At 41.4% G+C, this 72089-nt stretch overlaps 1 protein-coding gene across 2 annotated transcripts; it reads right to left on the minus strand.

Moving 5' to 3' along the window:
* Window positions 1–9692: 9692 nt before the first annotated feature.
* Window positions 9693–47067, minus strand: LOC148014554 (cell division protein FtsZ homolog 2-2, chloroplastic-like). 2 transcript variants are annotated; one of them, XM_087666231.1, is made up of 7 exons: window positions 45707–47067; window positions 44864–45163; window positions 44688–44778; window positions 16883–17007; window positions 16676–16768; window positions 10318–10383; window positions 9693–10200 (listed from the first exon to the last, which is right to left on the minus strand). In XM_087666231.1, the coding sequence occupies exons 1-7, from the start codon at window positions 46373–46375 to the stop codon at window positions 10093–10095; spliced, it is 1452 nt and encodes a 483-aa protein (XP_087522357.1). In that variant the 5' UTR covers window positions 46376–47067; the 3' UTR covers window positions 9693–10092. The 2 variants fall into 2 exon arrangements, with proteins under 2 accessions (XP_087522357.1, XP_087522358.1); XM_087666232.1 differs by having other exon boundaries at window positions 9700–10197; window positions 45707–47062.
* Window positions 47068–72089: the final 25022 nt, after the last annotated feature.

Consider the following 72089-nt stretch of genomic DNA (forward strand, 5'->3'; position numbering starts at 1 on the left):
CACCACTGATTGCAATGATACTAAGGTAGAGTGCAGGAGAGAATTGTGCAAGTGGGTCAGGGTGACAGGTCTAACCATAGGTGAGACAAGCTAGCTATGTCCTGCCCTTGATGTGCCCTGAAAAATTGTGGGTGATGCTAAAGGGCTAGGGGACTAGGGACGGAGCCAGTAGACCAAGGTCACTGGACGTACCTAATTTGAGGACCCCTAGGTGCTGTGCTGTGATCGTGGGTGCTTCTTATCTTTTCGTTCGTTTCTTTGTTTTTTTTTTCTTTGTTTTTTTTTTGTTTCTTTTTCTTGTGCTTTTTTCTTTCTTTCTTTCTTTATTTTATTCTCTTCTCTTTTCTTTTTTTTTTTTTTTGGACTTGCCTGAGTACAACCATTACAATATGTTGAGGCTATTAGCCTTTCAATGGGTTGGAAAATGTCAAGCTTCGAAGGCTCAGGAAATGGATATTACAGTGATGATTGTGCCCTAGCCTCGTTGTTAGAGAAGCAGTTGTTGAGATGGGGAGATACACTTGAGATATTGCAAACCTCCTTGCGACACACGCGATGTTGGTACAATTGAGGTAATGACTGCCATGAGCCAACTATAGAGCTTGACCCAGAAAGAGAGCATAGCCCATGAATATGCTTTGGGCCATGTGATGTGGGGGGTCGGCAAGGGTGATTTTTGCTTTCGGCAGGGTGGCTTTGCCGTGGCTCTTTGTGGGGTCGATGGTCTTGCGGTGATCAGGCATTGAACACTTTCGCACAAAGACCTGTATCATCCTGCATCCACTCGTCACTTCATGAGAGTACATGCATGGTATATGCTGCAACTATAATAAACCAGTGCAACGCAAGGAGACATCACTTATCTGAATTCTATGGTGTTGACTAAGATATTTATCACCTACGCTTGATTAGCTTTTTCTTTTGCTAAAGATGTGAAATACATTAAACGCAGATATGAAAAGTTTGTACAATTGGGGAACATGTCAACACATAACCATTTGAAGACAAAGAGTCCTGGCCAGGTAGCTTTTAATAAGCCTTTATACAACATGGGAGTACTCTATTTGTACGAGGTGGGGCAAGTCTGGGTGGTCGGGCGATTGGGGCTTTGCTGGTGCGGGGCTCCTATGGGGTTGGGCAGGGAACATGTCGGTCGGGACATGAATGGTGTAGTCCCGGGCCGCCACCATTTCCAAAATGCCTTGAAATAGTTCATTGAATTCTTCCCTGTCCCGAGCTGCCCTTTCTGCCCTTGAGCATCTGGTGCCCGAGCGTACGTTGGGGGTTTGTGCCACTGGTGTTGCCACATTGTGTGCGCCTCCTTGAGCGTCTGCTCCCCTGGCCCGCAGCTTCTTCGGCCTTCGTGCAGGGCAGTGTCGCTTAGGGCCGTGTTTCTTGGCGTACCTTTTAAGAGTGGGCATGTAGCGCACCGGCAGAGGGGCGTGTGCTGCATGTTCCCGTCGGCCGCTGCGGAGAGCGTCCTTGTAAGCTAGCTGCCCTTAGTTCTCCATGTTTTCCTCGTGGGGGGCCTGTAAGATGCGAATCAAGGATTAGAATTTGTCACATGATAAGACCATTCATATGTAAGGGATTATAGTGCAGGTTATCAAGCGCATAGGACGAGAAGGGGAGGGGTGGGGCGTGCAGTGTTGTTGTAGAGGGATGGCCCCCGTGATGTATATTTAGCCTCCTGCCATTAGCAGATCTTGGTTCACGCCGAGTTACATCGGCTAGAGGTCATGGATTTAGGTAGGGCTCCTCCTCGGAAGGATAGACCGGAAAGGGAAGAAGGTGTATAGAAAAGGGGCTGCACCCTGTCTACACCATCAGAGTTGTTGGTCAAGGCTTCTTATGGCGGTAATGTGGGTTGCATGCCCTTCACTTGGAGGTGGGGATGGTCACACGGCTTTTAAATGAGTGATGAGAGGAGGACTTGAGAAGCTTAGCCTGTCAGACCCAACTCTTCTCCCTGTGCTTGACTATCATTGCTTGTGTGTGTTGATATTGTTTATACACGGTGACACAAAAATCAGTGTTTATTTATATACCATCTTGTGTGCCTCTCTCACTATGAGTGTATGAGAAGTCTGGGTCGCATCAATATTCATCTATTTACTTCTTTAATCAGCAAAGCACCATCTATATCCTTGAGCTAAAATCAACCTTCAGGAGGGCTTGCATTCATAATAGTGAAAAACATATCCCAAGACTCGTGTAGTATAACAAGCGAACAAAGGGACTTGACATTCTTCTCAAATTTAAGACCCTCCAAACTAGGCTGGCTAAAAATAGAATTAAAAATGAGAAGATATAAATATTCATTCATTCATGCTTTGAGTTTCTTAAGCCAACACATTTGAGTTTCACGACTCTGCTTATTATAGAGATTGTGAATATTTTTCCATGATGCATAGCCACCACCCTAAGTCTCAATGACATCGAAGCACACATACTTTGACAATGAAAAAATAATAGTAGACTTGCATAGCTCATCACGCTCTTTCCAATCCTCTACATCATAAATTTCTAGCTTTATTTCCTCTAACTTCAATGGCTTAACCTGCTTCTTCTGCACCAATACCTACCAAATTTGAGTCTTTCAATACTAGAAGTTATTGCCATCCAACTTCTCTATGTTGAAGATAGCAATGTCATTGGAAGCATTTAAAGCACATGTCACATAAACAAGAAGGACTAGAGTGCTAAATACAAGTGTCTGCTCTCAAAAGAACTACTAAAAAACAATTTTCAACATGGCTATCCATAAAACTATAGTAAATTAATATGTAACTATAGATAAGTATGCAAAAGAATTAGCTCCCATTTCCAGGAAGAGCTCATAGTATCCGGATGCCCAAAATACTTCATGTATACATCCAAGAGCATATGCGTTCAATATGTCTTCAAGCCCACAAGTGGAAATCATTAAAGCAAATAGCCACTTCCCAAATGCAATCAATCAAGCTCAAATCCAAGATGCAAAGCTCAACATAAGCATATCCAAGCATAAACAGCAATGCCAAGCAACAATGTAACAATGTAGCATACCCAAATAGCATGTAGAGATTTAATACATAGACATTAACTATGAATGTTTGTTGTCCAAACTAGAACTATTTTGTTTTATGTTAAATAGAAAACTAAAAGCTACATTGAATCAACTCTATGAGTGCTCAAATCTATAGTTCTCAATGCACTCTTCAGTTAGAGCTCTAGAACACATCGATTGATATTGTATGCAGAAGTTATGGCCAAAATACAAAAGTGATTTGCAACATGCTCCATATCCACTCAAAATGGATAGAATGGTTGCTTCTCAAGTCAATAAGCACTCGACAAGGCTTAACTAAGCCCTAGGAAGTTCCTCAAGCAGTTTGAAAGAAGTGTGAATGTACAAAAGCCAATGCATACCTCGAATGGACTGAAATGGGGCTACTTTGAAAATTGTTAGTCAAGCTCTCTTCCTAGGCTAAATGCAAGTGGAGCATGGAGGTTCAAGAAAGAGAGAGCGAGTTAGTATGTGGAAACTCCAATGATCACAGTATGTGATTCCCCTCCCTTATTCTATTGTCATGTAAAGAATAAACGATAAAGTGACAATAATGGGCAACCACCACCTGTAGTATACACGTGTGTGGGTAATAAATACAAGTAAATGTAGGCAACTAGGCACAAGCGGAATTTAACCCCCAATAGATAGAATCGAAGAATCTAAACCAACTTTGCAACACTTACTTGAAAAGCAAGATATGTGCACTCATTTCCAACACGAAGGTCATGTGTATGGGTTCATAAAAAAGCTTAGGGTTATCCTCCTTGATCATCTTGCTTTCAAATCTCGAGTTCACCCATAAGTGGTAGTCTTGTGGGCAATGGAGAGAAGCCCTACTCCAACAGTACACCTATTGCTCCCATTCCTCCTAGTTCCTACATACTCTAGTGGCAATATGCTTGTCATGTGGCATATGGACAGCCCCCTCAAGCAACCCCTTTCAAGAAAACTAAAAGTCTTATTGACTAGTCTTGCTTGACACCTACAATGGACCTTACACCATAGGTTCATCTAGCCACCCTTACTAGGGTTCCTAATGTAGCCATGGTTTACACAACTTCTCCCCTCATGGTACTTTCCTCGTAGAGACCTATTGAAGAATATGCATGATGGCCCTACTCTTAGGCTACCATCTTCTAGGTCCCTTAGGGTACACGATACTAGCATATCCTTCGAATATTCTAGCTAATTAAGTTGGGCCCATAGGCTAATGTGTGCCTAAGCTAAGCACATATAGGATTTGTTTTCCCTTCATTGCATTCATTCACTCTCTCTTATATTTTCTTGTCTTTTACTCTTACTTTAGCTTTTCTTTGTTTATTTTTAACTCGGCACCAAAGCATCTCAATATGAAGCATTGCTATGCATGTTTTGGTCTTTTCTCTCTTTTTTTTAATACTTTATGCTAGCTTTGTATTTTAGTTAAGAACTAACTTTGCAAGCATGCAGAAGTCCTGCTAAGCTAGAGACACGGCTTGTTGGCCATTCTGTGGTAGCTCCATAATCTCTCCTAGTTTAGCCTTTGTTTCTTCAATCATAATGGGAGCTTCCCCTCATGAGGGCAAGCTTTAGGATTCTCTTTACACACTACCTTGGTGGCTACTTCTTGTATACAGATCTTCCAATTGAGGTGTTTATAGATAGCCTTCTTCATTAGGTTCTTAGCATCATGAGTCAACATCAACTCATCTTCCTCCTCATTTAGCATCGACATGCATGGGTTGAGAGGATGTTGGTTTCTCCACATGGTACATGTAGGTTTTGATAATATATTCTTGTCTTCAACATGGGCATTCCTTCCTTGCCGTATCGTTCCTCTTATATATTTATTTACATCATCACTCCAAAATAAAAACCCATGCATTAACATAGTAATCTTTTTACCTGATTGAGTGAAGCATTCATGAGCCTGGCATTAACACCCTCTTCATACGTCTACACCAATATCCTTGATTGTGGCTATGTATAATTGTGTCTTACTTTCTCAAACAAGATATCCATTGCCTTGGCCAACTCGATAGATCATTGGGCAATCCATTGCAACACATTTGGCTCCATGCCATGGTCTCTTTGGGTGGAGCATTTGGGTTGCTAGGGCTAAGTTGGCTCTTCACCCTCTTGAATGGCATTGAGCTACCAAAACTTCCTTCTAAATTATCACATTTTTTGAACATTTTTATGGCTTAGTAAATAGCCCAAAATAACAAGTAGAAGACTTTTTTTGGCTCGAGAATGTTCTATAAAAGAGACTTAGTGTGTATACCACTTTTGTCCCTTATCCAACATTATCTACCATCACCGTGATCATTCTCATTTCATCAATATCATTGCCCTCATCATTGAATGTTACCATTACTGCAACCTACTAGCCATACTCTAAGAAGTGCCACCATTAGTGCCATCCTACTACCTAGTCTACTAGTGATATTGCAAACTTGAGTGTGGTCTCTACCTACTACTACTAGCTTCTTTCCACTCAAGATCTCATATGTTTTCTTCTCCATGTTGCAATCAACCTTCCGATCTACCATACAACACTTAGCATAATGCATTTTCATTAGTTGGAGTTGTTTTTCAGACTACTAAATGCCATCTACACAAGTACATTTTGTTTTCTACTCCATTTATGACATCATTTTGAATTTTTTCTCGCTTGGCTGCTATGTTTTATCACCCTTGGCTCTGATCCACTGACATCATTCTTGGTAATTTTGTGCACTTGAAATTTGTACATGGAGGATGACACTCTATAGCACCTTTCCCCAATTTTCCCCACCAAGAGTCATTGGTTGTTGGACATCTCCAACTTTTGAACCACCACCTATGTATCTTCTCTATTCATTCATTTGACCATTTTTTCATTCATCACATGCACAATCTCCTCCTTTTTTGCGTTTTTGACTATTGACCAAGTCCATTGTATTGTAGTCATGTTCATACACTCAATGTTTTCTCTACCAACCCTCGTGTATCTTCACAATCCCTCCATATCATTGGCCTTTTTACCCTAGTACCACGATATTTTCTATAAGCTCAACATAAGTATGAATTCAATGGCATATTCAAGTACCTTCTTAAGATGTCAACAACTATATAGACATTCACCCACAAAGAAAGCAAGACAACAAAGGACTAGTTGTGATACAATATTATGCCTACAACATCATGTAAGCAAAGATTCACAATAACCTTCAGGATGAAAAAAGTAAAGAAAAAATATGCTTTATGGCTTAGATTGGAAAAAGGTTAAGGCAGCATTCAACTCAACCTAAAGCCATTTTCTTAGAAAATAAAACTAATATCAAAGTCACCCAAAACCTATAGAAAACTTCATTGTTGCTTTTATAATTTGAGTTCTAGGCATATGCTACATCTCTCTAAGAAGACTCTACTACCTCTCTAGAAGTTATTAGTCATGCTTGGCTAGTATGTTGCCCCTCATAATAGTTTATCCCTTGTCTGTGGCCACCACAGGTACCTGCTAGCCTCTCCATTCATGATTTTTCATCCTCTCACATAGTGCATAGACTATTGTCCTCTTTGGTTGTACAACCCCTTTCCTTCAATGCCCCACCAACATTATCATTAAAACTCTCATCGTTGTCCCCTCTCACTCTATCTTCGACCATGTTAATACATCATATGCTATATCACCACCCATCTAATACAAATGTTTCTATAGACAAGGAATGAAAAGATATCCACACATCAGGTGGATTGTGTGTTTCTATAGAGAGCATAAGTTGAGTCAACTTGGTGAGTGTTGAATGCTACAAAGTTATTGCCTCCTTATGTTGCATGTAAAGCCTCACAATTTAGAACTCTAGTCTTACTTGATATATGAGAAATCTCCAATCCTTAGAGGGAATTAAAAATGAAAAAAGAATATATGAATCACCTTATGATCACTCCATAATGTCAATCGAGATATGCGGGAAATCCAAATAGTCTACATAAGAACAAAGTAGGTCCCCTTTTAACGTCATATCCACCACATTAATGGCCATGAGAGAAATGCAAAAGTGATCCTTTGAAATCTCTTCTTTGTAAAGATTTCCACAAGAACCCAACTAGCATAAGATAAAAGCACCCTATAATCCTTCATCTTAAAATAGGTTCTCAATAACCCAAACAATATGACATGATAAAAAATGAATGACATCAAAGTGGGTGTGAATATTCTACTTTTTATAGGCATGCTTCAACAATCTAGTTTGGATAAGGACAATGCATGTCTCGTGTATTTGAGTGTACATAGTTCATTACTATGCATGTTCAATACAATCCTAGAACACATGGACAAAGTTGATATTTTTTGCAAGCCAAATAGGCTCATCATTGATATCAATTTTGTACTAGTTGTCTGTTAGCAAGCAAAACATGGCATGAGACCTTGTTGCACTTAATATCACATGCCTCCAATTCTTGCCCCTTTCCCTAGTTGACAAAGTCTCACAACATGCGCACATGACACACTCTCATTTAAGAGGAATGGGGTCACATGTGAGGCATGATTATTGAATAGAAACTCTCCTGTCTTAAAGATATTTAGGTCTACATTTGATAGACTTGTTCCATGGTCAATTGGTATGGTCAAGAATAACAATGGAACATATGGAACATCCTTCTTCACATCCCCATGCATGCTCTACACTATCATTACAAAACCAAAAACCAATTACCTAATGATGTTCCTTTGGTAAACTCTTTTTGACAAGCATTGCCACGAGAATTAGACCCACTTTCTAGAATGGATGCACCTCTCTTCCTTTAACTAATCCAAAGCACTTTCTTTCTCCAATTCATGGTCCTACTACTCTTTGTTGGTATTATCAAATGTTATTTTATCAAAACCAATGTTGCATAGGTGCCCCAATTGCTTCCCTATTGTTGACTTCATCATGTATCCAAGTTTGTGGGAGCTGCCATGGAAGACTTCCTCATCATTTGCAATCTTTCTATCCCCATGAAGAACTTGCGATAGACTACTCCACCTTGCAATGCATGTTAATTGTAGTGTTCCTATCGTGACTAACACCTAACAACTTGCTTGGTGCACTATTTACCGTTTCTGCATCACCTAAGGAGGGGTATGTACCCTATTAGTAATATATTAACTTTCAACTAGCTCGACTTATATTTACACAATGTACAACAAATAGTGATTATGTAAAGGCTCATCATATTACCATCTGGCTATTCAATGGTGATACAAGGGAGGCGATGATAGCTCATATTGACATCGATGGAAGAGAAGTGAGGGTCATTTATCTTACATTGATGCAAAAGAACTTGAACAAAATATTGTACGATTTCTAGAACCTACTGTTCCAAACTTTTCGCCCATCCACAATGGAATATATTGACAAGCCTATTGCTACCCACAATATAGAAGGGGCATTCTCCAATCCGTTTCCTTAATATATTTTTTCTTTTCACCTTCCACCCGCTATTTTCACCAATAACAAAGCTCATCTCTTAGTGAATACAATGTAATTAATGATCAAAACCATTCAAAAACAGGGCCCTACATACACATACAGTACGTGTAAACTATATCCATATAGCTTTGTGCCCAAGTAGTTTAGGGGCCACTTGCTGTTTTTCCTTCACATTTGTTTTCTTCGCCAAGCCGTTGCTTTCCAACTAACAATTGTGGCACATGCTACTTCATGAAAATACTAAAACTGAGGAAGTCAAATCCAGCGGTAATATAAGTTAAGCATGCTGGGCCCTTGCTTCCGATCGAGGTGCAGGCACCACCACATCACATACGATGAAGATGCCCTGAAACAAGAGCAGAAAGCAAGATACATCCTTGTAGGTGCTCTAGAGTGTCCTCATCGAGAGTGCAAGACATAAGCTCTCACATCATTGTCAGAAAACTTATGTGGGGACATTGCAACAAGCCGCAAGCTTGCTTGTACACCAGCACGTTCATTAGTCAATTGCACTCAGTCATCCGCCTTGTCCACAGGACAAGTCCGCTCTAGTCCCAGATCTAGTCCTCTCATCACCTTTCCACCATTTTCGTCCTCAACCAGTACCATCGTTTCATGACTGGAATTTCAAGGACGATCAGACTGAAGTCCGTGAATGTTCACCAGAGTTTTGAACTCTGCGTTTAAGAAGCAGAATGCTTTTAAGAGAAAATAAGCAAGAGAAAGTAAAGATGACCTCCTTGCATCTTAGAAGACTAATCCACACTCACGGCTGCACAATGCAAACGTCAACAAGCACAACCTCATCATAAGAGACAAACGTCAGTCACGGTAAGTGCACAGCTTCTGTGCTTTCATTAAATCCATATGACAAACATAGAATCAGACAAGGTGCTACTGTTTTCATGAGTTCTTAGTAGCTCCATCCGTTGTGGTGTATGCATATGAAGTTGCAACCTGCTCTAGCCAAAGGAAGTAGTTCAGTCAAAACTAGTATGGGAACATTTTCATACCACTCACTAAGGTCCTATCGCCAAGAGCAAACAAGGACGGCATATATAGTGGGAGCATTTTCATAACTCATGAAGGTCCTATAGGCAAAAGTAAATACGAATGACAACATATATAGTAGGAGCATTTTCATAACCGCTCATGAAGGTCCTGTAAAAACGAATGACAACATATATACCCTGCACTGGGGAGCATGTAACAATACCAACATAGAGCTGGCAACTCTACAATCCTTGAACACAAATTCTAACACACGACGTTTTTAGCTGAGCATTCATTCTCCACGTCACAGAAAAACATTAGAAGGAGACCTTCATAATAAATCAGTCTCAACTCCCTGCAATCTACAGCTCATAAAGCATAAAATTGAACGATGAAGCATCTGTTGTGTATATGTATTTACAATTCCCTCATTCTGAAAACTGAAATTCAGCATGCAGTATACAGTTATGCAAAGATCATAACAACAGATGTGTTTAATGATTCTGCACCTGACACCACTCTTCACATAGCACTCCTTAAAGCCGCAAACACAACATATAGAAAGTAGTTTGTTACATCTGCTTCCCATTTAAAACCAACTTCTAATCAATATCTTCGAGGACGACCGCGCCTTCGTAGAAACTCAGGTACATCTATGGATCCTCCATTTCCAGAAGGTTGTGGACGGATCACACCTGGATGAGACACTTGCTGCTACCAAGAGAAAATAAAAAGTCAGATCGCTTGAAGCAGACAGTTTGGTCACTAACAAGAGGAAGCATATTAATTTACAACTCTTGTTTGTGGGGGAAAAAGTTTTACAACTCTTGCCTTGGAAATCAGTTTTTCTGCTTCATCACGACCCTTAAAACCAGTTGCGATAAGTGTTATGCTAACCTGTTTATTGTAGAAAAAAGGAAGCGTTAAGACAGCCAGCAAATGTGTCTTATTCTATAATGCTGCACAGAGAGGAAAACAGAAAGACTAACTGTATTGCACGTAGCCTCTATAAACACCTCTATGAATAGTATGGCAGTAAGCAGGCTAGTACACATACGCAAGTGAAAACTCATCAAAGGGGGGGGTAGAAGCCTAGCATTTAGAACAAGCATCTCTAATACTTGATACCCCATTTCCAATGTTGTCCACTTGTGATATATCCTATTTAACAAAGAGAGCTTACTACCTACTCAACATTTCAAGTTGGGTAGTGCTGCAGAATTTTGCTATATCTTTCAAAACACCAAAAAAGAGTAATAACAACATTTTTGGTTTACGGAATAGGAAGAAGAAATGTAATGAGTAATAGCAAACCAAAAAAGTGTGCATTGTCATATTGGAGTAATCCCAAGCAAAGCCAATGCCAGAGCCAAGTCAGCACTAATTTTAACGGCCTTAGTATCAGCCAGACTCAGACAGACTGTAGAAAGTTCATTTTCAGTAACTCTTGTTACCTTCTGCAACAACTGGGCCTCTAACTCCCTCTCTTGCTGCAACACTTCCACGGAGCGTTAGCTGTAGGCTGAAAAGCAGGCTTTGGCAGCCCCTGGTGTGGAGAAACTGTTTCCAAAGCTCCCACCGATACCAAGAGCCCTCCTAATGCTGCTCCCAACAACCTGACCTCTAAGAAAGTGAACGATAGATGACCAAAGCTCTACCCAAGTAGCATTTAGGGAAGGCTCTTTAAAATGGCCTTCAGAATGATGAGCCTCTCACCATTCCTCAGTGGTATCAGTGGCTAATGGAGGATGCTGGTATTACCCATTTTCCTGCTATTTCTATAGGTCCATGCAGATTAGCTCGTTTACAGGCCCAACGGGATAGTTCACTTTGTGTGAACTATGCTCTTATGACCCATATTCTTTGACAGTGAGCCTACTTCAGTTGATGAGGCTCTTGCACGGGATGTTTGGAGATAGGCTATGCAGGATAAGCTCAATTCTATTGAGCGAAATTAGACTTGGGAGTTGGTTCCATGTCCTTGACAGTGGAAGGTGATTGGTGTGAAGTGGGTCTATAAGACCAAGTATCTTGTCGATGGTTCCTTGTACAAGCATAAGGCTAGGCTTGTTGTGAAGGGGCACCCACGGCTCGTATCTCTACCATTCGAGTTATTTTGGCTCTTGCAACCCATCATCATTGGCTGATCTATTAGATGGATGTCAAGTAGTTCTTGAATGGCGTCCTTGATGAGGAGATTTATGTCTCCCAGCCTCCAAGTTTTTTTGTGTAGGGAAAGGAGAACTATATTTATCGATTGGGGAAGGCCCTCTATGGCCTGAAGCAAGCTCCAAGAGCTTGGTATCAAAGGATTGATCGCTTCTTTCGTGATAGTGGCTTCTAGAGATTAGCTCATGATTCGAACCTTTACTATAAGGTTGAGGGTGACCGATATGTTTTGATTATCTTATATGTGGATGATCTTATCATCACATGGAGCGCTTCTATGGAGGTTGATCGAACTTGAGATATTTTGAGACAAGAGTTTGAGATGACGGATCTTGGGGTCCTACACTTCTTTCTTGGTTTGGAGATTTATCAACTGGCACAATGCATCTTTATCTCGCAACACATGTATATGTCTGAGTTACTTTTTGAGTTTGGTATAGTTGAGTGTCGGCCTATTTCTTCCCCCATGGACCTTGAGTCCAAGCTTGTGGCAGAGCAGGAGATCCTCATTCAAAATGGCTTTGTTGTCTTCTTTTATGAAGACTCCTATACAAGATCACTAGAGGGCAGCCTTGCATGTTCTTCGGTATTACAGGGGATTTGATCCTACGGGATCATGTATGGAGAGGGGGCTACTCTTTTTGGATGGAGATGCTCTTATTCCCTTTCACATAGAGGAGTTGTTGGTCTCCTCTTGGGATGCTTGTTTCTCCTTTGTCCTTGATTGGTCTTCCTCTTTTTCTTGTCCACATGGACAAATGCATCGCACCCAAAGATGCGAAAGTGAGACACGGAAGGCTTTCAATCAAAGAAAGCCTCATGTGGGGTCATGTCCTGCAAAGGGGAGGTAAGTGAACTGTTGTGGATGTGAACTGTAGTCACCACCGCCTCATGCCAAAGGGAATGAGATAATCCTCAATGCTCCACTGGCCATCTGCAGCATGGTCCAATTCATATGCTCCACCACACCATTCTCAAATGGTGTGTTCGGATGGGTATACTCCACCCGAATGCCATGATCCTTGCAAAATTGAGAAGCGTTTGCTTCTCAGCAAACACTTTGCACTCGCAAAAGCGGAAGTACGCCTTGCTCGTACTCTAAGAAGTACAGCCACACATAACAATTGAAGTCCTCAATAATCAGCATCAAGTACTTGGCCTTCCCAAGGGAGACCATGTCCATAGGTCCACAAAGATCAGTGTGAACCAACTCAAGCAGTGTAGAAGCCCTCCAAGTAGAAACCTGGGGATGTGGTTGTTGATGTTGCTTGCTCCTCAAGCAACTAGGGCAAAGGGCATAAACAAGAGGAAAATCTGAAAGTCCCTCCACCATCTTCCTCCATGAAGCCCATCAGTTGCATCCCTATTCAAATGACCATACCGAGCATGCCAAAGCAAACCAAGCTCGTACAAAGATCTCGCAACTAAGGCTCTAAGCGTACAAAGCCCACCCTCTTGTGTTACTATCCAAAGAGTGACACCTATAGACTCATCCTCTACTGTAACTCTTTCTTTGGTGAAGACCAAACATGTAGCAAGCTAGGTAAGACCATAGGCAAACAAAAGGTTAAAGCCCAACTCAAGTACATAAAGAACTTTAGCAACTCAAGTACATAAAGAGCTTTAGCAAAGGAAGATTGGCTATTTGTTAATAGAGGAATGGTCCCCAATCCACGAACTGGAACCGTAGAGTTGGTGACGGTGTCCCCCTCTAGAACTCAACCCTTGAAGCCAATTCTATCAAAAGGTCATGCAAGAAGAAGCTCCACTATCCACGAGCCACGGCTTCTCCTAAATGGAAGAAGCAAGGGCTATATCCTACTCGACAAAGACATGTACGAAAACAGACTCTGTCGTGGCAGGTTGGCTTTTGAATCCTTCTCCTTTGGCTTCAAATGGAGGTATTTCTACCAACACTTCTCCTCGAGGTCAGTGCCATTCCCACAATGTGGGCATTTGGGCTTCTTCTTGTCCTTCTCACCATACTTCTTATCCTTGGCCTTCTTCTTCTTCCCACCACTGGTACCTAGCACTAAAAGCCTTGGAAAAGCCAAAACCACTAGCCCCTACCTCTTTGAGTCACTTGTCATGCTTCAAGACAAGCAGTGAAAGCTGATCCTATAAGAGTCTCTCACATGTTTTCTATGTGATGAGACTAGTGTAAAAAATATTGAATCTAGGAGATGGCAACTACATCAACAGGATCATAGCCATATCCTCGAAGGATATCTTCCATCCAAGAGAGACAAGCTCACCTCTCATGTCCTCCATCTTCGTGACGTGCTCCTTCATAGAAGGAGACTCATCAAGACAGAGCATCCACAACTTCTTCTCAAAGGAAATCTTGTGGGCAAAGGTCTTGTGCTGATACAAAGATAAAAGCTAGCACCACACATCTGCCACAGTCTTCAAATTATGAACATGAACTAGGACAAAGTCTTAAACACTCATAAACAGAAAGAATCGAGCTCGAGACTTGAGCCAATCTAATAAGGCAGCACGGTCCAACGAGGTACCATCAACTAGATCCTCTTGAGGACAGGAAACAGGCTTGGAAACAAACTCCCAAAGATCGAAGGTGTCAAGGATGCACTCCACCTTGCATACCACAATGAGTAGTTGGCATCGTTGAGTTTATCTTCTTTGGGTAAGGAAGGAAGAACAGGAACCTGAATAGAGGGCATCAAAGAAGGCATCTTCACATCAAATGGAGCCTTCATTTCAAATGGGACCCGCTGTGAAAGATGAGCAAAAGATGGATGGGTTCTAGGAGACTTCACATGTCGAAACTCCCTATAATCACATCTCCTCTCAGAAGAGTGACAAAAGCTCCTCATCTGAGTCATCAAAGCCTCGAAACTGGTAAGACATCTTCCAAACCTGCAATCACCCAACAAATTGCGTGTAGATGGAGCTAGTGCGAATGTCAAAAGGTGATCAATTACAGAAGGTGTAGATGTGCCACTTGAACAAAGAAATATTGTTGCCTACAGCCACAAAAGATGCTGCCACCTATAGATGATGACAACTGGCTTAAGAAGGCCATCACTGAGCAATAAATACTACCACCAAGAGTCGCCAAGCTGTAAACGAAAATGTAGACCAACCAGATGCCGCCGCCTCCTTCACAAATGGCTGCATTTGCAGCAAACATAAGGTTGAATGGCTGTGTTTGATGGTTGGGCTACTCCTCAGTAATAGATCGCAACTCTATGCTCTCGCTTCGGCCATGATACCATGTGAGAGTGCGCAACGGAAGAAGGAACACGAACACATAGAGAAAAAGGGAGAGAGAAAGCAAAAAATAAAGGAAGGGGTACTGCACTGACTGAAGATGAATACTGAATACAATGATGTGGACTGATCAGTCCCTGCACACAGCCCAAGGCATCAATGCGGGCACCAAATCAGGCTGAGATGATAGCAGCACCACGCTGGAGAGTGCTTGGGAGCCAAAGTGTGCTGAAATCTGCAAGAAGAAGTGATCAGCCAAGTGTGGGCTGTGGCTATATATAGCCAAACACCTCTAAAACTGGCCGACTGCTTAAAAAGCCTTTAAATCTGGCCAACCTGCTAAAATAGGTGATATGACTGCAATAAATGCAGTCCAACTACACATAAAAAATGGGAAAATAATGGCAAAATATCCCAGATGGTCATGGAGCAGGTAGGCACTGTCAGGGGGTGGAATCCAGTTAACAAACAAAGGAAATGCACAAGAAATGCTCCTAAAATAGAGGAAATGCGTAAAAATGTACACTAAACTGTCAAAGTTCCAATGCCCCTGTCAAACTCTGACAAGAACTCACAACTAGGAGATGACAGACTGACATGACTAAATAGGGTAGGCTAACAATAAAACCTCTCTTATGGAGAGTACAAAGTGCACCAATGTCCTATGTGCGGATCACCGACACTCCTATGTGAGCGTAGGCGTGAGTAAAGCCCAACATACAAATCTTCGCAAGTTGTGGGAAACTACATGAGTGCTCCCAAACTCCCTTTCTCCAAAAGGATGCTGCGTCCCAAGATGATCTGTGGAGGAGAAACAGCCTGTAAATAGGCTGAAATGGAGCCATAGTGTGGGCAAGTCAGCCAGCTGAAAATAGGCCTAAAAAGGCAGGTTGGCTAGGCTGAAAATAGTCCACCCGTACATAAGAGAAATGTACCCAATCTGGCTGACCTAAGTGCCCTCTAAGCAGCCCATCACAAATGCCCATACAATCACACAAACCCATGATATGTACAAAGCTCGCAAAATCTGCCTTTCAATCCAATAGTTTAGTGTACACAATTATCAGGATACTTAACATAATACTTCATGCTGATGATTGCTTATTGGATCGTTTCTTAGATGTGTTTAAAGGTTAAACCAATGCTTCAGCCTAGCTAAATGAAATAGGTATCAATGAAAGTGAAAAAATGTGATCAAAGTTGAATCATCTCTCTGTTTCTTTGCACCAAAACAAACAAAAAAGAGGAGATAGAAAGTATCTAAATAAAACGAAAATGTCACACTAACCATTTTATCACCATTACAGGGATAGAATGATTGCTGGACCGTGGAAGAGTTTCCAAATTGTTCGAGTGGAGTCCACCAAGGTTCAAAACTTGGATAGTGGAATACGCCTCTTAAGGCACCTTGCCATTGTTCCTACCACATTAAAAGTCTCTCCCTCACCCTGCCATGGTTTATTTTGGGTGCCCATTGCACCCCAAAGTGGACTGTAACTACGAACTTTGATGTGTCCCTTTGTCCTTTTTGTTTTTTGGGGCGGCATGGGTGGATGGCAGTGTGTGTGTGTGTGTGTGTGTGTGTGTGTGTGTGTGATTGCAAAGGCAAGGTGTAAGAGTTGAAGTTTTCCAAATTTCAGAGTCCTGTAAAGATGCTGAACAAAAGGTTCCTTTCTTGATCGCCCCAAAAAGGTTCTTTCCAAAAGCAGCATTGATACACAAAGATAAAATTTATCAAAAACAGTGATGAGACTACAAAAATCCATTTGGTTGAAAGGTTTCTTACCTGCCCACTGTAAGATTCATCTACTACAGCTCCAAAGATTAAGTTTGCATTAGGATCAACAAGATTATAGATAACCTCTGCAGCAGCATTCACCTAAATTTCAAACTTCCAGGACATTAGCATAGTCACATACTCCATAAGCTCTGTACATAGACTGCTTATAGCACGTTAGAGCATTGTTGCAGGGAACAAAAGTCAAGGAAGTACCTCAAATAATGTCAAATCTGTACCTCCCGTTATATTCCACACGATACCAGTAGCTCGGTCTATTCCCACATCTAGCAAAGGTGATTGAATTGCATTCAAAGCTGCATCCCTTGCCCTGGATTTTCCTGTAAAATTCAACCCTCAGCATCGATCTGATGAAGCTCTCCCTCTCTTCTCAACTCTCTGCATCTCTTGGCCAGTAGTCAACAAATTAGAATCTACCCCTCCCGCTCACAAATTCTTAATCTCAAAATAAAAATGCAATGCTTGACCCATAGATAAAGACTGAAGTCTATACTTCACACTTGACAAAAAAAGGAATAAAGAAATTGAAAAGAGATGAAGAGAGCAAGGACACTCATTTACCTCTTACTAATGATCAAACACAAAAGTGAAATGCTTTAATTGAAAGTGCATATACATGTCACCAATTCAACAAATGCAAACTCATAATAGCTTTTGACATCCAACAAGAAATAGTGTGGGTATTTGCCACTTGCTTTGGGACACCTAAAAACTCTAGGATGGGATGAATTAGAAGTGAAGCTTTGACTGGTTCATAGAATTCAGTCAGAGAACCTCTTTTGCATATCAATTAACTGCTATAATTACTGGAGTATGTCCACTTCTCGGCCTGCCCATTTCATGCCAAGGCATCAATTTTGCAGATATACAGGGGTGCAGCTGGGTAGAAATCCCCAGAAGTCCACATAATTTCCTCTGGCCCAGCACCATTCTATTTCCATGAACACCATCCTTTCTCTACTGAAAATGTTATACATTTGGTAAATAATCATGAGGCCACAGATGGTTGTTGCAGGCCAAATAGAGAGCGAGTTAAGTTAGTTTATGACAAAATATCAACATGACCCTTATACATTCAGTTTCGGGATCTACAACCCATTCTAATAGTAGAGACATTTAATATGTATGTCACCAGCATGTGAATGCACTCTTAAAGTTTGAACCAGTGGGACCATGCATGGATGACAATGATTATTTTAAGTTATACAAAGGTGAAATTTGAACCTTTTAAATGCACATTGAGACATTTAATGTTCAAAGGGCTTAGATAACACAACTACATCATCCTGCAAGTTACTTCCTCCATTGATAGCAGTATTTTTGTGTATTTTGCAGGCTTCTTGAAGGATACAGATGGCAGACCGGTACAATACACAAGATCATGTGGATCCGGACCACGAGGAGTGTCAAAGTGATAATCGAGATTGAGAGGATCAACATTCACACAGCTGTGACATGGATCGATAGACGAACCATGTCCGACCTCCTTCCCAACCACTTTCATATGCTTCTATCAAGAACAACAGCTTTATGGGATCCGCTCAACAGCTGCTCTTTTCTCTTCTTGAGCTATACAGATTTTGAGCTCGTACATATAAGACATCCTATCACAAGTACATATATGTTTATTGCTTAGCTTTGGCATTATCGAGTTGTGTGCATGTGAGGTGCACATGTGAAGAGCAAATCAGTTAAGTCACATTGACAACCTAACTACCCCAAGTAATCAATGGGTGACATTGGCAAATGTTGTATTGAGTTCGGCTAAACAGGTACTTATGGGTGCCTCATGTCAATTTGGGTCTAGGCCATTAATTGCACCATTAAATGTCTGGTGGTGACATTAAGGGACTATGCATTAAGTAATAATCAATACCAATCCAAGGCCAATTAATGTCGCAGTAATTAAATGTCCCATAGGGGTTAGCACATTAATTGTGAATGGGCACTAGCCAATTCTTGGGCAAGGTCAAACAATTAATTAATTAATTTTAAGATATTAAACTCTAAATTTTAATTAATTAATGTTGGAAATTAAATTAGAAGGCTGCCAAGTGGCAAAATAAGCTATAACTTGTTAATTTATCCATGCAAGCTGAGAGAGAGTTGTTTCGAGGTTGGTTGAGTATGATTCCAACATTCAAAGGCTAAGGGAGCAAGGAGGAACTGTCAAATGAGCTTTGACATGGGTGACAGCTGATCACCCAACATTACAAACAAGGGTAATAGGTTTCCTTCTTTGCCTCAATGAGATGCGGCGATAGAAGAGTAGGGCTAGCCAATCGCAATTGTCATGCTAGGGATTTACCCCCCTTTCCAAGCTATTGGCGCCATCAAAATGACCATCAAAACTATTATTCAAAGATACTCCTTTCAATTGAGGACCTTATACTCAATGTAACAACTGAAGGCAATGAATTTGCAACTGATCTAAGAGGTAACCCATTCTCAATGAAGACCCAATTGTACCCAAATCATAGTACAATCAAGGAGCAAATTGATTTGATGAAGTGCTGGTTATTCTTAACAGCAATTGTATTGAAGAGTGAAGGAGATTTGCCTTGTCTCTATGTACTTCAACCTTCTAATAACACCAGATAAAGAAATGCCACAAGGGGCCCTAGTTGTTGGGGCTAATTCGGTGTTGGCTATCCAAGATTTAGTAAAGTTTACATTTTTAGATTTGTGTACTTATTGCTTGTTGTGCTTCATGGTAAATCAGGTCATTCACCTCCCTTGCCAAGAAGGAAGGCTGATCCATGGTTCTATTGTTGAGATACATCAACTCCCTTGAGTACGTGGGCCCAAGACACTTGTGTGCAAACCAAAGAATTTGCATTCTTACTAAAATTGTGATGGTCTAAGTGCATTGCAGCAAGCATGTCATCTTTGTGATGGACAGTAGCTGATATCTTTGCCCAATTAGCCAAGGATCCTTAGTTCACACATTTCTCAAACTCCTCAAAGAAGGACAAGGACAAAAAGAAGATATCATCCTCTAGATCTTTTGGGCAGCGATCAGCTCCCAAAGAATAGCCACTACAGCCTTAAAATGCATCAAATGTTGGTGATGAACAAAAGCAACTCGCGCCAATGGGGCAAGATACAGATGCAAGGCTGTCTTAACGTTGCCAATCCATTGGTTTTTGGACAACAAGGCATGCATGCTAGTATAGGTCATCCATGATACTTTGGTAGTGAAACTATCTTCTATGCAATGGCTAGCCAAGGGCCGCAAATTGGCATGTATGATATGAATCCATACGATATGCATCAACCAATATATGGAATGCAAACCCAATGTATCCAAGTATAGCAAGTGGTATGCAAAACCCTATAGATCCAATGGCTAGATAAGGACCGCAAATTGGGATGTGTGATATGAATCCATATGGAATGCAACAACCAATGCATAGAATGCAGTTCCCAATGCATCTAGGTATAGAAATTGGCATGTAAAACCCTATGTATAGCAATATTGGCATGATGCCTAGGGCACAATTTGACATGTATGGTAAGGCATCTCCACCCCTTGGTGTGTATGGGACTCAAGAAATGAATGTTGGTCATGCAATGCTTCATATGGTGCTAGTCATAATGGAAATGCATCAAATGCACCCTTTTAGCAGCCACCAATTTATGATAATTTGAAACCAAAGGGGGGTAGCAAAGGTATCATAACACAACAAAAAAAAAAAATTGTAACCTTCCTATTATTTAGCATATTTCGTTTTTTATTACATTTGTTTCCTTTGTACTTACGAGATATAAAGAAAAGCAAATTAGAGCTAGCCACTGATGAGTGGTCACAAGTTATAATGGACCTACACAGTGGGTTAAACAAAAAATAGTATACACTTCCATCTACATAACTTGACTAGGTGCCTATGACTAAAACTCAAGCATACAAGGATCAAGCTCGCGCACAAAAGTATTAATACCTTGAAGTATGGACTAGATCTACCAATACATACAGTTACAATTAACAAGATGGCATGATCATGGAATATTTGTACTTTGAGCACGTGTAGGTTAAAAGCTTAAAATGCACATATCTTTGCATGAAAACCTCATATAAAGATTCCAATACTATTTTTGTAATATACTTGTAAAGAGCTTTCACATGACACCCATATTGAGAGATCCTAAATTTTAAGAGGTCCCAATATTTTAGGAGCCTTGAATTGGTCTAAAAATGCTAGCCCTAAAAACTAGGGATAACATTCTAAAAATAGTAAGATTTATGTTCTGGCAATGCTTATTAAATTTGGTTATTTTTACTCTTGGTAGCACTTGGCCCCCAAAAAAAAGCCATTCAAAAGAGACAAGTATTAAGTCATTGGTCACATCTCCAAGTGTCCTTGCAATTATCACACCTCATGACATGTGGTTGAACACTTTTCTTGTGCTACTTCACTTTTCCTTTTTGCACTTGCTCTCCCCTTACTCCATAAAGAGAGCTTGTTTTTCTTCATTCCATATCAGTTTTGTTAGGTATAAACTATTATATAGCAATTAAAGATAGCCTAAAAGTCGGCCCCATCCATCTACATTATCATCCTCCACTCTACCATCGAATACCCCTATAGTTCATCTTTTTTCATTGTTGTTTTACAAGACAACAAATCTATAAATTTATTACAACCCTTTCTCTTCGAGCTCTTCTTCTATTTTAAGAACAAAAACCAAGCCATATCATCTTTTCTCTTTCTACTCACATCTTATAATATAAAGAAACCTCTTGTTTCTATTGCATAGTAAGTAACTTGTGAGAGTGAATACTACTATTCACTCTCTAGTTGATTGTAACTAAGTGTTGGGAATAAAGGGCCATCGTGCCTTTTATATATGCACGGGTGTGAACGCACCCTTAGCACACTTGTACTTTCATATATATCTATCTAAAAACCTAAAGTGGTACACACTCTATTTGTACCCAAGAACATCTTGCATCTCTCGCTCTCACTCGCTGCTGTTGCTCACGTGTTTTGCTCTTTACCTGACATTTCATCGCCGGACATTGCATCTCCGCAGCGCATCACTCACTTCAAACTAGTATCAGAGCTTCGGCTAAGGTGTTCGCGCTTCTCGCAGTCCGTGCAGAGCTTCGGTTAAGGTGTTCGTGCTTCTCGCAGTCCACAGGTCACGTTTTTCAGCTAGGCGACATTTCCCAGGTTGCGCGCAGGTCAGTCAGTCATTTTCTGGTCAGCTCGTCACTGTTCTTGGACAGTGTGCATTCAGGCGTGCAGTTCCAGGCAGCGTGCAGGTCAGGCGCAGGTCAGAAGTGACGTGTTTTGCACAGGCGCTGGTCATGCAGGTCACGCCAGGTCAGTTCGTGACTTTCCAGGCCACGTGCAGCTGGCGGCAGGTCAAAACGCTGGCGGCAGGTCAAAACGCAGCAGTCGTCACGTTACGGGACAGTTTTTCGTCAAATTTCTCTTGCAAAATTTTTTAATTTTCAAAGGTTTACTGCAAGCTGCCCCCTTTGCCCACTGACGGGAGTTCGCGCGTGTAAGCACAGTTCTGTGTTTTGGGCAGATTTGAGCCACAAATTTGGGGATTTGTCCGGATTTGACACGAGCAAGACACACAGTGAGATTCTGTCTCAGAAATTGCAGGAATTTGTGACATTTTGCCTCCGTGCAATTTGGGGCTTTTGCTGTTTGAGCAAAATCTGTGCGCAAATTGGTCATTTTATGTACATGCGGGTTTAATTTCATGCAATTTGGACGCCCGACACTTGAAAAATTTGGGGGTTTTGCTGAAATTGCTTCATTTTGGCAAAATTGGTCTATTCTATCCATGTCAGAGACAGTGCAGATGTATGGTTGATGTTTTGAGCACAAAACTTTGGGGCTTTTGACCGTGCGGGTCAAATTTTATGCCCGTGGGTGCATGTACAGCAGAAATTGCAGCTAAAATTTGGGACTTCTCATGTAATGTGATGTATTTGTCCTTGGAACAGCTGTCATCAGTTGTGGAGTGCTGTAGCACAACAATTGGTGCTTCTGAAAATTGATTTGCAGATCTGAAATTTCTGCTTTTAACTAGTACTTATTGCTGGTTGGTACTTGTTTGTACCTTGGTCACTTGTTTGACAGTTTGGGCCTGCATTTGCTGAATTTGTGGTCATATTTTGGACTGAAAATCATGGCTGGCAGCAGCGATAGCAGCCATCTTATGCACATCAAGAAACTTGAGGGTGCACATAATTTTGCAGTGTGGCAAAAGCAATGCTACAATATCCTGTTGCAGAAGAAGCAGGCTAAGCCGATCAAGGCCAAAGGGGTAAAGCCCGCAGATGTGGAACAAGATGACTGGGATGAGTTGAACGAGCTTGCACGCTCGACCATTGAGCTATCTGTCTATGATGCTCTACTGTTTAACATAGAGGGTTTGGACACTGCCTATGCCATTTGGACTAGACTGGAGGAATTGTATGCTCAGAAGAGTGCAGCTAGTAAGGTGTATTGGCTAAAAAAAGCTTATGGATTTGCGGATGAAAGAAGGAACTGCTATGTCAAATCATCTGAGTGAATTCAACTCAATTTTCAGCCAGCTGGTTGCTTTGAAGTTTGTCATTGATGACGAGTTTAAAGCTACCTTTCTGCTTTGCGCTCTACCAGAGAGTTGGGATACATTCAGGACTGCCTTGAGTAACTCGAATGCTATGCTTATGTATTCTGACGTGGAAAGCTCTTTGCTTATGGAAGAGATGAATAAGCAAAATAATGCATCAAGTAAGTCGTCTAGTGCCTTACATACCAGGGGCAGATCACAGCAGAAGGGAAAATCTGATGGCAAGGGTCGCAGCATGTCTCGCGGCAAGAATGTGGAATGCCACCACTGTGGCAAGAAAGGTCACTTCAAACGTGACTGTTACAAGTGGAAGAAAGAGAAAGGGAAAGGCAAGAAGACAGAGGACAGCAAGGAAGAGAAGAAAGAGAGCCAGCCCAAGAAGAGCAGCGTCAAGATCGAAGAGGTGAATGTAGTCACTCAGGACAGTGACAGTGGGAACGATGTACTCTTCGTGTCTTCATGTTTTGATGCCCATGCATTGGTTGCCGATTCGGCTGATGACATGCATACCTGGATTTTAGATTCGGGTGCCTCCTTTCATGTCACCCCTTACAGAGATTGGTTTTCCGATTATACAGGCGGTCGACATGGTGTTGTCCATCTCGGGGACAACTCAGCATGTGATATTGCAGGCATTGGCAGTGTGCAGCTTCAGTTTCAGCATGGTTCTGTCTTTACTCTTCAGAATGTTCGTCATGTACCTGAGCTCAAGAAGAGCTTAATCAGTACTGGGCAGCTAGATGATGATGGTTATCATACCACATTTGGCGATGGAAAATGGAAGATCAGTACAGGATCTAGAGTCATTGCCAGGGGTCCAAAGAGTGATACTCTGTATCCTCTTCATGTATCTAGTGTGCGTGACCATGTTGTCGCAGTAACCGAGCAGCCAAGTGTTTCTTTGTGGCATGGCCGGTTAGGACACATGAGTCAAACAGGAATGAAAGTTCTTTCTCGTTTGGGTTACTTGCCTTGTCTCCGTTATGCTGATTTTGAGCATTGTGATCATTGTGTCTATGGTAAGCATGCGCAGACATCTCATAAGAAATCTCTTTCTTTGAAATCTTCACCTCTAGAGTTAGTACATTCAGATGTATGTCAGATGCCAGGATTGTCTTTGGGGGGGAAGAAGTACTTTGTCACCTTTGTCGATGATGCTACACGGAAGGTATGGGTTTACCCCATTCGTAGCAAGGATAAAGTACTTGACAAGTTTAAAAACTTCTTGGCATTGGTTGAAAATCAGACTGATAAGACACTTAAGTGTCTTCGCTCTGACAATGGTGGGGAATATGTGTCCAAGGCCTTTCAGGCATTTTGTGACAGCAAAGGGATAAAAAGGGAGCTCACTGCCCCTCATAATCCACCCCAGAATGGAGTTGCAGAGCGTATGAACAGGACTATACAGGATAAAGTCCGTACTATGCTGTCTCATGTTGCATTACCCCATGGTTTTTGGGCAGAGGCTGTTATGACAGCCGTTCACTTGATCAATCGGTCACCAAACAGGTCTTTGGGGGGGAGAGTCCCTCAGGAAGCGTGGTCGGGCAAGCCACCTTCTTATGCTCATTTACGAGTGTTTGGCTGCGAGGCTTTTGTGCACATTCGTAAGAAAGACCGTAGCAAACTTGAGCCAAAGTCCTGTAAATGCATATTCCTAGGATATGGTGACGAGGGTGAAATGGGGTATAGATTGTGGGATCCCGTGAAAAGGAAAACAGTGCGCAGCAATGATGTTATCTTCCGGGAAGGTCGCATGCATAAACAGCCCGAAAAGACTGAGGAGGTTCGTAGGGTTGTATTCCGGGAAGAAGTACCTTTTGGCAGCAAAATGTGCCCGCTGTACAGCAGCAAATACCTGCTGTAAATGAACCTGCGAATGCAAAAAATGATGCTGGAAATGATCAGCCAGCCATTGCCCATAATGATGAGCCACTAAATGTGCAGGAACAGCCAGGACAGCAAGCTGTTAATGTTGATTTGCAGGCTGAAATGCCAGGACAGCAAGTTGTAAATGATAATATGCAGGCTGAACAGCCAGCAAACAATGATCATTGGGTTAGGAGATCGTCTAGGGCTACTAGACAGCCCGACAGATTCGTTCCTGGTGCAAATAATGTGGCTGATTATGTCATGATCACTGACTGTGGTGAGCCGTCATGCTTCAAGGAAGCAATGGACAGACAGGACAGCAAGAAATGGTATAAAGCCATGCTGTCAGAGATGGAATCTCTTGAGAAAAACGGCACTTGGGACTTGGTGCAATTGCCTAAAGGGCAGAAAACGCTTCCATGCAAATGGGTTTATAAGATGAAGGTCACTTCTGGTTCCTCGCCAAAGTACAAAGCCAGATTGGTTGCTAAGGGGTACAAGCAGGAACATGGAGTTGATTTTGATGAGATCTTCTCTCCTGTAGTCAAAATGACTACATTGAGAACCATTTTGGGCTTGGTTGCAGCTGAAGATATGGAGCTCATACAGATGGATGTAAAGACTGCATTTTTACATGGTGATCTGCATGAAGACATATATATGCAGCAGCCTGAAGGGTTTGTGGCTAAAGGCAAAGAGAAGATGGTATGTAAGCTCAAACGGAGTTTGTATGGGCTGAAGCAAGCACCAAGAGAATGGTATCATAAATTTGATACATTTATGCAGTCTCAAGGTTTTCAAAGAAGTCAAGTGGATCACTGCTTGTACACCAAGAAGGCCGCAGATGGCAGCCTAATTATCTTGGTTCTGTATGTTGATGACATGCTGATTGCTGGAAGGGATACTCATGCCTTGGATTCGTTGAAGCAAAGTCTTCATGGCAGCTTTGACATGAAGGATCTTGGTGATGCAAATCACATTCTTGGCATGAGAATACTCAGAGATAGGTCCAAAGGATTACTCTTTCTATCTCAATAGGAGTATGTCTCTAAGGTTTTACAACGTTTCAATATGGAGGGGGGGAAACCAATTGGTGTTCCATTGCCTCCATATGTGAAACTCAGTGCAGAGGACAGCCCTACATCTAATGATGAGAAGGCTGAAATGGTCAAGATTCCATATGCTTCAGCTGTTGGCAGCTTGATGTATGCTATGGTTGCTACACGTCCTGACATTGCCTTTGCAGTGGGAGTGGTTAGCAGATATATGGCAAACCCTGGCAAAAAGCATTGGAAACCAGTGAAAGGTATTATGAGATACCTCAAAGGCACAAGTGATTTGTGCATCTGCTTTGGAAAGCAGAAAGCATCTGTCGTTGGCTTTACGGATGCAGACTATGCTGGTCATGCGGACTGTAGAAAGTCCACTTCTGGGTATGTGTTTACCTTCACAGGAGGAGCAGTCTCTTGGATCTCCAGGCTACAGAAGTGTGTTGCATTGTCTACTACAGAGGCAGAGTATGTGACTGCTACTGAGGCATGCAAGGAGGCTTTATGGCTTTCACGTCTGGTGGGAGATCTTGGCATTACAGCGTTACCCATTATTCATTGTGATAGTCAGAGTGCTATCATGCTAGCACGGAATCCCGTCTTTCATGCAAAGACGAAGCACATACAGGTGAAGTATCACTTCATCAGAGATGTACTTGACAGCAAGAGCATTGAGCTTGTCAAAGTGCATACAGATGATAATCCTGCAGATCTTCTCACGAAGGGTCTTCCAGCAGAGCGGTTTGCTCATTGCCGACAGATGATGGGAGTTGGATAGATATATGTATTTCAGCTTTGTACATACTTAGACTTAGCTGATTCTTTTCTCCTCTTAAGGCACATTGCCTTTAGGTGGGAGGTTGTTGGGAATAAAGGGCCATCATGCCTTTTATATGTGCACGGGTGTGAACGCACCCTTAGCACACTTGTACTTTCGTATATATCTATCTAAAAACCTAAAGTGGTACACACTCTATTTGTACCCAAGAACATCTTGCATCTCTCGCTCTCACTCGCTGCTGTTGCTCACGTGTTTTGCTCTTTACCTGACATTTCATCGCCGGACATTGCATCTCCGCAGCGCATCACTCACTTCACTAAGATCTTTCCTTAAGGACTTAACTTAAGCAAAAATAAATTCCTTGGAAAGGTTGCCCATATTCAACTCTCAATCTTGTCTTCATTACTTTTGCATTTCCATACTTGTAAATTGTCATAATCAAATTTAGATATTCTTTCTCTCCATTTCTTGAAATATTAAGTATTGAAAACAAAAGAATATCATAATTGTTAAGCATACTACATTGTTTAGGGCGTTTACGATGCCCATCTTCAACCCTCAATCTTATTTCCATTCCTTTCACATTTCCATGCTTGTAATTTATCATGTTCAACTTTAAGCATTTGTTCGAGACGTTTACAATGGTATCAAAGCCTTAGCTTGATCCTCACCCCAACACTAGTAGAGCTTATAATTATAAGTTTGTTTGATTTTAGCCCTTGCATTGAATGCAATCTATCAAAAAGCCTAATCACTTCCCAAAGGCGTAGTAGAACAAGAGAAAATCCCATTCTACTTCAAGGCAAAGAAAAAGATCCTATCAAAGCCCATCCTCTTCTTGTGGCAGATCTCGCCATTAACAAATTTATCAAGATTCTTTACCCTAGTCTCCATCTTCAACCCCATCAACCATTTCATCATCTTCAATCTTAAGATCCGGTCATGGACAAAGACATAAGATAAAAAAGACTATGTCACTATCTCGACCTGAAAGAAGCGCAAATTTAGTAATCATGATCTTCTTCTTAAGTTTATTCATCAATTTTAAATCTTATATGGTCATGAGAAGTATAGAGCAAAAAAAGATGAAGTTTGCATCTTTACATTTGACCAACCTAGTCCACACTTGATGGATGGGATTAGAATATAATCATGCTGCCCCAGAATCTTGGCTCTCCTTTGTTCGCATGATATAAGGCCACTTACTTCCTAATCGTTTCAAAAGAGATGTAAAAAAATGGAATGGAATCAGCTATGGCAAAGGAAAACTAGGCCACTTGATGACTACACAAAGAGATTTTGGAAGCTAGTCTTGAAGGTCCAACATTTTAAGAAAATTTGCAACTCTGAAAAGCTTAGGAAGTTCCAAGGAGCTTTGCATTTTAAAGTTCATACTGCTCTTAATCATTATCATTGGGCAAGTCTCAAGGAACTCTTTGACCATGCTAAAACATGGAAAATGGAGCGTAATGGCAACAAATCATTCCAAAGCAATAATAATAAAAGAGTGGCTGATCATAAGGAGTTTTCAATTCCTAAAGAAGAACTAAAACAGCAGCATCGCTTTAATCCACGCACAAAAGCCAAGCAACTTTCTAAAGAAGAAAAGCAACACTTCATGAATGAAGGGATGTGTTTTAAATGTGAACAAACAAGCCACATAGCAAAGCAATGTCCAACAAAAAACAAAGTAAAGTTTTGACAATAAGTCCAAGTCACTAGTGACAATCTATGCTGTTAGTAACGTAGTTGCAAATACAAATTAGACTCCGAAGATGTGCAAGCTATTAAAAGCTTAGAGACAATTACAAGGTGAGGAAACACTATTCCTAATAGACATTGAAGCAAATGAAAACTTCATTTTCTTGGAGTTGGCTAAAGAGATTGCATTAAGGAATGAAGAGATAAAGACCCCACTAAAGTTTACCAAGCTTTAAATGCTGATGAAAGTGAAGGCTACAACGATGAAAATACCTTCTATATTGCAGATCTTAATGATTATAATGTGATTCTTGCTATCAAAAGAAGAAGGTAGAACTCACCAACAAACACAAGAAGTATGAGATTCATGTTGGAGCATCTGGAAACAACATACCTATGGTAAACTATATGCAAGTCCTCTAGGGTAATTAAGAATTATGCTCAATGTTGTTTACTTTATATTAGCGATATGAAAGATAACATAAATTATGAAATTGAAGAGAAACTTAAACTCTTAGAAAAGTATAAAGATTATCTTTCGAAAGATCTTCCTTATTAACTTTCCCTAGAAAGACCAAAAGACCACCATATCGATATTATTCCATCTGGTTCTCTCTCCAAATATAACACCATACCATGTGAGCAACTCCCAACAAGAAATCAGAAAGCAAATCAAAGATTTACTCAATCATGGACTAACCTGACCAAGTAGCTTACCATTTTGTTCACCAGTTCTTTTTGTTTAGAGGAAGAATGGCACATTCAAAATATGTATTGATTATCGAGCCCTTCACAAAATCATTATAAAAAATCAATTTCTGATTCCTTAAATTAATGACAATTTTGAACTGTCTAAGAGACTCAAAGGTTTTTAAACGTATTGATCTGAAGAGTGGTTGATATCAAATCAAGGTGATACACAAAATTGCTTTTACTACACTACCTCTTTGCACCCTGGTACATCGTTAGGGAGAATACCACCCCTATAACATTGTGCCTTTCACATTATGACATGTAAGCACTTTGTTTCACCTTGGGACAGCAGTAATGGATATCCCCCCAACTTCCCCTAGAGACTCACCTCTTTATCTATCGACCTTCCAGACACAAAGATTCCCATCCTCTGCTTATGATGCATCATCACACACTCCATGGGCCACTCCTATGCAAGAAGTTCCATCTGCTCCATGAGTCCCTATCCCACCTCTATGGACTACTCATGCAATCACCATGCCCATACCTAGTTAGTCTATTCATGTTGACCAAAAATTGCATTAGCTTCACTTAAACAGTCCCAAAACATGCTTAATTAAGGAAGAAACCTTGTTTATTTAACAAAAATGTGTTACTAAAGAGTGTCTATGTCCCATAAGCACAAACCCACTTGGGTGGGCCCAAACTTCCTATAAATAGGTATGATGTCCTCCATTCAATCTTAATCTCGTTTTTGCAAGATTTTAGGTGTTTTCAACTTGTTGCCCACACCTTGTTTGCGGAGACATCACAGTCCAAGTTGTCCATTGCAGACTTCACTCATCCGGTGCCTCTCTCCAGCCCTCCATCATCATTTTGCTGGTGTTTCCAGCCAACCGACTGGTACTGTCTACCCATCCAGCTATCCTACAGCCTACCACGTGAACATATTGTTGCGTTTTGCAAGCCCCAACTACTGCCCTGCTAGTTTACTCTTTCCTCTAGCTGTCGCCATCATCATCTCAGCCTGCATTTGCAAATTTTATCTCTCCTCATCTTGTGTTTACAGCATACTCTCTCTCTAGACTGTTGTCTGCATCAAATCCAACCACAGAGGCTACGTTTACTGTTGTTCGACACTCGAAGGCTGCCTTGCTACGATTCGGGATCCGTTCGGAGTATGACACACTCTCCACCTCATTACCCTACCTTGATCCTCGAGATACAAGAGTTCGAGATTCAGAATTCATTCATTGCATAGTGTGTTTGCTACATGAACATTGTACATTCAGTAGTCATATCACTTCATTCATTCTCTGTGTTCATTGTCTCTAAGTTACCCTAACCCTAACTATGTTCTTTTGTCAGTCTATGCTTTGTCATACAATGTCATTTGTATTTCTATGTTAGGGTATTTCTTCACATGGATTCAAAGCCAAGTTCTCTGAGAGAAACCTAGGCCTTGATCTAAAAGCTCTACATAAGAAGCAAGAACAACAAAAAGGGCAGATAATTTCAAAAACTACTTTTGCACTACTGCTCACATCCAAGCTAAATCCATCAAGGAACGAGTTGAAGTGGGCCTTACAGCTTGCTTCACAAGCTTCCAACATGGCTGGATAGACATTCGACTACCATGGAGTTCCACGACTTTACGAGATCACTACTACTGAGTACGATCTCATTTTGATGCATAGAGCCTAGTAGCAAATAGAAGGTAAGTCTAAATTTCACCCTTTAGATTCGATGCACCAATCTATTGATCATGCAAGAAGAACAAAATCTCCACTTAGGAGTGGCCATCCACAAGTGAAAACTGGTATAGAGTACACTCCATGGCGTTCATACTAATTCTCTCTAGTGCCATGTCTACCATTTCAGATTCTATTAATGACGCTTCTTCTTCTCCTATTGGTATGGATGATTTTCGTGATGAAAGACGTATACAAAACAATTTCAGGTTTATGAGTAATGAGAAAGACAGATACTTCTTTATAAACTCAGGAGTAGGTAAGCAATTGAAGCAAGAGACTGTGAGCTATCACAAATCCATTTAATGTTCCTCCCATCCCACCCTCTTATTCCGTTGCCACATCCTTTCAGTCTCCATTAATTGCACCGCATGTTGCATCTCATATAGGATCACATATGTTTTCATTCACCACAACGAGGGGCTCTTCAAACTTACACATAGCCGTTAAGACCTCATCTCTTTCTCAGCTGGATGGCGTTCCACCTTTTTCGCACACACTTTCGGGATCATTGCAACCTTGATGTTCCCCTCAGTCTCTCCCAGTGTGAATCAATTGTTGGTGCCACAGTTTGCCTCCAAGGCATTACCTAATGGAGCCTCTGGTCATTATGCTATATGTCTCAATCAACATTTGGATAGGGCTTATATGTCCCAATGCCTCCACCTCCACCCGCACCTTGTAGAAACATTCATGTTCTCATACCTCCACATCAATCGATACTCATTGGACACTACCAGCCTATTTCTCCCTACCCATCTTTTCCCTCTCCTCCTAATGAGACACCTCCACCACCACCATCTTATCCTCCACATCCATCTTACTCCACATTTCCAACACCCATGGTTCTACCTCATTTTTCACCAAGCATGCATTCAATGACAAGACTCGTTTTAACAGGTCAAACTTTACAACTTGGTTGAACTTAATGAGACATGTCTTTGACTCACAAAGCCTATGGAATCTTGTGCAGGGATTAAAACCCCAACCCGATCCTACACTTATTTCATACGAGGTTGTCCGCTCATGGAAGGCTAAGAATGCCTCCACTATTGTCGAGCTGATGCAAGGCTTATTGTCTGAGTTTCATTCTCAGCTTCAGCATTTTGACTTAGCGTCAAAGCGATGGGCACACCTAACTGACCGTTATGCGGCTCGGGATAGGACCTATCAAATAAATCTTGACCATGAGCTTTAAAACTTCAAAATCTCTAACCATGATGACTTGAAAGTCAAGTTGTCTGAGGATCGGCATCTCCTTGTCAAATTCTTCACTATAGGGACTCCTAAGTCCTCTGACGATCAGGTCACATTATTTCTTAACAAGCTACCACATAAATACTTCAACTTTGGGCAACAAGTGGTTTCTTTGACCAATTCATCCACATTCTATGAATTTGAGTGTCAATTATTGCATTATGTACAGCTATTCAATCACTTTCGTAAAAATAATCCCTCAAAGGGGACTCTTGTTGCTCATTCTCAGAAGGGCAGCAATGAAAGGATAAACGAAATCAAACTTCAATCAAAATCAAAATCAAGCAAGGGCATCACAAGGAAACTCTCAGTATTCAACTCAAACCCGGGTGGCACGATGTACCCAAGAAGAATAGGTATTGTCAACATCGTCAAAAGACTAGCCATTTTGACAATGAGTGTCGATCAAAGGCAAGAGGCACTACACCAAAGCCCAAGTCACAAACCCTCGCCTCTCAATCAAAAAATCCCCATCAAGAAAGGCAAGGTGATGGCCAAAGGCAATCGAAAGGTCAGACCCACACTGCCACCAGTCAGCCATCTCAATCAACAACATTCTCAACTCCAAAGGGCTTGTCTGAATGGTCTACAGAGGCCCACATCGTCTCCGTAGAGACATCCAATATGAGTCTCGTCCACATCAATGAGTTGCATCCCAACGCGGTTATTGCAAAGGCCACTCGTAATAGCCGAGAACATTAGCACATATTTGGATTGTGGACAGTGGAGCTATACATGACATGACTCCTATAGAGTATATCTTCCGTACCCGAGCCCTTGCAACCGGACGGGTCTGTGTAGAAAACAGCTCCTTGGTCAAGATCCAGACTCAAGGCTGTGTCAGTTTTGCCACTGACAAGGATCCGGATCTAACTTCACCACACAATGTATACTATGTCCCTCACCTTGAATGAACTTGTTACCTATTCAGCAGCTTTGCCGGTTGGGGCAAGCAATTTTCTTTATAACAACCACAACCGAGGTCCTTGACTCTCATACTAGTTTAACGATTGCTCACAATGAGTCACAGCCTAATGGCCTATACCACATGATCCACTTTTTTACCAAGTCAACAGTAAAGAGCTTCGTGCTCCATAGCTTCCAAGCATTAGCCACATCTTGGGAGCCTACGAACAATGAGCATCTTTGGCATTTCTGCCTAGAGCATCTTGGCTACAACTCTATTTATGACTTGTCTTGCTGTGAGATGGTTGAGGGCCTTCCTTGCTTGAAGCTAGCTTGAGATGTCTATAAAGCATGTCAGCTCGAGAAGCAAGACCGTATCCCATTCCCTCAACAGTCTATACATAGAGCTGAGACGCCTCTTATAGATTGATTCACATTGATCTTTGTGGGCCAACATCCACTGGCACCTTGAACAACGCGCTATATTTCTTTTTAATAGTGGATGATCATTCAAGATACATGTGGGTGTACTTCCTCAAGCGTAAGTCCAATGCTTTTACATATTTCTCTACTTAGGAGTTGCTAGTTCATACCTAGACAGGTCGTCGTGTTGGTTGCATGAGGAATGATAGCGGTGGTATGTTCATCTTTCACGAGTTTTCTGAGTTTCTACAATAGCATGGCATCTCTCACCAACTCATCTCTGCTGACTCCCCCTCTCAAAATGGAGTCGTCGAGCATAGAAACCAGACAATCATGGAAATGGTACGCTCTATGTTGTTTGCAATAGAGCTCCCTAAGCACCTATAGTTGAGGCTGCTAACACTGCGGTATGCATCCTCAACTGGTACCTAACTACAGCTCTTCCTCAAAAAACCCCGTATGAGACATACTTTGGCTCTCAGCCTATCATATCACATTTTAGAATCTTCAAGTATCGTGCACACACACACCTATTGATAAAATAGAAAAGCTCACTCCCTAAGCTCATCTCCTTATCTTTATCGCATACTTCTCCAAAGCGAAAGCCTACCGTTTGTTCGATCTTCGGTTGAACAAGACGTCATCTTTGCAAGAGGGATATCATACAGTCTTCTGCACCGGATTCCGATCTCATTCCTCTTTTCATATCATTGGAAATCATATCTACTAAGCATGATCTACTACTTTCTCATGACTTACCTGCAGATTTTTTAGCTCCCAAGCCCCCTCCATAAAAACCATTACCTCGCTGGCACCAAAAAACGATTTGGGATTTGAGAATATTACCATCGGATTCCACTCCGAAGGGATCTAGAAGATTTGTCGGGCTTGCACTTGAGGCATCATTTGCGTCGTTGTTTACAGCTAAGCAAAAGGCTCTTTAGTACCCTCAATGGCGAGAGACCATGGAAAAGGAGCTAGAGAGTATTGACCTAAATGAGACTTAGAGATTGGTAGATTGTGCGAGCCACAAGAAAGTCATCAGGACGAAGTGGATTTTTAGGACCAAGCTAAAGGCTAATGGGACTTTAGACAAGTACAAGGTGTAAAGAAATACCTTAACATAGAAACACAAATAACAATTGTACGACAAAGCACAAACTGATAAAAGAACACGGTTAGGGTTAGGGTGACTCCTCAGAGACGATGAATACAATGAATAAATTAAATGATATGACTACTGAATATACAATGCCCATGCAGTAAACACACTATGCACTGAATGAATACTGAATCTTGAACTCTTGTATCTCAAGGATTAGGGCAAGGGTAATGAGCTGAGAGTGTGTCATACTCTGAACGGATCTCGAATCGCATCAAGGCAGCCTCTGGATATCGAGAACCAACAAACAAAGCCAAGGAAGGCTAGATCCGATGCAAATGGCAGTGCAAGAGAGAGAATGACTAAAAACGCAAGCTACAAAAGAGAGAAAACATCAAACACAAGTATTTGAGAGAAAATCTGCTGCGACACACTAAGGAGAGAGAAAGTTGTCAACCATAGCTGTGAGGAGAGAGAAAATGATGGCGACAATAGACAGGAGAGAAAATTGCAGTGACAACAGTCAGGAGTAAAAAAAACTGCATCGACAGCAATCAAGAGAGAGAAAACTGAGCTGGCGGCAACTGGGGCTTGCACACGCAGCAGTATGCTGACGTGGTAGACTGTACGACAGCTCTACAGGTGGTCAGTAGTAGTCGCCTAGTTGGAAACAACAAACAGGAGGTGGAGGGCTGGAAATAGGCGCCAAACTGTAGATGACAGCAAGGGATAGCTGAGACTGTGATGTCCTCTGCAAGAGAGGTGTGGACAGCAAGTTGAAAACACCTAAAACCTACAAAAACGAGATTAAGGACTGAATGGAGAGCAGCATACTTATTTATAGAAAGTTTGGGCCCTCCCAAGTGGGTTTGTGCTTATGGGACACAGACACTCCCTAGGAACGCATTTCTTTTAAATAAACAAGGTTTCTTCATTAATTAAGCATGTTTTGGGGCTATTTTAGTAAAGCTAATGCATTTTTAGCTTAACACAAGGCTCACCTCATCACATTGTTGGATGTAAAGGCCCTTTACACACTCTCCTGTGTATATATTACTTCACACATGTGAACCCACCCTAACAAGTGTAAGCATATTGTATCCTAAGTATAGATACATTATTTTATTCTTTGTGTATACCACACTGGTACACACCTATCCGACGACTCACTCTCACACTATCACTGTCAAAACACTGTTCAGCTCTGAGTCATCGATTACTGTGCATGCTCTCAACTCTCTTTCTCTATCTGCTTCTGCTTCGCCTCTACAAACTGGTATCAGAGCATATGGCTCACGCAAGCTGTTGAGGAGTAGACGAGCAGGCACCAAGTCGAGTGACTGGTCGGGCGTAACGTGCAAGCATAACGGGCATCAGACGGCATCAAATGGACTGACAACTAACAGGTGGCTGCTGCGCAACATTACTAATCAACAGGCAATTGCACGACATTATTGATCGACAGGCGGCAGCTGCACGACGTTATTGCCTGACGGGGCAAAAGGCAACGCTGCTGCGCGACAGGGCTAGACGACGACCACTGCGTGACAAGAACGGAAGGCTTCAACGTGACGGGCGACAAGGCTTTTCGGCCGCACGAACGACACGCGAAGACAGAAGGTCAACGGCCTACTTTTCTTTGATTTACTTCATCTAATTTTCCCCTTATACCGGGTATTCACACATACAAGCATAGTGTACAAATCTGTGCAAATCTGTGTCTTAAAATTTGGGGCCTTTCCCGAATTTGGTGCGTGACACATATTGCAATGACCTTTGGACCATAAATTGCAGATATTGAATACACATGCCTTGGAAATTTTTAGGAATTCTCAAATACAAGTGAAATATTTGCTTGGATGAGCCAATTTCTTTGAAATTGTGCACTATTAGACCCCGAAATTCGGGGCTTTTGCAAAAATTGTGGAATTTCTGCAACATTACCCCGCACTTGATGCTCGGGATGATGTATTTATGCAATTGGAGCAGATTCACTGCAGAAATGTTGAGGCTTTTCACATTGGTGATGTATTATGCTTAGGAGAGAGAAAATTCAGACTTTCTTTCATTTACTGCCTCTCTCCAACCTCTAAAGACGTTTTGGGCATTTTTGACAAGTGCCAACCTTCCCAAATGGTTTTTTCAACATTATCCATAATTAAATATCAATTTTCAATCTTTAAATACTGAAAATTAATCTAATAATTATTTTGGTGCCTTGAAACATTATCTGACTGGCCAATAATCAACTTGGCTAGGCAACTTCCATACTTGAGTGTCTCTGTGCCATCTTTGACTATCAGATTAGCATTAAGTACCATTAAACACCACTTCTCTAGTGTCACCAACTAACACTTATGGCCAAATGAATGACCTAGGCCAACAATTGGCACCAGATACCTTCAAGTACCTGTGCGGCATAACTTATAGCAACTTTTACCTTTGATATCCCGTGATTTCCTCGGGTCTCAAACTCATAAATTTACTCTAATCCCAATTACACCTCACATGTGCAACATTTACTTAACCATGTGATTAAAAATTAATCCACATGTTAAGTAAGGTTTCAAAAATACATGTCCTCATGACACCTATAGGTCTATTGTAGAAAAACTTCTTTGGTTAATTCATACTAGGCCAAACTTAACTTACTCAACATTTTCAATCAGTATTTCACAGCACCTAGGATGTCACATTGGATTACATGTCTCCGTGTGGTGTTATTTACGATGTACTTATTCTTATGGCCTCTATAAGGGTACATTGATTCTGATTAGGCAAGAGATCCTGACACCCGATGTTCCCATGGCAGCTATCTATTCATCTTGGGCATAGCTCCCATTTCTTGGTATAACCGTAAGCAAGAGATGGTGGCGACTTCCCCAGCCAAGGCTTAGTATAGGACTCTCTTCGATGGCACCACCAAGGCCATCTACTTGTTGGCAAATATGTCAGCTCATATGTGAGTTTAAGCTACAGAGGCTTGGGCACACTATTTAGGTTATTTAGGCATTTTTTATTGTGTAATTTTATGGTCATATTGGGCATTTATTGCTGGCCGACCTAACATATTCTATGGCATTATTTGTGTCTATTTATTCTGGGCTCCTCCTCCTCAGTTGGTCAATTTACCACATGCAGTTCCCATGCAGAGAGGAGTCGGTGCCAGTGCCCACGCAGCCAGTGGCTCACTATTGTATGCAATAGTCTTGTGTCTAATATATGGATTCCATTTCTCGAGCATACATCAGAGTTCTCATCTGTATTGTGTTCTTTCTTTCCCTTTCTCTTTTGTCTTGTGTTTCAGCATTTTATTACAGCTTATGTTTACGCTTCCATTGTTGCACCACTTCTGACATGGTGTCAAATTCTAGGATTTGTGCTCTTGCTGTGTTTTTTTGTTGATTTCATGATTGTTCGACAGTTTTCCAGCTTGTTTGTGGTAGTTCTCAGTCTATGTCTAGCTCCTTCTTGACTAGGCGACTATACCTTCAAGCCATTTTTGCTGTTTTTGGCGGTTTTTGACTGATTTCTTGACTTTTTACAGCAGCTTTTGTCTTATTTTGATCAGATTTTGGGTTATATTGTATGTGAACTCTTGCATTCAGTCTATGCTCGTGTTTTGGCTGTGTTCCCTCTCCAAATCCCTTCTTTTCTCTGCTTCTTTTGTCTTATTTTGATCAGATTTTGGGTTATATTGTATGTGAACTCTTGCATTCAGTCTATGCTCGTGTTTTGGCTGTGTTCCCTCTCCAAATCCCTTCTTTTCTCTGCTTCTTTTCTCAATCCTCTACAGATGGCTCCTCCATGCACATCCACTGATGACAAGCTACATGGTTCTTTTCTCAATCCTCTACGAATGGCTCCTCCATGCACATCCACTGATGACAAGCTCCATGGACCTTATTATTACATGTGGAGTGCAGTGATGAAGGCCTGGTTTATCCAAAAGCGGTTATGGTATGTGGTTGGCGAAGCTATGGCACGTCCTCAACAGCCTTCTCCTGTCCATCTGATTTTGATGAAGAGAACCATGAGGAGGTAATGCTTACATGGGATTCGGATGATACCCGTGCTTATTCGGCCTTACTTCGGTGTATTTCCAAAGAAGTCCTACCGGCGATCACCTCTTGCAGGACAGCTTCAGACATATGGTCAAAGTTGCAGTTGATGTACGAGGCTCCTTCCACCATGAGGGCCGTTACTCTCTATGGCCAGCCCCAACAACTGAAGTTTGAACCCAAAGATACAATCCAATCATTCCTACTTGGAGTTACCCAACTCTAGGACCAACTTCGCACTATGCAGTCTACACTATTATAGGCACATCTGTTAGCAGATTAGTCAGCTCAGGGTGAGTTTGTGCTGCAGAGGCTACAGCATTTTTATAGTATTTTTACTAGCATTTTCCGGTGCCCTTTTTAGGGCTAGGGAGCATTTAATGCTGGTCGACTGCATTTAATGCTCCCCCCATTTTATGCCTATATATTGCCGGGCTCCTACTCCTCTTCATTATTACAGCCATCATTTGTGGATTCTTCTGAGGAGAGAGGAGCCGGTGCCAGGGTGCCCACACAGCCAATGACTCACTATTGTATGCTATTGTCTCGTGTTCGAAATGGATTCTGTTTCCCAGGCATACATCTGAGTTCTCATCTATATTTGTGTTTATTCTTTCTCTTGTCTTGTGTTTCAACAATTTATTTCAGCATGTTGTTTATGCTTCCATTGCTGCACCATTTCTGACAAAATCTTGTTGGTACATGGGATTCGGATGATGCCCGTGCTTATTCAGCCTTACTTCGGTGTATTTCCAAAGAAGTCTTACCGGCGATCACCTCTTGCAGGACAGCGTCAGACATATGGTCAAAGTTGCAGTTGATGTACGAGGCTCCTTCCACCATGAGGGCCATTACTCTCTATGGCCAGCCCCAGCAACTAAAGTTTGAACCCAAAGATATAATCCAATCATTCCTACTTGGAGTTGCCCAACTCTAGGACCGGCTTCTCACTATGCAGTCTACCCTATCAGAGGCACATCTTGTTGGTGCAGTACTCTACAAGCTTCCTTGGGAGTTTGATGGAGTGGCGAATGCTTTACAAGCGCAAACATCTACGACTCCTGTCAATTTTCTTCATATGTCATCAATGCTACTTGAGCATGAGGCGACTTTGCGACTACAGGGGAGGCTTCCATCACATTATGGAGGTTCAAGTGAGGCTCTTGCAACTTCATAGAGGGGTTTGAAGATGAAGAAGTTGAAGGCCCAGTCGTTGTGGCAAGAAGGGCCACTTGCAGAAAGATTGCAAAGAGTTAGTGGCTTCCAAGAAGAAAAAGAAGCAGAAGACGAAGCCGGATGCGGACTCCTCCGACGAGTCATCCCTCAAATTCCGACTCGGCTCCTCCGGCCAAGGCGAAGTCCAAGGCGCAGAAGAGATCTTTGGATCGTTGGAAGGGCTTGGTGGCCCCTTCCTCAACTGCTTTCTAGTGGTGGTGATGAGGTCATTCCTCGGGACTCTCCAATGCTAGAGAGGAAGTGTGAGAGGGTAGTGAGATGGGGCAGTCATGCCTCATCTATATTTCTATACAGATGCACAAGATCCAATGAGAGACATCCCTAATGCATCAATCGCAGTCTGGTAGGTACAAATCCTTAAGCTAGGATTGACATTCAGGTTCATGATGGACTCGTTCTTTGACAGAGAGCAAGTGGCTTTTGTCTAGAGCTCACGTGAGGGGACACTTTGGCAGTCAAGCCAAAGAAGGGAAATCCATGGTCATTTATGCACTACAGCATTGGTGACAAGATGGTCATGTGTGCTACATCAGCGGCATTGTTGACAAACATTGAGAGCTACTATGATCTTCTCTATCTTCAGGAGCTGGTACGATGCTAGGATTGACATTCAGGTTCATGATGGACTGGTTCTTTGACAGAGAGCAGGTGGCTTTTGTCTGGAGCTCACGTGAGGGGACATTTTGGCAGTCAGGCCAAAGAAGGGAAATCCATGGTCATTTATGCACTACGGCATTGGTGACAAGATGGTTACGTGTGCTACATCAGTGGCATTGTTGACAGACATTGAGAGCTACTATGATCTTCTCTATCTTCAGGAGCTGGTACGATTGACATCGACATCAGGTTCTCTACGAGACATCTTGGTGGTGGCTTGATCACCCATTCCTTGGGTATCCATGGTTCTACTTGGTGATTCTATGTTGTATGGTGATTCATTCTCATTGTACCGTTGTATTGTATCAGATCACCCATGATCTGAGAGAGGGTATTAGCAGATATGTCAACTCGTGTGTGAGTCTGAGCTGCATAGGCTTGGGCACATTATTTAGGTTATTTAGGCATTTTTTATTGTGCCATTTTATGGTCACATTGGGCATTTCTTGCTAACCGACCAGCATTAAATGCTGGCCGACCTGACACATTTTGTGGCATTATTTGTATCTATTTATTTTGGGCTCCTCCTCCTCAGTTGGTCAATTCACCACCTGGAGTTCCCGTGGAGAGAGGAGCCGGTGCCAATGCCCATGCAGCCAGTGACTCACTATTGTATGCGACAGTCTTATGTCTAATATATGGATTCCATTTCCCGAGCATACATTTGAGTTCTCATATTTGTATTATATTCTTTATTTCCCGTCGACTCTGGATCCACCGTATTCGTGGCATTGCACATGGCAGTCTCCAAGGCAGTTCTCCTTAGCTTGCCTTGCTTTGCTTATCTTGCTTGCTTCACATCTTGGCTATATTTATGTCACCCACACCTTAAGCATTTTCTTTCTTCATTGACCCCATTAATGGTAGAAATAGTATGCTTGTTTTGTGAAGGTCTTCAGTCTGACCATTCCCTATCGCTCTTCCGTTTGGGACATAGATATTCAATAGAACAAAAATTGATTGAAAACCTCAATGTTAAATCTATCGAAACTACAAAGCCCCCCAAAAAAAAGTCCATAGTTAATCCATCCGCCTTTGCAGGACTTAGTAGGCCACTGCGCAGCTGACGTGCACCCTTTGTCCAATGCCCTCGCTTCTCTGGGGTAATCACTTGGGCTCACTTGGTAAGATAACCATCGCCTCTGTAGTCTTAGTAAGCCACCAAGCACTTGACACGCACCCTTTGTCCGATGCTTTGGCTATTTTAGGGTGGGACACCTTGGGGTAAATGTTTTTTTCTTTTTTTAAGGAGGCTTGGTTGGCCTACTTCTCATGGCACCATTGTTTGGCCTGAGAGAGGGTATTGATCTAAAAATGCATTAGTTCCACTTAAACAACTCCAAAAAATAGTTAATTAAGGAAGAAACCTTGTTTATTTAAAAGAAATGCATTCCTATAGAGTATCTGTGTCCCATAAGCACAAACTCACTTAGGAGAGTCCAAACTTTCTATAAATGGGTATGCTGCTATCCATTCAATCTTAATCTCGTTTTGACAAGTTTCAAGTGTTTTCAGCTTCCTACCCACACCTTGTTCGCAGAGGACATCGTAATCTAAGCTGTCCATTGCAATCTTCACTTATCTGGCACCTGTTTCCAATTCTCCATCATCATTTTGTTGATATTTCCAACCAGATAACTGTAGCTATCTACCCATCCAGCTGTCATATAGCATGCCACGTCAGCATATTGCTACATTTGCAAGCTCCAACTGCCACCCTGCCAAATTTCTCTCTTCTCCAACTATCGCCATCATTATCTCAGCCTGCATTTATGGATTTTCTCTCCTCAACTTGCATTTGCAGCATTTGCAGATTCTCTCCTCAACTTGCGTTTACAACACTCTCTCTCTCTCTCTCTAGATTGTCGTTTCCATCAGGTCCAACCACACAAAGGCTACATTTACTATTGTTTGTTCGCCATCATTTTGTTGTTGTTTCCAACCAAACGACTGTTGTTGTCTATCCATCTAGCTATCGTACAGTCTACCATATCAACATATTGCTACAATTGCAAGCTCCAACTACAACCCTGCCAATTTTCTCTCTCCTCTCACTGTCGCCATCATTGTCTCAACCTACATTTACAGATTTTCTCTCCTCAACCTGCATTTGCAGATTCTCTCTTCTCAGCCTGCGTTTACAGCACACTCTCTCTAGACTGCCGTCTACATCAAGTCCAACCACACACGGGCTACATTTATTGTTATTTGACACTCGGAGGCTACCTTGCTGCAGTTTGGGATCTATTCAAAGTACAACACACTCATCAGCTCATTACCCTTGCCCTAATTCTAGAGATACAGGAGTTCGAGATTCAATATTCATTCGCCGCATAGTGTGTTTGCTACATGAGCATTGTGTATTCAATAGTCATATCATTTCATTCATTCTATGTGTTCATTGTCTCTGAGTTACCCTAACCCTAATTGTGTTCTTCTATAAGTCTGTGCTTTGTCGTACGGTGTTATTTGTATCTCTATGTTAGGGTATTTCTTCACAATTTCCACATTTGGATTCACTGTGCACACTTTCCACGTTGGCACTCTAGGATTAATTTTCAAGTGTACTCCACTTCCCCTCCGTACACACCTTTCCCATCCTCTAGCACTACCACTCCTATTACAACCAAGAATACCTTCACGAATATGACTCATTTTAACGGGTCAAATTCCACCACTTGGTCAAACTTCATGCAACAAGTGCTTGAATCTAAAGGACTTTTGAAACCTCATCGTTAATCTAGAGCCCATGCGGGACCCTTGACTAGCTCACCTTAAGTACATCTGACGATGGAGAGCCTACAATGCCACAACCAATAATAAGTTCATACAAGAGTTACTTTCTAAGTTCCACTCTCAATTACAACATTTTTCCCTCACATCTGAGCATTAGAGTCATCTCATTGACCGTTATGCAACCAAGATCGCACTTGGCATATCAATCTCAACTTTGAGTTTCAAGAGTTTTTCATTAAGGAAGAGATGGTTTGAAAGTCAAGTTGGCCGAATATCAACAATTACTCGCTGAGTTTACCCCTAGCGGCTCTCCAAAGTCAGATGACGATCAAGTTACATTCTTTTTTAATAAGCTACATGAAAAATATTTCCATTTCCTTCGACACATTACCTCATTGCCCCAATTGCCAACCTTCTATGAGTTGAAGTGTCAGCTCTTGCATTACGCAAGGCTGCACATGATGGACATCCAAGGTCTTGTTTGCTAACATTATGTTTACCATAAGGTGATCTACTAGTCCTTGTACTTGGTATGCAAATGGGTATGGTTTTCACTAGAGCTTTGAAACTATATGTTTGCATCAAACTATGATCATCAAAGATTGATCATCAATTGCTGGTTTTCAGCTGATGATCATCAATCATCAATGGTATTCAACTAGTTTTTATGAACAGCAAAGTGCTATTGGATGCCAATGATAGTTCAGCCATGGTCCAAGACTAATTGGTAAAATTTACATTTTCAGGTTTGTACATTTGTTTGTATTTATTGCCTGCTGTAATTTGCGGTAAATCAGGAAGTTCACCACCCTTGCCAAGAAGGAAGGCTAGTTTAGTCATCTTCCAGCCCTAATACAGATACAGAGGGGAAACACAAAGGATATACCATGTGTCCATACTTTGGGAAGACCTCGTACCCCAAGAGAAGTACTTGAAGAAATAACCTCGCTCTAGTCCAAGAGCAAAGGAAGGATCTAAATCAGAGCATCCCTCTACTTTCAGCTCCCAAATCATGCGCAGATGGCATGCACTCACATAAAAACCAAAGGCATAAGAAGATAATCTAGGCACAAATACATGGCCACTGTAATAGACAAAGACTTATTTTACATTTCAGAGAATATTTCAGTTCATGTATACAAAAAGTATGTTTGAGCACACATAGACCGAGTGAATGGATAAAGTAAGACCAGTACCACTTGCAGTACCAATACCCATCAAAGATGAGCCAGCATCAGTCATTATAGCACGAACATCAGCAAAATCCACATTCACAAGGCCAGGCACCTGCATTACCATGAGATTCTTAATTATGTGCAGAAACAATGAAGATTGGCTTGCACCTAGGCAACTATTGTGCTTGATGGCATACCGTGATAATGTCAGAGATGCCCTTGACACCTTGACGAAGAATGTCATCCGCCAAGTTGAAAGCCTCTGTAACAGGAGTGGACTGAGACACTGCAGTTAACAGTTTATCATTGGGGATAGTAATCAGTGTGTCGACACTGTATCTCAAGGCTGCAATTCCTTCCTGAGCCTGTTGTGCCCTTCTACGACCTTCAAAAGAAAAAGGAGTGGTAACAATGCCAACAGTTAAGATACCAAGGGACTTTGCAACCCCAGCAATGACAGGAGCCGCCCCACTGCCTGTCCCGCCACCCATGCCAGCCTGCAAAAGCAAAACACTGGCCATACTGTATCTCATCTTGATTGTAATATATCTAGGTAAGCCTTCAAAAGCATCTGATAAAGGCTATTGACTTTTCATAGACAAAGTCCACAAGTGTCTCTAAAAATTCATCACTAAATTCAATAACTTCCTAATTTTAAACCCACAAAAAAAGGTGCTAACATGATGGTTAATATCATTTGTTAGGCATGAGAGTGTGAACTAGAAGTGCATGCACCATCATCCATGGGCTGTAGCCTGTGCTACACTGTAATATATTGCCATTGATGTAAAAATTTGGATGGGTTGTAAAACTATACATCAAAACTACACCAAAACCTTGATCAAACAAATGTAGCCTGCCCACTTTCAACAGCCATCGCAAGGTTATCACACTTCAGAAAGGTTCCCGTAAAAACATTAGACAAGAAACAAAAGTCTTTGAGAGCTCTCGTCATGATGCAGAACAGACTTGACATACAGGAACAAAGTTGAAATTAAGTTTTGTCGTTCCAATTAGATAGTGCAAGGAATGGTACATACCGTCACAAACACCATATCTGCACCTGCAACTGCTTCCTCAATGAGGACTCTACTCTCTTCAGCTGCACTCATCCCTATTTCAGGATTGCCTCCAGCTCCAAGTCCCCTGGTCAACTGTGTTCCAATTTGCAACCTGTTCTGTACAGGTAATGGTGACATCTTCAATGCTTGTAAATCTGTGTTGACAATCCAGAACTCTACACCTTTCATTTCACTTTCAAGCATTCTGTTGACTGCGTTTGAGCCACCTCCACCTACACCAACTACCTTTATTTTGGCTTCGTTGTATGTATCTGCATCCTGCCACGTGTCACCAGAAGGGAGTTCCCTCTCCACAGCTGTACCGTCACCGTACCTTTGCTGAATGGTGAGATCATCCTGCCATCTACGGGCATACGTGTCGGATCCTGCAGAGAATGATGAAGTTTTCGATGGTTTTCCCTTTGAATATGAATTGGTGGACGAACTTGCATAAACGGCTAATGAAGGCCTACTTCTCCATCTTGGGAGGTGCGGATTGATCTTTTGGTCTACGATACAACTCGAAAAGACAGAATAGGTCGAGCCTTTTATATACAAGCAGGCTCTCTGGTTGCAGCTGTCCGGCTCCAAATGCAACGGCACTTCACTGCAGTATTTGGAGGAAGATGAAAGCATTTGGCTGCACATGACGCATGTAAGTGCAGAAGCTATACACAAGGGAGCAGGACACACAGGACAACGAACTTTTCTTTTCACGGCATGATGAGGGAGAACGCTATGAGAAGAAACGAGGAAATGCCTCGCGCGGCGACTGCAATAGAGGAATCGAGCGTTCGCACCATTGCCGCCTGAGCGGCAAAAGGAAAGACTTTTTATCAAAGGGAGAGATGACGACGGAATGATAGGCGTATCTCTGTGCTTGTGGTGTACTTCTGCTGGTGAGTTTCAGAGGAAACAGTGGACGTAAATGGTGCTCACCTCCTGGACGTATCCCTGTGCTTGTGATGTAATTCTGTTGCTGAGTTTCAGAGGAAACAGTGGAGGAAAATGGTGCTCACCTCCATCTCTGGTGCATTGTCACAACAGCGAAAGGGCGGGAGCCTGGATGTTACTCAGCTGTACGAGCTTCACTATGAACGGGTATCCGTTTGATGGCGATGGTTGTGGCTCTGTTTGACTAGATCATCTCTTCTCAAGATGCCTCATGTCCGGCTCTGGCCATGGCTTTGGTGAAGGCTATATGGCTATCCAGTCTTGTCGCCGTCTTCCTCGTCCCTTCTCCTGGTTTCGACGGGACAAAAGGCTTTACGTTCTGTCACATCTGGCCGAAAGGGAATACTTAGCTAAACCCTAATAATAAGCCGTTTCTTGGGTCTCCAAAAATGTGGATTTCAAGAACCTTTTCCCATGCAAGCTCACTTTTTTGGCCCTGCAAAATGTCCCATTAGTGAGCATACTCATGTCATGAAAAGCCTTTTATTGTGTACCTAGCTTTGTTGTGAACATTCTTCAATGGTGCTATCTTCGCATTAAAGAAAACAATCATGTTTGGGTTTGACATAAGATGAGCACCAGATTAAGGTTCCAACCTTTATAATTTTGATTCATTATGAAGACTAGTTGATTATGTTTAGCATTTATTGTTTCCCTCACTTGTAGGGGAAGTTAGTATAATGTCATCCCTTTACAATATCCTTTACAATATAAAGGTTCACATGCAATTTTTCACATGTTACAATTGTTGTTGAAGGCAAAAAGTATTAATGCTATCAAAAAATTTTATTTATAAAAGGTAAATGCTTCCAAATGTCGCGTAACAAAATTAGTATTTGAAGAATATGAAATAAGCTAAGCTCAAAGACAAGATTAAGGTAGACCATGAGTGATTGGTAAATGCATTCTACATCTAGCTATCTTCTTCACTTACTCTTTAATCACGAGTTCAAACCTTATCTCCTCTCATTCACCAATCATCCTCATAGATGGCCATTGCAAGGACAAACATTTCTTTAGCATCATTTAACTTGACTACGAGTTAGTAACTTTTGGATAGAGAAACTTTGACCATTCATCTTTAATTTGGCATCAACTAGATTAATTCTCTTAATCTTACCTATAGTCAATACAATGAAGAATCATGAACCAAACCAAAATTTGCCAAATGTTTATGTGCTACTCAAAGGAAGGGACCACAAGGCAAATGGCCCAACCCAGATAAGAAAATCCAAACTGAATGCTTTTTGGCCAATGGAGATTTGAGAAGCATGTGCCTTGTGGTGGCTTCTTTGGACGAGACAAAACTTCCCTTGAATGAAATTCTATTATGGCATACAAGAGAATAATGGATAGGACCAAATAAAATATTTCTACCTCTTGAGGAAATAAACTTTCTCCTATATGTATTCTAGGTTTTATCTTCCATTTTCCTAAAGTTAGAGTTCCTTTCTTGGATATGGTGTTTCAAGTATTATCTTCATTTTCCCCGCTTTCCTAGTTGCATGACTTATTAACCTCTTTTACCACTTTATTAATATGCCAAAACAATCTAATTTACAATTATAACAAATCTAATAGGATATATGAACCTACATTGATGGTTACTAGCTGTAATGTTTCATGTTGCTTCCAAAGTTTATATATATTTTCTTCTACCTATTATATTATTTAGAGCTTTGCCTTGGGGATCCCAAACCAACCAAAAGGCTCCCAAGCCTATGTGGCACGAGGAGAAGTTTGGTATTCAAGAAATAAAGAGAGCTCTTTTCTAAAGGGTGAGTAGGGGTCTCTCTCTCTCTCTCTCTCTCTCTCTCTCTCTCTCTCTCTCTCTCTCTCTCTCTCTCTCTCTCAATTGAACATAAGATGTGTGTGTGTGTGTGTGTGTGTGTGTGTGTGTGTGTGTGTGTGTGTGTGTGTGTGTGTGTGTGTGTTCAATTGAGAGAGAGAGAGAGAGAGAGAGAGAGAGAGAGAGAGAGAGAGAGAGAGAGAGAGTGATAGAAATCTATCTATCATATTACTCAGAGCTTTGCCTTGGGAATCTTGAACCAACCAGAAGGTTCCCAAGTCTATGTGGCATAAGGACAAGAAGTTTGCTATCCAAAAAATAAAGAGGGCTTTTTCTTGCACAGTAAGGGTTTCTCTCTCTCTCTCTCTCTCTCTCTCTCTCTCTCTCTCTCTCTCTCTCTCTCTCTCTCTCTCTCTCTCTCTCAATTGGACATATGATATAAGTGTGTCTCTCTCAATTGAACACACACTTATATCATATGTCCAATTGAGAGAGAGAGAGAGAGAGAGAGAGAGAGAGAGAGAGTGTGTGTGTGTGTGTGTGTGATGATAGAAAATTAACATAAACCCCACTCACCCTTCAAGAAAAAACCCTAATTATTTTTTAAATACCAAACTTCTCATCCTTCTACCACATAAGCTTGGGAGCCTTCTAGTTGGTTGGTTAGGGAACACATTCAACCATTCAAATTATTATCTTGTCCCATTCCATATGTTTAATTTTCCAAAATTCAACTCTGTTTTTTAAATACCAAACTTCTCCTCTTTGTGCTACATAGGCTTGGGAGCCTTCTAATTGGTTGGTCAGTGAACACATTCAACCATTAAAATGATTATCTCATCCCATTCAATATGTTTAAGTTTTGAAAATTCAACTCCACTTTTAATCGTACATGTGTATTTGTAGATGTTTTAAGAGCATGTATGTGTTGCATGCACATGCTCAACAATTCAAATATCATGTCATATATCTAAATTTAAAAAAAAACTAAGTGCTCTATGCCTAGATTCTCTTGGTGCTTCTTAGTGCTTTGCAACGGTGTTCTCTCGATGCTTTGCATTGAGGTTCGAAAGCATCATTTCATGTGGCAAGATAGTTCATGAAAGTTTGATATAATGAATATAATCCAAACTTCAAAATCTTTGGCAACTTAGACTAAGACAATATTAAATGCACAAAAATGCAATATATGGGGATGTGGCACTCATTGATATATAGGGAGTGAAAGACAAAAATTATCAAGATCAAGCCTAAACTGTATCTCCAAAAACCCTAATGGCCATTTCTCTATTTCTCAAAAACAAATACAACTAATGGTGATTTCTATTCACATCAAGCCTATCTTAGCATGCCTATTATCCTCACATGCTAAGCCTATAACATTACATTATTGTATCATTCTATATATTAATTATTATACATGGAATCAAGTACATTGAAGTGTGTGTGTGTGTGTAATGAATATCATTGTGCAAAGTAATACATGAAAGATAATTAAAATATAATAATAATGAGTTAAAATAATATATTATTATTTAATATTACAACTTATAATTATATAATAATTACATGTGGCAAAAGGGTTCATGGGAGGTTGATATAAGAAACATGATCCGAACTTGGAAAGCTTTGGCAACTTCGACCAATACAATGTTGAATGCAAATGGGGATGTGGCATTCATTAATGTATACGGAGCGAGAGACCAACATTGATGAGATCACCACTTCTCAAATGTTCTCAATGGCAAATACATTTAATCTCTATTTCTATTTAAATTGAGTCTATCATGGTATACATGTTATCCTCACATATTGTGCAAATAACATCACATAAATTTGACAACCCATAAACTATATTGAGAATTTCTTCTTATTATTCTCATCTCTCTCTCTCTCTCTCTCTCTCTCTCTCTCTCTCTCTCTCTCTCTCTCTCTCTCTCTCTCTCTCTCTCATAATTAATAGTTAATAATTAATAACATATGTATAACACATTAATTAAAATATAATAAGTTGTTAATATTCAAACGATTGTATTAAATTATTAATAATTATAGTATATATATTATATATGTATACATTTTACATATTTTATTTATAATTAATTTATATATTAGCAAATTAATATATAATTATAAATGTACATATATATATAATATTATACATAAATATTTTAAATAATAAATCAATCATTATTATACATATGTGTATTGATTATAGATTAAGTATAACTTATATAATAATAGTAAATAGTTAATAATTAATATATAATCAATGTGTATGTGTGGGGGGTGTATGCCTGCATGTGTAATAAATTTCTTTTTGCCTATTCTTGTTTTTCTTATGCTTTATATGTGTGTGTGTGTGTATGCACACATATACAAAGCATATGTGTATGTATTTATGTATATGTGTGGTTAATACATATGTGTCTATTTGTGTGGTCTCGTAAATGTGTATCTTCTCTCTCCCTCTTGTCATTTTTATTTTCTCTCCTTTCTTTTTCTTCCTATTGTATCTTATCTATCTTCACCTTATGTGTGCATGTGTACAAATGTGTATATACATGTTTGTATTTGATAAACAAAAGAAATTATTCCATAACCCATTGGATGTGATGCTTTTGCATAGGATCCCATTGTTTAAGCATATATTGATTTTGGGTACCTATTGGTAGCCTACACTCAACTTGCATGGCTTCTTCCATATATCATTGTTTTTTGGCATTGTCATTGATGTCTATATGGAAGAATTCGCCCAAGAGTTGATGTAAACTTTAATGTACCATCCACTTTCCCTATTTTATGAATGATTCAATTTGAGGCATAGCATGTACAAATTTGACCCACCAATCTCATGAGAGCTTAGCATATTTCAACAACCCAATTTGTGTTACCATGTATTTCTTTGTGGATTTGTCTATCTCCATATGTGTGTGTATGCATGGTGATGGCCCCCTAAGAAGCCCCTAAATATACGGGCAAGATGATTATATGTGAAGTCAATGCGTTAACTAAGGATTGGAAGTGGAGTTATTCGCTCTCTTTATCCCTGAATTGTTAGTATAAAAGACATTCTATGTTTCCCTTGTGTAATCCAACTATCAACTCACCCAAGAGTCCCCTTTAAGTTACTTGTGGTCTTTCAAATACTACTTCTTAACCCTTATTTTGAACTATAACTCTTAACATATCAAACATATTTTACTCATCATTTAATTAGTAAAAGAACTTATCTAAAAACTCTTAATTTACCATCAACCTCTGTTAATACTTTAGTTAAACCACTAATATACACTAATCATTACTTCAACCCTAAATAGCATTTTACAAAAGAAAGTACTTACAAATAGATTCCATTAGGCACAAAATTTTAACCAAAAACTCAGAGCATAAAAGAAACTATAGCATTTTTTCATTTACTTTACTAAATATGTCATTATCAAGACATTAATTTTTCTTTACTGCTACTCAAAAAATAAAAATATTCATAATAACTATTTTTAAACTTAAAAACTTAAACCCTTTTAACCAAATATTTTCTATAATTAATGCAGTCCATTTCCCATTTGGCATCAATAAATTCCCTTATTTACTCCTAATATTCACTAATTACTTGCTAAAAACACCCAAAATTTACCATTTCCAATCTTAAAAATTAGACATCTCTAATTTTAGAAATTTATTAAAGCTAAAAATTATAAGAAGATCTATCATACTGTAGTTCAACTCTAATTTTGTGTTTTATCCTTAATCATTCACTAATCTTCTTAATTTTCTATAATTATGATAAAAATATTGTTTTTATCACTAAAATATGTATATCTTTTAATGGGTTCATCTCCAAAAGGTAAAACCTCACCCCTAGGTTTATTCTATTGTACTTTTATTGTGCTTCAATTCATTTTTCATTAATACTATCCATCATTCTTAATTTTCCTTAATTATGACCTAAAAATATAGTTTTTACCTTGCATCATCTCTTATAATTTTAATACATTCAATGCAAGCATTCAACTTCTTTTCATCCACTTGAAACTTAAATATCATAAATTCAATGCATTCAACAACAAATCATTCAAATTATGCATTATTCATTCAATCTTTAATAGAACTTGACATACCTGATTGACGAGAGCAAGGAAAATCTTCAACCGTATTTAATGATGCTTGTGCTTGCTCCTCCTCTCCCTTCACACTTAGCAATCTTCAAATCTCTTAATCTCTCACATTTTTCTCTAATATCCCCTAATTTTCCCTTAATATTGCTGAAAATTCTCTCTCCCTACACCCAAGCATGCTCTTTAAGAATGGGGTGATGAGGAAAGAGATGAGAAGAGGGATTGTTTTCAGCTTATGATGCTAAAATTGAGGCCAAATGCTAAAGCAAACTTATTAACATTCTCATGCAACATGGTGTCCATTTTTTTCTCATTTTCTTGCTTCTTGCTCAACACTCCTTTCCTCCCCCCCCCCCCCCCCCTTGGCGGTTTCCATGACATCCTTCTCCAACTTCTTGATATATCCTCTTTTTAAATTTTAAGGTTTTCCTACTTGAACTGGATCTTTTTGGCACCCTTCCACATCTCTAGACTTATTTTTTACCTTGCCCACAGCTTCTCGACCCGAATGCTATATATGCATACTAAATTATATCCACATTCTGCATTTGCTTTCTATCACTAACTATTTTCTCGCTCTCTAAATTTGTTTGTTTAAAATATCCGAACTCTCTACTTCCAACTCCACCTCAGCATGATCAAATATGGGCTTTACAACCTTATTTGTATTAATTTTTATGAAAAATATTATGTAATACAGATCCAAACCCTTCAATTTTCATGAAAAATAGTGTGAAAATAGCTCAAAATATGCAGTTATCATTCCTCCCTCACTAGCTTTAGTGAGCTTCGACGAACTAACACAACAAAAACTACTGCAGTCTTCAAGTAGTATTGCTTCAACTGCGGCATCATCCATGAAAGCTTCAAAGCCAATGAGCCAATAACTATGATATGAAAAATAAATACTCTCCCCCTCCAAGTTGTGAGCATCCCTGCTAACAGAGCTACGAAATCTGCAAAACAACACATAGAAAAGACTAGTAGACACTAAAAAAAGATAGAAAAACCATCTAATGCTTGGGATATAAAGAAAACAACCAAAGTAAAGCTGAGCATTGAAAGAGTTTGAAATAGGTGCAAACTATTAGCGGTTCCCTTACTCACTCTCCCCACTAAAGTGCATTACCTAATTTCATCCACAACATGTAGTTACCAACTGGGAAGTGTTTTAGAGCCACTAGGCAACAATAATCCCTCTAGATAAGAAAATGCAACACCACTTTCCTACTAGAAATATTACTTTTGAAATAGAATCACTAAGAAGGTCCATGCCTAACAAAGAACCCTAAATAAGGCAAACTAATATTATAATACCAAATAAGACTCCCATGGTTTAGTTATTAACCCTATATCTTCTACTAGAACAACCAATCCATGGTCCCTAATTCCCAATTGTCCTTTTTTTTTTCCTTCATTCTTTTTGTTTTTTTTTTTTCCAAAGTTAAAAGAGTATATGTATTTATTTTCCTTTCCAAAAGATCCCACCCCAAAGAGTACAAGGCATCAGACGCAGGGCAGCTGTTAAGGAAATCCCTACAACCTACCAAGACCTTCAGAGGCGATTGTTGGAGGTAAAGGCACCTTTGCCTAGCCGCCCGTGTATTATTACACTAACAATACACCCTACTGTGATTGTACATTACAAGCATGGCGGGTGCTCATCGTTGTCACTTCATTCTTTATTCTTTTAGTGATATTTGAATAAAGGGCAGGCTAATCACACATTGTGACTGTTGGAGTTCCCACATTTGGACACACACACACACACACACACACACACTCTCTCTCTCTCTCTCTCTCTCTCTCTCTCTCTCTCTCTCTCTCTCTCTCTCTCTCTCTCTCTCTCTCTCTCTCTCTCTCTCTCTCTCTCTCTCTCTCTCTCTCTTTGTGCTCCTATTTCTTCCACCATAGCTCTTGATCATGCTCGTGCTTCCACTTTAGGGCTCACCTCCCTTCAATTGGTATTAGAGCCTTCTTCTTCAAGAGCTCAATCGCAGCTTGGTCCGACACACATTTAGCATTCATTCAAATACCTACTGCTTGGTCTTCACTCTTGGCAGCCATAGCCACACCTTTGAGCTCGGATTCACATTGGGGCTTCTTGGGGACCCTCAGGGCATTCATTTGAAGGTATTGGAGCTCTCCTTTGTTGCTTTACTTCAGTTCATAGGGTTTGAACAACATGGCAGCCATGCCTCTTTGCTTCGTGTGAAGCATACACCTTCATGTTGCATTTATCCTTTAAGAGGGAGCTTCCCCGGGTCCTTGGGGACCCACCACACCTAGCCAAAGCCTTATTGTAGCTCCCCAAACTCTCTAAGACTAAAGGCGCCATCAGCATGGTTACTTGCAGGTCACGTTTTAGCTTCACCTTGGTCCAAAGCAGCTCTCCCAAGCCTGCCTTGGGCACTTGAAAGGGGTTCATCTAATACATACAAACATGCCTAGAGCTTAGCATTGAAGGCTTTGATCATTGGCATTGGGTTTGGATTGATATACATCAGTTCCATGACTGTTATAATAGTCCACATGCAGTGTTACATTAGCATTTGATGGTTATGCTTGGTTGGCACTAGTTGTTGATGCCATTTGGTACCTGATTTGATGCTCAAATGTCATGAAATGCTGTGCATATGTTACGGGCATGATCTGGAGCTGATTTTGGCCTTGTTTTATCTCAATTTAGTAGTGATTTTACTATTGTAATAGACAAGGGTTGAAGCTTATTTGGTCACTTTATGATTTGCCTATTGGTCACGGGTGCTTCCCAGGTGATTCATATGACTACACGGATGTATACAAAGGTTGGAACATGTCTTGTATTGCTCCGAAATGCCTTTTGAGCTTCGATCAAGCTCCGTCTTGGTTGGCATTTGATTGACATTGGTCTATAGTGGCATGCATTGTGACAGTTGTTATGCCTATGGTCTATGCTTGATTCTTTGACATGCTTTGAAGCATACGTCAGAAAATGCATGCTCCTTACATTGTTTGTGTTTGATTGCCACTTGGAGCTTCAGTTGGGATTTCATTTGCATACTTTGGAGCTCTTGAATGCTTATTTGGGTTGTTAGAGATTTGATATTGACTGCTACATGATGTATTGGATGTTATAAGTGATGCTTGACTGATCCCTTGCTTTGAATGCTCCGTTGATGTACAGTCTTGGCTCCATGATGTCTTATGTATTCACATGCTATCTTTGAGCTTGGTTGCTCGATTGACATCGATTTTTTTGCCATTGGGAGCTTCATGCTATGTCTGGATATATGCAGAGCACTTGTGCGTTATGCAATTAAGCTTCTTGAGTATAGGAGACCGGGATCTCTTACATGTCTATGCTATTGATAGATACTTGTCTGCATTGGATGCTTTTGGGCTGATTTGATCCATTTTCTCTTTTAGCATATACTAACCTTTGTCAGGTTGTGTGGGTTAGGCATACACCCACCTTGGCTTACTCTCTAAGTTCTTTATGCTAGGGGTTGTATCCTCCTATTGACATCGATTGCTCTGACACATTTGGGTGTTTGGCTCATGGTTCTTGGTTGTCATAGTGTTTGTTACATGCCCGCTTGTTTATGCATGATCTAACCTGGCAGTCATACTTGAATTTGGATCATTGTTAGTTCATTGTTTACTCTCTTCTTCTCACTAATATGATTTATTACAACAAACTATTTTATGCAAATGATGATGTATTTATTGAGCTTAATCATGTCATTTTGATGTACTTTTGGTACTATTTGGTGGGCAACTGGTCATTTCAGCAGTTTCTCTTATTTTCAGCTTGTTTTGGTAGTGGTTTTGACATGTTTACTACTAATTACAGTAGGCTATTTTCCACATTGTCTACCTCTATTTACCTCATTATGACTAGTCATCTCAAATATACGACTTTGTTTTACATTGTCAAGTTGGATGGTACCAACTATGGCTACTAGAGGTCTCAAACGTGTCAGGTTTTGGTGTAGAAATCGCAGATTAAGCCACTAAGAAACAAGGGTATTAGACCCAAGAATATGTATGATGATGCCTCGATTGATTTAGATGCATTAGCAAGTCCACTATCATTTTATCACTATTTGAAGAGGTCCATAATAATGTTGTTGAAGATAAAGATCAGTGTGCATGGAATCTATGGGAAAAGATTTAGGAACTTTATGCACAGTGTAGAGCCCTGCTTTGCAGATGTATTGGCTTAAACAGTTGATGGATCTCCACACGAAGGAAGGGACCCCATCGTCTACTCACTTTAGCTAGTTTCATTCTATTATGAATAATTTGCTTCAACAAGCTATTGAGTTTTAGGATAATCTGCATCCTTTGTTTTTGCTTAACACTTTACCTGAGTCTTGGGATGTATTTCACATTCCGCTTTGTACCAACAAACTTGATGGGTTGAAATTGAAAGATGTAGAGAGTGCTCTTTTGACTAAAGAAATTAGCAGGAAAAACAATGATGCTTCTCATAGTAGTTCACATTCTTTATCTGTTATAGAGGTGGCAAAAGTGGCAAGAAAGATAATGATCATCATGGGAAGGACTCTCAAAAGACTTGATCTAAGTCACGTGGATGCAACAAGTCCCGTGGATGTGATCTTACTGCCATTATTGTGAGAAAGCAAGATACATACAACCATAGTGCCATAAGATGCATGATGACAAGGATAAAGAAAAAGTGTAGGAGAAATCCAATGATCGTAGTATTATACTTACAAAGTCCAATGTAAAGATTGAGGAGATAAATGTCATGCAGCTTGAGGAGTCCAATGGTGACTACATCTTAGCAGTCTCTTCATGTGATGCCTCTTAGCTAACCGAGGCTCAGTCTATGCATGCATAGTGTTGGCTCTTGGATTCGGGTATATGTCTTTTCATGTGACCCCCTATCGTGAGTGGCTTCATATCTATCGCAATGTATTTGGTTTTGTGTGCTAAGGTGATGATCGTGTTGCTATTGTTGGCCTTGGTGATGCCAGTTTACAGTTTTCCTCTAGTAGCACTTTTGTTTTGCATAATGTATGTCATATACACACACTAACTAAAAGCCTTATGTCTGTTAGGTAGCTTGATGATGTAGGTTATCATATATGTTTTAGTAATTCTGCATGGAAGATAACTCGTGGCACGGTTGTTCTTGCAAGAGGTGAAAAGTCTGGTAGCCTCTACTCCTTGGTTGTATATAGTACTATTGACCATGTTTTGTCAGTGGGTTCTATCCCATATGTATCTCTTTAGCATGCTCATCTCGGGCATATGTTGCTTAAGGGAATGAAAATACTTAATGCTTTGCAGTATCTTCTGCCTTTTGACTACTCACATTTTGAGTCATGCGATCACTATTTATATGGTAGGTAGACTAGGAATTCACATAAAAATTCTAGTAGTCCACACATGGGTGAGCCTTTGGCTCTTGTGCATTCAGATGTATGTGGACCCATGCCCTATCAGTCATTAGGGGATACGAAGTACTTTGTCACATTTATTGACGATTATTCATGTAAGATTTGGGCTTATCCCATAAAGCAAAAATCTGATGTCTTGGCCGTCTTTCAGCATTAGCTTACTCTCACAAAGAATCAATCTGGGCATAGAGGTTGAAATGCCTAAGGACCTATAATGGGAGTGAGTACGTCTTACATGCCTTTCTGTAGTTTTGTGATGAGTGGGGTATTAAGGGTCAGTTGACCGGCCCTTACACCCCTCCCTAGAATGGTATGGCTGAGAGTATGAATAGGACTATCTAGAAGAGGGTCTATAGCATGCTTAGCTAGGCTAGCTTACCACATCATTTTCGGGCTAAGGTAGTTACTAATGTCGTACACATCATTAATTGGTCACCTTGTAGTGGTACTCACTTTCAGGTTGCAGAGGAGATATGGATAGGAAAGCCTCCCTCCTATACTCATTTGCGTGTCTTTGGATCGGAGGCATTCTGTCATGTGCCCAAGGACAAATGCAATAAGCTGGATCCTAAAAGTGTGAAATGCATTTTCCTTGGCTATGGAGATGCGGGTGAGATGGGATATCATATTTGGGATCTGTAAGTGTGAAAAGTGATCTGCAGCTATGATGTGTTTTATAAGGATAAAATGCATAGGTAGCTTGAGAAAGTTGTTGAGATATGCATGGTTATTTTTCAAGAGGTGCCACCTGCTCCTTTACAGCCAGAAGCAGAGTTGATGCTCATCAGAATATTGGATAAGCAACAGAGCGTGCATTGAGACATTCTACTAGAGATCGACGACCTCCTGACCGTTATGAGCCCTCCAGAAATTATGTCTTGGTTATAGATGCCGAAGAGCCTCTCACCTATAATGAGGCTATGCATAGGGATGATAATAACTCTTGGGATAGGGCTATGCAATCTGAGATTGACTCGTTATATAAGAATCATTCGTGGGATTTGGTTTCTTTGCCTAGTGGCAAGAGGGCTTTGCCTTGCAAGTGGGTGTTCAAGTTGAAAAGTACCCCTGGACACCCCATGCCGGCATACAAGGCCAGATTAGAAGCAAAGGGTTTTAAGCAGGAGCATGGATTTGACTTTGATAAGGTCTTCTCTCTTGTGGTTAAGATGACCACCCTATGCTTAGTCTTGGCTTTGGACTTGTATCAATTGGATGTCAAGACAGCTTTCTTACATGTGGACTTGCATGATGAGATATATATGGAGCAGCCTAAGGGCTTTGCAGAGCTTGACATGGAATACCTAGTGTTTAGATTGAGGAAGAGTCTTTATGGCTTGAAGCAGGCACCTAGGGAATGGTACCACAAATTTAGGCATTCATGCAGTCACAAGACTACAGCCGTAGTGCTATGGATCTGTGCTTACACACGAAGAAAGCTTGTGATGGTTCATCACTGATTTTGGTACTCTATGTGGATGACATGATTTTAGAAGAGAAAGCTAATGATGAGCTAGATGCTCTTAAGGCTCGGCTCAAGAAGAGCGTTGAGATGAAAGATCTGGGACATGCCTCCCATATACTTGGTATGCACATTACACGTGACAAGTCTCAGGGACTACTCTATCTATCATAGAACAATATCCATAAAGTCCTTGAGCACTTTCGCATGCAGGATGTGAAGCCTGTTGGTTGTCCATTGTCTTCTCATGTGAAGGTATCATAGGCCGATTGTTCGGAGGCAGATAAGTAGTGGGATGAGATGGCCAAGGTTCCCTATGCATCCGCAGTGGGCAGTCTTATGCATGCCACGATAGCCACATGTCCATATATTGCATTTGCAGTTGGTGTTGTGAGGTCATTGAGAACAGATATGTTAACCTTGTCAAGATCTCAACTCACTAGAATCCTGCAGATTTGCTCACGAAAAGCCTTTCTACAAAGTGCTTTGCCTTCCTTACGAGGTTGATGGGCGTTGGATGAGACGATATCTTTTCTCATCCTATTGTGTGTGTGTGTGTGTATATATATATATATGAAAGGTGAGAAGGATTGAAGCTTGCACGGGAGAGCTATGGTGGGAGAGAGAGAGAGAGAGAGAGAGAGAGAGAGAGAGAGAGAGAGAGAGAGAGAGAGAGAGTCAATTCCAATAGTCACAATGTGTGATCGACCCTTCCTTTATTCAAACTGTCATTAAAAGAATAATGAATAAAGTGACGATGACAGGCGCTCACCACCTGGAGTGTGCAGTGGCGCGTACTGTCATTGTGGTAATACACGGGCAGTTAGACAGAGGCACCTTTACCCCCAACAACCTCCCACTTAAAGGCGAATCTACCCGAGTGAGGAGTGAAAAGAAAAAGAAAAGACAGTACAATGTACAGATATACAAGAGAATGAGGAAAAACGTCATCTCATCCAATGTCCATCAATCTCTCGAGGAAGGCAAAGCCCTTAGTAGTGAGGCTTTTTGTGAGCAAATTGGCATGATTTTCGTCAGTGGAGATCTTAACAAGGACAACTGACCTGTCCTCGACGCCCCACGCATGAAGTGATGCCTCACCTCAATGTGCTTTGTCTTCACATGGAAGACCAAATTCTTGGCTAGTTGAATAGCACTCATAGAATCCAAATGCAACGTAGGTATAGAATCAATCCCAAGGTCATGAACCAAACGACCCAACCATCTGGCCTCCTTGTAAGCCTCAATGGCTGCAACATGCTCGGCCTCAATGGTAGAGAGAGCCGTACACTTTTGAATCCTGGACATCCAAGAGACAGCACCTCCAACAAAGGTGAATACATAGCCAGAAGTGGACTTCCTACTATCTGCATGTCCTGCATAATCAGAGTCTGTGTACCCTATAACTCTTGTATCCTAGCTGCCATAGCAAATACACATATCTACTGTGCCTTTCATGTATCTCATGATATCCTTCACGGTATCCCAATGTTTCTTACCAGGTATAGCCATATAGCGTGCCACAATACCAACTGCAAAGGCAATATCTGGTCGAGTGGCTATCATGGCATACATCAAAATGCCCATGACTGATGTATTAGGGATCTTGGTCATCTGGGCCCTCTATTCATCTGTCTATGGACAATCGGCCTATGAGACCTTCACATAAGAAGGTAATGGACAGCCAATAGGCTTCACGTCCTACATGTGGAAACGCTCAAGGACTTAATGAATGTACTCCCTCTATGAGAGGTAGAGTAGTCCCTAATGCTTGTTGTGCTTAATGAGCATACTAAGAACGTGAGAGGCATGTCCCAAATCCTTCATCTCAAAGCTCTTCTTCAGTTGAGATTTAAGAGCATCCAGCTCATTATGAGCTTTCCCTACTCTCAACATATCATCCACATAAAGTATCAAAATAAGCAATGAGCCATCACGGGCTTTCTTCTTGTAAAGACACGGATCCATAGCACTCCTACTGTAGCCCTGTGACTGCATAAAGGCATCAAACTTATGATACCACTCCCTAGGTGCTTACTTCAAGCCATAAAGATTTTTCTTCAACTTGCACACTAGGTGCTCCCTGCCGGGTTCTGCAAAGCCCTTGGGCTACTCCATGTAAATCTCATCATGCAAATCCCCATGCAAGAATGCAGTCTTGACATCCATTTGATACATGTCCAAGTCAAGCTACGTGACTAAGGTCAAAACCAAGCGTAGGGTGGTCATCTTGACCACAAGAGAAAGGACTTCATTAAAGTCAACTCCATGCTCTTGTTTAAAACCCTTAGCAACAAGTCTTGCCTTATAAGCCGGCTTGGGGTGTCCAGGGATACTTTTCAATTTGTACACCCATTTGCATGGCAAAGTCTTCTTGCCAGAAGGCAAGGAAACCAAATCCCAAGTCATATTCTTATACAGGGAGTTCATCTCAGACTACGTGGCCCTCTCCCAAGAGTAACTGTCACCCTTACGCATAGCCTCATCATAGGTGAGAGGCTCTCCGACATCTGTAACCAAGACATAATGCATCGAGGGCTCAAATTGATCAAGTGGACGTCTAGCTCTAGTAGATTGTCTCACTATAGGCTCTACTGCATGTCTAGCATCCTGACCAACACCTTGGCCATGTGTATCAACTTCTGCTAGAGACTGACCATCTGGCTGTGTAGGCTATACTAGAGCACATGGCTCCTCCTAGAATATGACCCTGCATATCTGGACCACCTTCTCAAACTACCTATGCATATTGTCTTCATGGAAGACTATATCATGGCTGGGGATGACTTTTCGCGCCTGCGGATTCCAGAGACAGTAACCCATTTTAGATGCATCTCCATAGCCAAGGAAAATGCATTTGACACTCTTAGGATCTAGCTTACTACACTTGTCCTTGGGCACATGGTAGAATGCCTCACATCCAAAGGCCCGTAGATGCGCATAATACGGAGGTTTCCCAGTCCATATCTCCTCTGAAACTTGGAAATCCAAATCACTAGAATGTGATCTATTTATGATATGCACAGCTGTACTGATTGCCTCAGTCCAAAAGCTCTGTGGTAGGCCTCCATGGCTAAGCATATTGCGTACATGCTCTTGGATGGTTCTATTCATTCGTTCAACAAACCATTCTACGGTGGGGTATAGGGAATGGTCAACTGACACTTAATACCCCTTTTGTCACATGGCTACTCAAAGGCACGTGACACATATTCTCCCCTATTGTCAGTCCTAAGGCATTTCACTCTATGCCCAGTCAGGTTCTCAACCAATGCAAGCCATCTTTGAAACATAGCCAAGACATCTGACTTAAGCTTAATGGGATAAGCCCAGACTTTACGCAAAAAATCATCAATAAATGTCACAAAATACTTTGCACCACCCATTGACTGATAGGGCATGGGCCCACAAACATTCGAATGTACTAAGCCACGGGCTCACCCATGCGTGCTTGACCAGACTTCTTATGCATATTCCTAGTCTGTCTGTCCTAAAGACAATGCTTACATAAATCAAAACATGAATAGTCAAGGGGCGGTAAGTACTGCAAAACAGAAAGCATTTTCATTTCCTTCAAAGGAATATGGCCCAAATGGGCATGCCAAAGAGATACATGTGGGATGGAACCCACTGACAAAACATGGTCAACATGGAACCCATCAACTACAAGAGGATAGAGACTGCTAGCCTTGGCACCTCTAGCAAGCACAAGTATGCCACGTACGATCTTCCAGGTAGAATCCCCAAATGAAACATGAAACCCAGCATCAAAAGCTGCCCCTGCAGACATAAGAATGCGTGTAAGTGCATGTACGTGACATTCATCCTGTAACAAAAAAGTACTACTAGTAGAGAGCTGCAGCCGTACATCTCCAATGCCAACAATAGTAAGTGATGTGTCATCACCCGAGTGAACTGAACCAAAGACAGTGTGGTAGGAATGGAACCACTCACGGCATGGTGTAATATGAAATGAAGCACCAGAATCCAAAAGCCAGCAATGTGCATACATAGAGTGAACCTCGATCAACGACGGAGCATCACAAGAACTAGCTGTAAGTATGTACTCCCCATCGGAGTGCATGACATTTATCTCCTCAAATTTTCACACTAGTTTCGCAGGTCTAATGCTGCGATCAGAGTACTTTTCCTGTACTTTGTCTTTCCCCTATCATACGGACATCGCGAGCAAACACCCGAGCAAATACCCAAGCATATCAAATGAATCTGTCAGTAAGCTGACACACCCCCTGTGTAATAGGGCAAAGTGTACATAACATTGACAAGACCTGACACAAATATGTGTATGCTCAAGGAGAGCAAAGTCCAAGCATCTGTGAGGACCACTGCATATCAACCATGCAACATCCAAGTGAAGATCCCAGTCTCAAGTATTCGAATGCTCAAGTAGCATGAACCACCCACTCAATGTCAGTCAAGCGTATCAAGATGCTCCCACTAGCACAAAAGCCGTAAATATCAAGCAAAGAAGCTCAACAAGGGCATATGATAGCATCGGTGCCAAAAGATCCAAGATCAGGCATCAATAAGACCTCATGAACATATAGGCCATGTAGCATCCGTATATAGCATCCATAGATATTAAGTACATCCAAACTGTAACTCTAGCAAGCCGAGAAATAGCCAAAGTAAGCTTTGGGAAATCAAATGTCAAGCCAAAGCAAGGCTCAGTAGCATCCAACTCCAAACAATGTAACGGGCATGTATATATATACGCCTTTGCCTAGCCGCCTGTGTATTATTACACTGACAATACCCGTGCTTGCACACCACAGGCGCCTCGGGTGCCCATCATTGTCACTTCATTCTTTATTCTTTCAATGACATTTGAATAAAGGGAAGGTTGGTCACACATTGTGACTGTTGGAGTTTCCACATTTGGACTCTCTCTCTCTCTCTCTCTCTCTCTCTCTCTCTCTCTCTCTCTCTCTCTCTCTCTCTCTCTCTCTCTCTCTCTCTCTCTCTCTCTCTCTCTCTCTCTCTCTCTCTCTCTCTCTCTCTCTCTCGTGCTCCTTCCACCATAGCTCTTGCTCCTGCTCGTGCTTTGGCTTGGCCTCCCGGGCATCCCCATTTCATCGTTCGGTGTCCAATTCAAAGTCTGAAAGTTTCTGGGTGTCCATCTTGAAGTCCTCCACTACCGAGCATCTCCCAGGGTCTTGTCTGACACGCCAAAAAATTATGAAAATTTACCAAACTATTGTCCACTGGGTTTTTTAAGCATTTTTCGGGCATTGCCGCTTAAAATCGTATTGATTGCCACTGCCGCCTTCAATGAAGTCTATTTTTCCCCTGAAATTCAAAATTTTTGGCTATTTTTAATCACTTCTTGGCATCAAAAATCATCTGTCATTTGTGACCATGGGATAGGGCGACTCAGCCCGTCAAATCCCATGAACAGATCTACACATAAAGACAACCACAAAGAGCATCAAGTTAATACAAAATAGATACACAACAAAACACATCACAACTCTCACTCTACCCCTGTCAAAACTAAGTCATGAAATCCACGAGAAGTAGGCCTAGCATAATCTAACAGAAAACCCAAGTTAGTCGCTAACCAACTGCTCCAACACAACCAAGCTAAAAAGAACAATCAAAGAGGTCATCCTAAGTGATGGTCTGAATTACCTACCTAACTAAGGACAACTCAACTAGGAGCTTCTGCTAGGTGAGAACTCCTATAGCCTGATCAAGAAATAGTTTCTTCTAGCACATTGTTCCTTTAGCCTCTTATTTCCTATACTCGGGCGTGTAAAAAGGAGGGAGCTGAGCGTAGTGACCCAAGGAGAACAAGGCATCGACCTCAGGTCCTGTCTCGGTACCCAAGAACCTACCAAGCCCTCGCAAGGCGACACTGAATCCTTTTCTAACACTCACTTTTATTTTCGCTCCAACCTTCTTATATTCTTTGTTTTTCAGCTAGATGCCACCCCTCGAAAGATAGGGCATCGGTCCCAAGTCTTGTCTCGTCCCCAGGAACCTACCACGCCTTCGCAAGGTGATAAACAACAACTCAAGGATTTTTCTTTCGTTCCTTTTCTAGTTTTATAGGGGTTAGAACCCCTTTTTACACACCTCCGTATATTCATATATTGTCTTTCAGATATTTAGGGTTTTGCCTCTTTCCATCATTATTTTAGTAGGCTTCTCTAACGGCCTCACAACTAACAAGAACTCCTAGAACGGCCGCCTAGTAGGTCAGCAAAACATGGTCACTAGAATTGCCTTATAAAAAAGGTCTTTCAATGCCTGACAATGCCTTTTGCAGGAGGCAATGACTACTCAGACCTCCCCCAGATATACAGAGCCTAAACCTGGGACTTCATGCCTCGAGTGTCGGTCCCCAATAAACAAAAGAAAGTAACCCTTTTGCACACATATATCATTAATTGCTTAAGGGAAAAGACTCGGAAAGGGGACGAAACTACCTAGAATGGCCACAAGAAGCTCCTTCGCAGGAAAGGCTCCCTTTAGCAACTTTGTCAACCTATATAATGCAATCACTACAACAAAAACCATTAACTGTACCTGCAGCAAACAGACATAGGGCCCTCTTGGCCTAAATAAAGAGCACATTTCACTGCAAACTAGCTGACCCTCTTGGCCTAAAGAAATCAAACATGACACGTCAAAACTAACTAGCCCTCTTGGCCTCTTGGCCTTAAAACAACTGGCCCTCTTGGCCTTAAGAAATCAAGTAAACCAGCTCGTATAGATCCCTCCTTGGAAGAAGGTAGATATATGAAAATACACTCCATTCCAAGGGGGAAAATAGGGCTCTCATCCCTAAATTAAATGCATCAAGTTGTGGCCCATACCTCCTGCATATATAGCAAGAGGCATATGCATATCATGTCGTCTGATCAATCTATGGGTCCAGGATAATAGTGGTAGATGGGTCTCGACCACTCTTTGCATTACCCATATCAACCATCGCCTGCCATATAACGTGTGATCTGATAACATTCCCCACAAGTGACTAGGTCCCCGTCTCGTTATCCAGAGCGACATCCAGACTAGGACCACAGTTGAAGAAGAGGTCCTCTTCATAAGCAAAATTAGCTAAGGAATCTGCAAACTGATTCCAATAACGTGGAATGAGCTGAAGAGATACGCTCTCAAATTCATCAAGTAGGGTTATAGCAGTGTGATGATACATACAGAGGTGGGATTTCGGATTGTATATGTCCCATTAAGTTGATTTAAGATCATCTTGGAATCCCCCTTTACCAACAACCGTCGAATACCACCTATCTTGGCAATATTCAGTCCCATAGTCAAGGCTTTATACTTTGCCATGTTATTAGTGAATCCTACCCCGAGATAGCTAATTTCATTGCAACTCTATGTCGGGGATCTCGGATAACTACTCCAACACTCCCTTTTTTATTAGGCCCCCGTGACGCTCCATCAAAGTATAACGTGTATGTCCATAATGGGTTTACACAACCAGCCATCAAGAACTCCCCTATTCATAATTATGATAGTCAAAATTCAACATATTGAGAGGATGAACTGATGGCTCCATCCCACCTTCTTCATTAAACTCAACAGGGATGCTTGTCAAAATCTACAAATAGTGATGGGGCAGAAAACTTTGATCTTCCACAGAAAGGTACCGTCTTCTTGCTCAATCACATTGTATCCTTTGCTCCACCAAATAAGCTTCCCTTGATGATATCTTTGCTCGAGATATAGGTGCTCCAAATAAGGGATTAACTGCCCCATCAACTAGTTTAAGCTCTCCCACAGGTCTCAAATCAACCCCAGCATAGACCTGCAATGCATTTAGCACGTTAGTATATTCATAAATAATAAGGTTTAATCTTATTAAGATTAACCTTATTCTTAAATTCCACTCCCTGCAGATCAACTAATAAAGCCGTGGACTTATTTTTACCTAACGGAACTATCTTGTAAGGAGCATCCCATCTAGGTTTCAGCTTCCCTGGAAAAAGCTCCCTACGCGCATTGTAATACAGAACTAACTGCCCTTTCTTAAAGGTTTATTTCTTCGCTTTTAGATCATGCAACTACTTCATCTGACGTTTAGCCACCTCCTGGTGCAACAGACTCTGCAATTTAAGTTCATCCAAGTGGGCTATAGTCGTAAACCGCTCAAATAGGGCATCTTCGTCACCCAAAGAATGATTGATTGCGAACCTAATGGTTGGCAACTCAATTTCTAAGGGCAAGACACACTCCTCCCCATAAACTAATTTAAATGGAGTGTAGCCAATGGCTCGTTTAAACGTCATGTTATACGCCCAAACTGCCACATATAATTTTGTATCCTAGTCCCGTTTCTTTTTTGAGACTATTTTGGATAGGATACCCACAAACTGCTTATTGGTACTTTCAACTTGTCCATTCACTTGCGGATTATAGGGGATTGTCTAGTTATGCTCAATTTTCCATGCTTCAGTCAGGCTTTTAATTACCTTGTTCAAAAAATGGGTTCCACAGTCCGATACTATTTCCTTTCGCAGACCAAAATGGTAGATGATATGCTTAAGTAGGAAACTAACAGTCTCTTTTGCATTGTCCTGCCTCGTTGCCCGTGCTTCTGACCACTTTGTGAAATAATCAGTTGCTACTATAATGTATCTTCTCTGAGTAGTAGACGGCGGGGTAATAGGTCCCACAAAATCAATGCCCCACTTCTCAAATGGAAGGGTAGCCATAATTGGCATAAGTGGACGCTTCCTATTCTCTCTAATGTCATGTCTTTGACATATATCACATCTCTTGACATAGTCAAATGAATCCTGGAAGATGGACGACCACCAATACCCAGCTCTTAAAGCCCTCTGCGCCATCAACCGCCCAGCAAAGTGCCCTCCACAAGCGGAGTCATGGCACTCTTCCAATATAAATGGAACCTTGTAAGGCATCACACATCGGTGATAGATATTGTTAATCATCAGACGAACAAGGTGAAAAATCTGGAAAAGCTGAAGCAGAAGACAAAGGCCAAGGCAAAGTGAAACGGAAGACGAAGGCATGCCAAGAAAAATCTAGAAACACAAGAAGATCAGAAAAGTCCTAAATAAGGGAAAAAGGTGCACATGGAAAAGCACAAGTCAATACTTTTGTAAAAGAGCGCAAGCGCATCATGATTTAATTTAAGGAGCGCCGGGCTCTCACTCGTGTAATTTGTAAATGTAGACGGGCGGTGGAAAGAAAGCTAGGAAGATAGAAGGACAATGGAAAAAAGAGCCTAGGCCACGACCGGGCATGTAAAAAAGGGGATAAGGGGATGACTGCCCAAAAGGGATTTAGGGTTTTGTATATAAAGTTGAAAAGTGAACGAGAAGCTCATTCTTGTGTGTGGCCAAAAGTGACTCTCCTCTTCTTCTTTTTCTTGCTTGCTTGAGCTTGTGCTTGAGAGAGGGAGTGTGAGAGTGTGAGGGAGTAAGTGTGTGAATGTGTGAGGGTGAGGGACTGGGGAGGAGAAGCTCTCCATCTTCTCCTCTCTTCTTCTATTCTCTTCTCTTCTCTTCTCTTGCTCGCGGCAATGGAGCTTGGAGCGTGGAGCTTGAGGATGGAGCTTTCTTGAAGATTGCACTTGGATCATGGAGCTACGAGAGTGCGCGAGAGAGGAGGTAACTCAATCGGCATGGAGGTAAGCTCACTACACTCATGGATAGGTAGCGCATCGGCTATGTGAGAGGTAGCCATTAGTGCTCGGTTTGAAACGCTTGAAACAATAAGCGGTCCATGGGTCTTGGCGGTTAAGCGAAAGCTCCTACATTTTGGTTCCGTTGTCAGGACCAGCGAATTCAAGCCTTGAGCGTTTGCGCGCTTCGAATCGAGCATTGAAGTAGGGTTTTCCCCAAATCAATGCTTGAGGTAGATAGGTAGGAAGCGAGGGAGTTTGAAGAGGTATTCGATCTCCTTAGCAAGTGGGTTTTTGTTGTTTTGGACTTGGGAAAGTATGATGGAGCAGTGTAGGTAGTTTCCTTATGATTTTTTCTTGCATTTAGGAAGGATAGGAGCAAAACATTGGAGCAAACAGTAGGGTTTTATGTTGTTGTATAACAAGCTGAAACAGGGAAAAGAAAGGCTAAAAATGAAAATTTGGGTTAAATGTTAGTAAGGGAGGCAAGATAAGGTGAGTACAGGCCTGGGCAAGGTGATAAGGGGCCTGGAGTGGCAAGAAAGGCCACATTGTGCATTGCAAGGTTTCAAGAGAGTAGGAGAGAGGGAGAAAGCTTCATCGCGGGGATCCACTTCGATTTGGCCATCCAAGAGTTATTTACCCAGCTGAGGTAATTCCACATCTTCTCCTACATGAGTAGGTTGGATCTGGAGGTGCTCAGCAGATAGGAAGCCCTCAATCCCTCGGCGCGACGAATTCTTTGAAGTCCAGCAAAAATCGACTCCGTCCGAGTGACGGCGATTTTGGGCCGAGTCCCCGAATCGGCCCTTTGCCCTTTGTCTTTCGACTGACTCAGCCCAAAACCCTACTCGGCTCGTTCGAGTGACATCACTCGGCCCCACTTACAAACTCGGCCCTTGGCCAACCATCCCGCTCGGCCCTTAGCCCGCCCTCGGCCCCGTCCGAGCGACCCAATTCGGCCCTCGATCCATCCAAAACTTGGCCCTCGAATAAACTTGATTTGGCCCTCGGCCTGTGTGCCTCAGCCCCTCCAAGTAGACTCCCTTGGCCCAACCGATTGACCCTGTTCGAGTGGACCTTTTTGGCCCTTCCAAGTCAGCACCTCGGCCCGTCCAAGTCCACCATGTCTCAGTCATCCATTCGGCCCTCGGCCCATGCACCTCAGCCCATCTGAGTCACCCACTTGGCCCCTGCAATTCGGACAAGTTAGGCCGAGTGTGGACTTTTCCAAATTTTCCAAAAATTTGACCAGACCCAGCTAGAGCTCAACCACACAACCTGTTGCGAGTCCTCCTGATGCTCAGAACTCAATTCTGGTGCAAGGAATAGGAAAAATCGTAAGGCACAGCCACTTAGTAGCTTGCATAGGTTGTCGCAAGACCTAGAGTCCTAGAGAAAACCCGTTGAGCCATAAACCCCTCGGACCCCTGCAGAGGGGGGCTCTGCCCCCTCCGCACCTCCCCCAAGTAGGCTGGAGCAAAAATGCGCACCGTGACAGGTTCTCCAACTTGGACCTTAGTGTAGTAATGGCTATACACAAGCATGAATTCTCACTTGCAAAAGAGCAACCAAAAGCCCATACCCGAACAAAGACAAACACAGACCCTAGAACCTCGATGGGCCAATCTAGCCAACAAGGGCAAAAAGGCCACACTGTGAAAACACGTATGTGTTGCATTCGGACTACATCTAGTCAAAGCGGAAAGCAACAACATCAAGCTACAACTAGGAGGATGACTAGATATGACGGTTGTTAACCCCAACACGAAGAAAGCAAAAGAAAATGGAAAAGACGCAGGGCAAAGGCGGAAAAAGATAGCCCGATTGAAGAAAGAAAATGAGAAAAGGCCAAAAGCGCAAGGACAACCTTAAAAGTCCAAGGCAAACACAAAAAGGGAAAGTCACATTTTTGAATAAAAAGGCGCACCCTAAAATCTTGGAAAAGAGCGCCGGGCTCCCACCCGTGCAATTTGTAAATGTAGAAGGGCGGTGAAAAGGAAGCTAGGAAGATAAAAGGACAATGGAAAACAAGGCCTAGGCTATGACCGGCCATGTAAAAAAGGGAAAAGGGAATGACCGCCCAAAAGGGAAGTAGGGTTTTGTATATAAAGTTGAAAAGTGAATGAGAAGCTCATTATTTGGTGTGTGGCAAAACTAGTCTTCTTCTTCCTCTCTTCTTCTCCCCTTCTTGCTTGTGTGTGCTCTTGAGAGAGGGAGTGTGAGAGTGTGAGGGAGTGAGTGTGTGTGAGAGTGAGCGATGAAGAGGGTGAAGCTCTTCACCATCTCCTCTTCTCTACTTCTCTTCTCTTCCCTTCTCTTCTCTTGCGCGTGCGGCTATGGAGGATGGAGCTTGGAGAGGGAGGAGGCTTGAGGATGCTTGAGCTAGCATCTAGAATCGTGGAGCTACCGGAGTGCAAGAGAGAGGACGGTACTCGATCGAGCATCAAGGTAAGTTCACTACATTTGTAGGATCGACGGCGCGTCGGCTAGGTGAGAGATAGCCATTAGAGCTCGCTTGGAACGCTTGAAACAATAAGCGGTCCGTGGGTCTTGGCGATTGAGCGAAGGCTCCCACATTTTGGTTCCGTTGCCGGGACCGACGGATTCAAGCTTGAGCACTTGCGCGCCTCATATCGAGCATCGAAGTAGGGTATTCATCCCCAAAACGGAGCTTGAGATAGGTAGGAAGTTGGGTGTTTTCGATCTTCAGAACATGTAAGTATTTTGGAATATTCTGGTTATTGATGATTGGAAAACATGGAGAAACTAGTTCAGTGTTTTACTTTCGATTCAGGTTGTGTTTAGGATAGATTAGCAGTAGGAAATCACACACGAAGAGGCAGAGGGCTGCTGCTGTGAAACAGGGGGAAAACCACAGGAAACAAAAGGAAAAATGGAGTAAATGCAAAGGTAACTACATAGGAAACGCCAAGGAAGGAATCTGTAGTGTTCAGGGAAGAACTAGCAGGGTATAAACTTTGG

This window comes from Lygodium microphyllum, chromosome 25, assembly GCF_053477565.2.
Source record: "Lygodium microphyllum isolate KBCC chromosome 25, Lygodium_microphyllum_v1.1.10, whole genome shotgun sequence".
NCBI classification, from domain to species: domain Eukaryota; kingdom Viridiplantae; phylum Streptophyta; class Polypodiopsida; order Schizaeales; family Lygodiaceae; genus Lygodium; species Lygodium microphyllum.

Excerpts from the sequence above, each read along its gene's own strand:
- LOC148014554 (XM_087666231.1), bottom strand. The coding sequence starts at position 46,375 with ATGTGCAGCCAAATGCTTTCATCTTCCTCCAAATACTGCAGTGAAGTG. Across the intron at positions 45,164-45,706 it reads CAGATATGGTGTTTGTGACG|GCTGGCATGGGTGGCGGGAC; the intron begins GTATGTACCATT and ends TTGCTTTTGCAG. Across the intron at positions 44,779-44,863 it reads GCATCTCTGACATTATCACG|GTGCCTGGCCTTGTGAATGT; the intron begins GTATGCCATCAA and ends ATGGTAATGCAG.